Genomic DNA, 72,089 nt, shown 5'->3' with positions numbered 1-72,089 from the left:
ACCCTAAGGAAAGATGCCTTTCCAGGTTCTCACCCTGAGCCCTGCCAGGAAGGGCTGGAAAAGCATACTGCTTATTTGAGACAGGAGGTCCCTTTGGAAGGGAAGCTCTCATGGGTCCCATTCAGTAGCAGAGGGATTGCTGAAAACCAAGGCATGTGGGACCAAGAGGGGCCACCAGGATCAGCCTCATCTCCTCGGTCTGGACTCAGTGGAGGACCAACTGGAGGAGGGAGAATGGAAAGGAATGCATAGAGTCTGGGGGCAAGGGTGTGCACGGGTGTCCCACCCCAGAGGCAGGTCATCATTCTGGAGAGAGAAGAAACAATGGCATTGCGTCAACTCCCTGGACGAAAAGATAGAAGTTTGCCCTTCCAAAGTGATGCCAGACCTGGTCAACCATCTGTGGATGGAGTCTCCACTCTCCTGGGCTCGGGCCCCCATCAACTTAATGTCCACGTTCAATGGCCCTGCTGCATGTACCCAAGCAAACTCAATGGAACAGGGGATGAGCACACTGCCACAACCTGTTAGCCATCCTGAAGAGGAGGGGAGAACCTAGGCCTGTTGATGTAGGCTGTTGCAACCATTGTGTCTGTCCTGATGATAACATGGTACAGCTCCAGTGAGGATAAGTTGCCTAGTGGCTGGTTCAATAGCCATTTACCGCACAGCCTTAGTGGACCCTACCCAAATTGACTTGGAAAGTGTCCGTGAAGACCAGCTGACGGTGAGTCACCAGACCTACTGCGTGACCCTGGTCTAAGTTGGTTGAGTCCCTCCACCAATGGAAAGCTCAGTGGAGACCACAACTTTTACCTAGTGAGACCGCTCCAGGCACAGGCTGGAAGGGGGCTGGCCGACCTTGCTCCAGGATAGGTCAAGGGAGAGGGGGGTCGCTGGAGGATGTCAGAGCCTTGGCTGTTCATCCTCCTTCTTTCCATGTGGGTGCGCACCACGTCTACAAAAGCCAAGAGCCGAACTACTAGCTCATCAGGTCCTTAATGTCAGGCACCTGCATCTGGGAAGGCCGCAAATGTCCAGTGTCCTCAAAACTGGAAGCAGGCGCCACAGAGTCCTCAGGAAGGGCAGAGCTCTGGATGCTCTGCTAATCACATTCAATCGCTGGGGCCAGTGAGGAGCTCCTAAAGGGTGGCTCTTCGACAAGCCTAGCAGCAGGGGAAGGGAAAGACACCTGCCAAGGGTCTGGGCACTCCCCTTTGGCCTGTGAGGCATCCATTTTTCCAACTTTAGGCATATCGAGAAGGGGTGAGCCTGCACATTTTGTGCCAGAAAAGTGAGTACAGGTCAGTCCATACAGGACTAGGGGTTTTTCCCTCACCAGCAAGGCATGTTAGTACCCAATCACATCACACCTGTTATGCCATCATCCAGAGGCATAGAAATGTCACATCCCACACAGTTATGGCACACAGGGCTTGCCATACTTGCTGGGAGAATGAGGCAGCCGTAACGATGAAACAGCGAGATAAATACTGCTTTTTCCTAAGCTAAGCTAAATAGCTCATCTTTCTTTGCTGATCTTCATGTTCCCCTGACTGTCTTTCATACAATTTTCTTTTAGTTTATATTGTGAAGGATGCTTGGTGAGAAGGGTTATGCTAAGCCACTCGGTGTGAAACTCACGATCGTGAAAAACAGACTGGGCTCACCTAGCAGACCAGAGAAACCCTCGCTCACAGGGCTAACAGCATCAGCCACAGCAAGGACCCAATGGACATGTAAACCAGCGAAACCACAGGCAATATGCCAGAAGTGATCACAGCCAACTAGAGCTACAGAGGAAATGACAGCAATCCTGGGAGGCTGCCAACAGACAGGCTCCCCACCATAAAGGTAACAGACACACACTGTACCACACACTCTTCCAATACACACACTGCACCTGACAGTAAAGTGAAGCTCAAATGATCGATCATTTCAAGTCTGAACAGCTGTTTTATAGATAAGGGGCATGGCCACGCAAATTGGAGTATCTTAAAGAAGAAGCTACACGCCCTGACAAAGGGGATCATTCCATGTTGAGTATGTAACAGAGTTTAGAGATAGAGACAGAGACAACTAGAAAAAACATTTCACAGCAAATATGCAATATACAATACCATACCAACGGTACACCAAAGTGCTTCACAATAAAACAGCAGGTTAAAACATGAATAATATAAGACCATTAACAAAGCACTGAATATGCCAACAGGTCAATGGCACTAATTACGCAAGAATAAAAGTGAATATCAAACCAAACTTGCTAGAAACACATGGGTATTAAGTAGAAGATGTATACAAAGTTAAATTGTTAGTTAAGACCAGAGGTGACCATGCGTTTGCCCTGGTTGCGCCTCAGCTGTGGAATAACCTTCCCATTGCTATTCACGCGTCTGAATCCATCCAATCATTCAAATCACTATTAAAAACTCTCTTATTTAACCTTGCTTTTCTGGTTAGTTAATGCCTGTATTTTATACTTAAGCCGAGATCTAGACTGTACCAAAAGTCATTGGGCTGATGACCTGAGGGCTGTCCCAGGGGTATATGGTCTAAGGAGTTTCGTCAAGATAGCTAGGCGCTGTATTGTTTATAATTTTAAAGGTAAGCAGCAATATTTTAAATTCAATATAGTATTTGATTGCAAATCAGCAAGGACAGGGGTGACAGAGGCAAACCTTCTGGTTTCAGTCAAAAGGCGTGCCGGAGCATTTTGGACAAGCTGCAATCTATAATATGAATGCTGAAAATTTGGAAATTTTACCTGAAATGCTTGAAACTATTAGAAATACTTAAAGTTGAATTTGCTGAATGGCTTAACTGCATAAGATTACCAAAATATAGAGTACCAAAAACTGAAAAATGTGATAAATAAAGCCAAAAAATTACTTAGACTGAGCTTCATTTGCTAAAATTTCCTTTTCCAAAATAAAAAAAGCAAAAGTTGGTACTGAAGATCATCAAAATGAAGAAGTACTGAAAGTAATGCAGTACAACAAAAAATGACCTCAAGCAAGCTCAGCATGAGTCCACAAATTCTAAGCAGACAGTTTTTGATTGGTGGCAGGATGTAAACACCCCTCTGACACACACACACACACACACACACACACACACACACACACACACACACACACACACACACACACACACACACACACACACACACCTGTAGACCCTGTGGCAGGTTGATTTACACACAAGTTAATAACAACATACAGAGACACTATTTACAGATATAGAGACAAGGACAAAAACCAGTGATCACATCATATTAGAACAGAGACAACAAGAGTGGACAACAGGGGACAGTACAGAAAACAATAATGAAAACATCAATTATTTAATGTTTAATAAATCAAGATTTGGATCTTAACGTTCACATTAATAAATGCACGGGGGGATTAGGGAAGTGGAGACAGCTGGGAACACAGCAAGGACAAATCAGGATTAATAAGACCGCAAACTGAACATAACACAGACAAGACACGGGTTTATCAAAATGAAACCAGAAGTAATGTGAGACATACAAAGCTGACATGGACAGAAGAAAAAATATGGAGACATGACAGACTTCAAGGAAACAAAGAAGACATAAAGAAACACAGGGACCAGACTGAAGGAACTGAAAAGACTAAAATATGACTTGAGCATATCAAAAGGAAAATTTAATGATTCCCCAAAACTGTGGCTCAAAGATAGGACATGACTATATATAAAGTGCCAAACTCTAAGCTTCCTGTAATTTAGGAGTGATGACCAGATAAACTGAAACAAAGAAACTTTCCTTTTGAAATGTCGTTCCATATATATTCATATATTCACAGTGGTGACAGAGAATTTACTCACCAGGCTTACAAACGGTTTGGCAAACAGGACAAACATTGCAGAAACTGCACATCTATGAACAAAAAGAAACAAATTAATGAATTCAAAATTTGTCCTGGCATGAAATGGTACGGGGGTGGGGGGTTCTAAACAGTAGCAGAGTGGTGAGTGACATTATAAAGTGACAGTATAAAGTCAGGAAGATGGGACGACTATGGAAAAGCAGAACTGCTTCAATGCACTTTTGCACTATATATATATATATATATATATATATATATATATATATATGTGTGTGTGTGTGTGTGTGTGTGTTTTATACTGAAAGGTAATTGATTGGAAAAGAGTTTATTCTGCTTAGATTTTTTTGTAGTCATGTTATTTATATGTAGTATTTTTTTCCTTTTCATTCTTTCACTTTATATTTCTGCCTGTCTGATGATCTCATTTTTAAACATTAAATCAGATGTTATGATCAGTTACTCAGTACCCAAGTACCCTTTTTACTCAATACCTTTTAACTCTTGCTTGAATAATTTCTTGGACGGCTAGTTTTTACTGTTACTTGAGTAAAACTATGTTGAGGTAGTGCTACTGTTACTTGAGTACAATTTTTGGCTACTCTCTGGTAGTAACCCATCCCTCTAATGGTAAAGGTAGACCCAAACCATGGCAGCAAAATGCCTTAAATCAAAACACACCTATCCGGTTGTTCAGTCTGACATCACTAGCCGTGTCTGGGTCTAAACTCCGCTGCAGGTCCATATATCAAACGATCACTATGGCATTACTGAGAGTTGAAAAACTGTCTAAAGTCTTTCATCTTTAATAAAATGATCAGCGTTCTGCTCTACCAGGTGTAACAATTGAGTTTAACATCCAGGCATCCATGAAAACGGAATTTATGACATTTAACGGAGTTAGAAGTTAGCAGGGAGTTAGCTCGCTAGCTTCTATCTAAATACAATATAGCATGTCCTGACTGCGGGGTTTTGGAAACAAATTAAAACGTACAGCTCTGTTATCACTTCCAACATAAATGAAGACAGAAAACTAAACAGCAGTGACGTTTGTAGGGTTACTGAAGTTGGGCTAGCTGGTATATAATGATGTGCTACGTGACCGCTAGCGACACAGCTATGTTAGCATAATATAAACAAGCTAACTTTTTTTCCACTCGATAAAAGTTAACGTGAGTGTTCTCGGTGGTCAGGAACAAATGTAATCGCATGGCAGGATGCTGTAAAAGGACCAAACTTCAGCCAGGAGAACAACTGAGATAATCCATCCACAATACGAGGTTAGTCATTCATATACTGCTGCATGGGCTGGGCTGTAGTTACATCCTAAGGTTTTAAAAACTGAGCTTAAATAAATGATTAGTGGTAATAAAAGCCGAGGGAGGTCAACAGTGATCACTGACTGTTTTAGGAGCTTTTTGAGATCAAATAGAAGAAAATAAATAACATTAAAGATGTTAACAACACAAAAGCCATATTAAACGCAGACTACTTTAGACCCGGAAGTAGGATTCGTCGCGTCATCACTGAACAACCGGATTGCTTTTTGTTGGACTCCTTTGGTGCGTTTCCTGTTTGCTAGCTTCCCCTGTATCAGTGTCAGCCCCACTTGTTGCTTGCTCCAAACGTCACCTCAAACTATACAGTCTTGGCTCCCCCCTTGCCTCAAAAATACAACAGACCAATATCACCATCCATTATATTACTAGAAAATGAACCACTGTTGTCAAAAACTCCCTACTTTTCTGTGCTCTGCAGTTCTTAGTTCCTGGATTTATTGTCATCGTGTTACATTACCATAGTTGTTATTTATTGTGCATCAAAGGCAGAATTGCTTTAAATTGAGAAGGAGGTCAGATGTTGTGTACTTTCTCACCTTGCAGTCGTCACAGTGCTCGGAGGTGTCTCCCTCCTCACAAGGACATTTATCACAGCTGTCACAGTGCTGGAAGAAAGCCCATTTTATTTTAAAAAGACTAGAAAGCAAATCATGAAATAGCAAGCAGTGCTCTCACGTCAGTAAGGAAGGAACAATCCACCAGTTTTAATGTTTAGATATTTGGGTCCATAACTGTACATCGTGATGTTTGTTTTAGTAAGGATTTGACTTTGATCCTGTAATGACAGAACATCATTTCTCAAAGTCAATCTCATACATACCTCACAGAATTCACAATATGCGCACACAGAGCCCTTGTGATAAGTACCGTCTTCATCGTCGTCGTCATCTGCACAGATTATTTATAAAAGATATATGACTAAATGAGAATAATTACAATAAAATGAACTAGTTGTTTCCCTGGTGTTTTTGTTTTATACAACAAAAGGAAAGAACGAAGTTCTAATTCCTAATATTGTGATCTGGACTACAATGCAGATTTTTGTTATAAGTTTGCTTCTTCACAGATGATAACAAAACCAAAGTGCAAAAAATGCAAAATTGTCTTTTTACTGGTAAAAATGACTGACAACAAAGTAAAGAAGGCACAGAGTCAGTAGACTCAGTATACTTTGAAGACATTGACTGGTTTAGGTTACAGGAGCAAGCCTAGTTCTAGTTTTATTCTAGAATAATTTAGTACTTGTTTGCTAAGTGTATATAATGGCTACAGAGTAAAATAGAAAACTATCAAGATGTTTACAGCTCATTTCTTAAAGTTTTGGGGATTTTTGGTGCATTATGGTTGGCATTTATAGATAATTTCAGTATTGGAGCATTTATTGGAGGATATGACTAATGAAATAAGTCAATTGAAGTTCTGGCTTGATAAAAACAAGTTATCATTAAATTTGAATAAATCTAAACTTATGTTATTTGGAAATAGTCATTTAAATACAAATGCAAAGATTCAAATAAATGGTGTTGATATTGAAAGAGTCAGTGAAAATAAATTTCTGGGGGTAATAACAGATGAAAAACTTAACTGAGAGCTCACGTAAGATATATTCATTCCAAAGTATCACAAAGCATTGCAATACTAAACAAGGCAAAACAGCTATTAGACAAACATCACTTCATATTCTATACTGTTCACTGGTTTCACCATACTTAAGCTATTGTGCAGAGGTCTGGGGCAAAAACTATAAAACCACATTACATTCACTTTTTACTCTTCAAAAAAAAAAAGCAATTCGAATCATCCACAGTGCAGGTTACAGGAACATACAAACTCACTATTTTTGCAGTCTGAAATATTGAAAATTGACGATCTAGTGAAAAGCAAAAAATAAAGAACTGCCAGGTGATATTCAGAGTATGCTTTTTGTTTGAAAGAAGGAAGTTATAATTTAAGGGGTTTTTATAACTTCAAAACAGGGAAGGTCTGTGTGTTTCTGTTCATGGAGTGAAACTGGAACAGTCTGAATATGGAACGAGAAAAAGTTGAATTTCCTGCGAAAATACAGTGTGAATGCCTCGTATTGGAATCTGCTGAAAACAACTGAAAACGCAGAATTATCTGCTTAAAAGAGGTGTAGAAGCAGAAGTGCTTGCTGAAGATGGCTGTATGTGAAAGGGTAAACTGAAGAGTGTCAAGAAAGCAGAGTGGAGGCAAGCGGGGAAGATGTGTGGAAACCGTCACACATAGGATTCAAACCTTTGCCACCGGGTCTCACGGCAGCTGCTCATCCCACTGAGCCAAACCAGTTCTGGTGCCAAACAAAGATATTATGAGAGAAAAATGTGCACTGTGGAGCAGAAGTTGAAATTTGCTGAAAAGAGGTGAAGAAGCAGAACTTTGTGCTGAAAGGAGGTGGAAAAGTTGGAATTCTGCTGAAAAGAGGTGAATCAGCACAATTTATGCTGAAAAGAGGCTAAGAAGCAGAACTTTGCGCTGAAAACAGGTGAATCAGAAGAATTTCTGCTGAAAAGGGGTAAAGAAGCTGAAGTTTGTGCTGAAACAGCTGAAGAAGCTTGAATTAGTGCTGAAAAGCAGTGAAAAACTGAAAATTCTGCTAAAAAGAGGTGAAAAAGCTGAAATTTGTGCTGAAAAGAGTTTAGATAGTTGAACTGTTAACTGAATTTTTTTTTGTCCTAAGCGGATTTGAACCCAGGCCTCCTGGTCTGAGAACGGCTGCTCATCTCACTGAGCTAAAACATGGCTCAGCCCGGCAAGCAAAACTGGTGATCACACTGATAATGTGGTCCCATTCAGCAAAATGGGCCAAAAAATGCAATAAACGCTTAATATCTGAAAAAGTATAAAAGCTATGAGCACCAGGCATTAGCTGAAAGAGCAGAACAGTTTAAAATTTGAATGGTGAAAATCTGAGGGAGTAGTTAACCAGCAAAGGTCAGAGCAAATAGAATAAGGTAGAAGAATAAAGTTTAAAGAGAAACAGGAACTCAATAGTGTGAATGCCTTGAGGCATTCACACTATTAAAGCGACGTCCAAACATAAAACCGTTCAAAAAGAGTTATAAAAATATGATCTTCTCGAACTATAAAGAAAAGTAAAATATTGAAATTAAGTGAATGTCTCTATTTAAAAAAAAAAAATCATGATGTGATATTATAGTATATGGTATATCAGAAATCTGTTCACTATTTTTATTACAAATTATATCAGTAAGGAAGCTGATTAAATATTATCTGATAATTTATGGCAAAGGGGTGGGATTAAATAAGTGTTTACTTCTTCCCACTCCCTTTCAACATGTAAATTAATCAGAACGGCAGCTATATTGAAATGCATTGATGTTTTTGTATAGTATTTTTTTCTCTCTTATTTTCTTTTCTAAATGTACCTGTATATTGCTTACATGTTTGAAATAAATTACCAATCAATCAACCAATCAAAGTGGCAACATAAAAGTGTTGTAAAAACAGACTTTTAGTTTCTGCTGTTTAGTATCATTTGTATTATGTTGTAATACCATCCACCCAGGCTGGAGCCTATTCCAGCTACCATAGGACGACAGGCAGGGTGCACCCTGGACAGGCTGCCAGTCCATCAGCAGGGCTAACACACACTACATGTTAAAGTGTGGACAGACCTTCTCATTTCATGGTTTTTCTTTATTTGCTTCTACTTTCTACATTGTAGATACAAACTGAAGACATCAAATATATGAAGCAAGTTTATGGAATTATGTATCAAAGAAAAGATGGATAAATAACTCTACAGTGGGGCAAAAAAGTATTTAGTCAGCCACCGATTGTGCAAGTTCCCCCACTTAAAATGATGACAGAGGTCAGTAATTTGCACCAGAGGTACACTTCAACTGTGAGAGACAGAATGTGAAAAAAAAATCCATGAATCCACATGGTAGGATTTGTAAAGAATTTATTCGTAAATCAGGGTGGAAAATAAGTATTTGGTCACCTCAAACAAGGAAAATCTCTGGCTCTCACAGACCTGTAACGTCTTCTGTAAGAAGCTTTTCTGTCCCCCACTCGTTACCTGTATGAATGGCACCTGTTTGAACTCATCATCTGTATAAAAGACACCTGTCCACAGCCTCAAACAGTCAGACTCCAAACTCCGTCATGGCCAAGACCAAAGAGCTTTCGAAGGACACCAGGAAAAGTATTGTAGACCTGCACCAGACTGGGAAGAGTGAATCTACAATAGGCAAGCAGCTTGGTGTGAAAAAATCAACTGTGGGAGCAATCATCAGAAAATGGAAGACATACAAGACCACTGATAATCTCCCTCGATCTGGGGCTCCACGCAAGATCTCATCCCGTGGGGTCAAAATGATCATGAGAACGGTGAGCAAAGATCCCAGAACCACACGGGGGGACCTGGTGAATGACCTGCAGAGAGCTGGGACCAAAGTAACAAAGGTCACCATCAGTAACACACTACAACGGCAGGGAATCAAATCCCGCAGTGCCAGACGTGTTCCGCTGCTGAAGCCAGTGCATGTCCAGGCCCGTCTGAAGTTTGCCAGAGAGCACATGGATGATACAGCAGAGGATTGGGAGAATGTCATGTGGTCAGATGAAACCAAAGTAGAACTTTTTGGTATAAACTCAACTCGTCGTGTTTGGAGGAAGAAGAATACTGAGTTGCATCCCAAGAACACCATACCTACTGTGAAGCATGGGGGTGGAAACATCATGCTATGGGGCTGTTTTTCTGCCAAGGGGACAGGACGACTGATCCGTGTTAAGGACAGAATGAATGGGGCCATGTATCGTGAGATTTTGAGCCAAAACCTCCTTCCATCAGTGAGAACTTTGAAGATGAAACGAGGCTGGGTCTTCCAACATGACAATGATCCAAAACACACCGCCCGGGCAACAAAGGAGTGGCTCCGTAAGAAGCATTTGAAAGTCCTGGAGTGGCCTAGCCAGTCTCCAGACCTCAACCCCATAGAAAATCTGTGGCGGGAGTTGAAAGTCCGTGTTGCTCGGCGACAGCCCCAAAACATCACTGCTCTCGAGAAGATCTGCATGGAGGAATGGGCCAAAATACCAGCTACTGTGTGTGCAAACCTGGTAAAGACCTATAGTAAACGTTTGACCTCTGTTATTGCCAACAAAGGTTATGTTACAAAGTATTGAGTTGTATTTTTGTTATTGACCAAATACTTATTTTCCACCCTGATTTACCAATAAATTCTTTACAAATCCTACCATGTGGATTCATGGATTTTTTTTTTCACATTCTGTCTCTCACAGTTGAAGTGTACCTCTGGTGCAAATTACTGACCTCTGTCATCATTTTAGGTGGGGGAACTTGCACGATTGGTGGCTGACTAAATACTTTTTTGCCCCACTGTAAATATATTTTAGATTCCTCAAAGTAGCCACTGTTTGCTTTGTTGACAGAGCTGCAAACCCTGCTCTCAGTGAGCTTCATGATGTAGTCACCTGACATGGTTTCCCCTCACAGGTGTGCCTGTCAGGGTTCATTTGTGGCATTTCTTTCCTTCTTAACAACATCAGTTGTGTTGTGCAGAAGTCAGGTTGGTACACAGCTGACAGCCATAGTTGACAACTGTTAGAATTCATATCATGTCACGAACCAATCAGCTAAGTAAAGAGAAACAACAGCCCATCATTAATTTACGAACTGAAGGTCAGACAGTCCAGAAAACTGCTAAAACTTTGAATGTGTCCCAACATATGACTGTACACCAACCCACCCAACCAATGTCATCGTCAAGTATGCTTTTGACACCAATGTGGTTGGGCCCATCAGTGTACAGAACCTGTCCTCCTGGTGCTCCGAAAACAACCTGAGGCAGAAGGTCCTTAAAATCAAAGAACTTATAATGAACTTTAGGAGCGACAAACAGCTCCATTCCCCTTCGATTATAAATGGAGGATGGGTGGAATCTGTCTCCACCTTCAGGTTTCTGGGCACCCACATCTTTGCTGATCCCACCTGTACCCACAACACCGACTGGTAAAGAAGACCCAGCAGTGGCTGCATTTCCCCCATGTCCTCTGGAAAAACAACCAGAACCAGAAGCTGCTGCTGGCCTTCTATGGCTCCTCAGTGGAGAACGTGCGCTCCTACTGCCCAGGTGTTTGGTGCGCAGGGGCCGAAACTGAGAACAGGAAGACTGCACAGAGAGTCATTAACACCGTCCAAAAAAACCATTGGCTGCCCTCTGCCACCCCTGCCCACCCATCTCACCAATCTGAGCCATGGTCTGTGGTTGGCCTCATGTTTTAGGCCAACCACAGACAGACTATTCAGACCAAGTATTTTCTTTGCGCTACCTCCAACCAAGCACTTTGCTCTCCAATGTGTGCCTTTCTATTGTTGTGTATATATTTCTCTAGACTGTATATATCGCTTCTGTTTGCTATTTATAGCAGATGTCTTTACTATTTATATATTTATTAAAACCATTAAGCGCTATGGCAAAACTGGCTCATATGAGGACCACCCCAGGAAAGGAAGACCAAGAGATGGCCTGGCCTCCACAGTCGCCTAACCTAACCCAGTGGAGATGGTTTGGGATGAGATGGAGTGCAGAGTGAAGGCAAAGGACCAACAAGTGCTCAGCATCTCTGAATTCCTTCAAGACTGTTGGAAACCATTTCACGAGACGACCTCATGAAGCTCATGGAGAGAGAGCCAAGAGTGTGCAAGGTAGTAATCAAAGCAAAGGATCTAAAATATAAAACATGTTTTGAGTTATTTCACACTTTTTTGTTTGCTACATATTTGCACATGTGTTCATTCATAGTTTGATGCTTTCAGTGAGAATCTACAATGGAAATAGTGGAAAAACCATAAAATGAGAAGGTGTATAGGGTTAAGGGATTAGGTTAATTGGTGACTCTAAACTGCCCATAGATGTGAATGTGACTTCTTAATTAATTACAGTTTTAATGCTGCAAAAGCGCAAAAAACACATGGGAAGTAAAACAGAATACAAAAGAAGCTGAATAAATCAGTGGAACAATGGAAGTAGAAATGGAAGTAGAAAAAGACAACATTAGCTGTTTACTATCACTGTATTAAAATTCTCAATTAGAAGTAAATTGAAACTGTCGAAAAATGTCATTTGAGCTAAACTACAGAAATCTTTACAAGCATTATGGTTCATCACTAATCCCAGAGTTGGGGTCAGTCTGATGTACCTGTTGTATACATGCTCAGGTGTAAAAGCTGCTGCAGTAACATTCGGCTAACTTCAATTTCTTCAGGAAGTGCACTTTGTAGTTGTAATTAAGTATATAGTCAGACATTAGAGAAGAATTACCTTATAACTGTACTTATGGATATAAATTCATGTAGTTCACTAAAAAGTAATCATGCTACAAATAACTTTTTGACACGATATTATATTATCATCAAAAAATGTTTCACGCAAAAGTTAAAAAATGTGTTGCCCCTTCATTTTAATGAACATTTTTGCAGCTCTATTACATTTGTGTTCACTGCTTCAAAACACCACCACCCAGATGCTTAGAAAAGCATTTAAAGCACAGTTCATATAGACAATAGGCCGTGGTCAGAAGAGATACTCACTTGAACACTGAGATTTCAAATGTCTGTAGCTCTGGTCCTCATACAGGTAAAACCATCAACACATTTGTACAGATCTTTGATAAAAGTAATATGGCTTTTCAATCAGTTTGACAACTCTAATATAAGTCCGCTGCCTTCATTAACAGATATAAGCGATTTTTGAAAACCCGATTTATTTAATAAATCAAAGTAAGTGTTAAGACAAAAGACAATGTTGATTGTAGTAATGTCTACATGATTGTTCACAGTCAGCACAAACCACAAATGTGGCAAATGAGAATGCAGACAACCCATTCATCTCTTGACAGTTTGATTTTTTTGACAAAGCTTTAATTCCTCTATAGAAAGAGATGTTTCTCTCTTTTCCCAAACACTCTAATCCTAAAGGTCTGAAAAGGCATCGGCAAATCTGTTACATTTCATAACAAATAAGGTTTTATACATTTGTTCAATTTTTACATTGAGTATTTGTATTTAGGTATATCAGTGCCAAATAAGCATTGGATTGATAGGAGAAAAATTAATAAAGGAAATAAAATTTTAGTTTAAGCTACTGAAATGCACATCACAATTCTTTTTTTAAATGTAACAATTAAGAACATGAGAATTTGACAAGAGAAAATGAGGTAAGATTATTACATTTCTTGTAAATACATAAAGTTCTTCCATTATATGTGTTTAGCAGTTTTTACAAGTGCACACACCAGACTTGATTAATGAATTTGGTACATTACAGCAGTGAGTGGCATGAATGCCCCACAGAGAAAGAAAGATGAGCGATATTGAAAAAGAGAGAAACTTTAAGTCTGTTGGTAATTAAAGCTTTCAAATGAGTGAATTTAGGTAGTGGCCGTCCTGCACCTCCCCTCACGCTTTACTCTCCCTCTGTCTGTTTCTGTAGCGCCCTGTTCCCCAGTCTACTCCCAATATCACTGTCTCTCTTTCTTTCTCTGTAGGTTCACATAAAGACACAAATCCAAAACAAATGAAAAATGAAGATCCTAGTGGAGGAACCATTCTCGAGGAGACATTCTTTCAAGTGATACACAAATAAAAAATCTCAGACTAGTGACCCCAATAACTGACTCCCAAGACAAGCTTGGCCTTATTTGAGATGTTTTTTTCTCTCTCTCTCTCAAATCAAATCTTCTGCAGTCCCCAAGTTCATATCTAGCATACTGTACGAAGGACTTCGGACAGTTGGACTTCAGATGGGCCAGTTCAATTTCCCAAGAGTGCTCATAACTCTAGTTAAGCAGGGAAAAGAACACAGTGTCAGAGACAGCAAGGGAAATGGACAGCTGGAAAGAGGTGGAGGAGGCACTTTTATTACCAATGAGCTCTGAGACATTAAATAAATATGGACAAAGAGATGATCAGGTTGTAAGAATCTTAACAAGGGGAGTGGCTAACATTTTAGCTCCTCCCCTTTTGTACACTGTCCTGCACTGAACATGCAAACATTTGACCCCTGAAACATTGTGATAAGCACTACCTCTCAATGGCACTTAAATATTCAGTCTGCTTTGACTGGTGGCTACTTTGCTATTTTATTCCCCTGTTCTGACAATTTGTGTAGTCATTCGTAGCCTGAAAAAACTGTCTGAAAAGACAAGTCATAACAGGTAATGCTCAGACGGATTACAGTTTCCAGTATGTTAAATGGGCAAATGGCTGCGTATATGAAAAATCAAAGCAATATGAGAACACACGTCCCCTAACTTCCATTAAAAAGACTGACCTTCATGATCGTCATCATCATCGTCGTCATCGTCGTCGTCATCGTCGTCGTCATCGTCATCATCGTCGTCGTCATCATCATCGTCGTCATCGTCATCGTCATCATCATCGTCATCATCATCATCATCATCATCATCATCATCATCGTCGTCATCATCATCGTCGTCGTCGTCATCATCATCGTCGTCATCATCATCGTCGTCATCATCATCGTCGTCATCATCATCGTCATCATCATCATCATCGTCGTCATCATCGTCGTCGTCATCGTCATCATCGTCGTCATCATCGTCGTCATCGTCGTCGTCATCATCGTCGTCGTCATCATCGTCGTCGTCATCATCGTCGTCATCATCGTCGTCATCATCATCGTCGTCGTCATCATCATCGTCGTCGTCGTCATCATCGTCGTCGTCATCATCGTCAGCCATCAGACCCTGCTCAGAAGGGAATGGCAGATCCTGTGCCTTGGCAGTAGGTGCCAGCGGGGTGTGGAAAGAGCAGAGCAGCGCCAACAACAGTGCAAGAATCAAACTTCTCAATGATGCCATGGTTACAGTTAAGAAAGAGCAAACTAAGGAGTAATTAACCTAGAATGACTGCAGGAGTCCACCGCTGAAGCTCTTTGCACCTGCTCACACAAGTTAATCAATTCAAACCCACTCTGACGTAGACACTTCAGACAGACTCTTGCAGTACGGAATGGACACCAGTAAAAATGGCATCCAATGGACACAGTCCAATGCAGAGAAGATATTCCAAAGTGAAATCCAAATACTTGTTCCCAAGTTGTGACAAAAATGATCCTTAGAAAAATTGGTGTCCTACCGTTTTAATCTGGGATCACAATAAGACTGTGTCTTTTAGTCCAATTGTAACACTTGTGTGAACAGTTAAGACTGCAGGAAAAAGTGGAGAGGAGTAAGTGGCCAATGCTGAAGGCACATTCAGAACTAATGTGTGAGCGACAGAAAAAGAGTGAGACTGACCTATGGGGTAAGCTGAGAGGTTGGAGGGTGGGGTGGGGGTGGCAGTCAGGGTGACTGACAGGGGCAAATGCTGGAGGTTAGGCCTGCACCATCCATAAGTTAAGTTCATGATGAAGAGGGGAATGACTGTAGGAGGTATATGAAACAAATGGAACGTATTTTCCATCATCAACTGTTCAACTGTAGAACAAATGTTAGAGAGACACATATGAGGAGAAAGTCTGGCCAATCATGACAATACACTGTGGCAGAAAGGAAGATGACACATTATGTTAGACCTGGCAGGATATTGACAATGTTGTTGTACACGGTACTGACTGACCCGGCTAGTTGGGAAGTTAGTGTGTTTGTACGTACACTGTGTACTAATACCACTCTGAGCTTTGGTAATAATTGTAATTGTAGGTACTTGATAAACTTTCTTCTAAAGTATTGGAGGGAAAATGTTTGCCACAGGCTCACCCTCTGATTGAGTTAAAATGAAACAAAAGACAACAGCAAAAAACAAACAAGCTGTGTGGTTAAACTTCACATCAATACACACTTTGCTTTCATTTAGCCCCCATTACGTTGAAGACAAGCTAAAATATTGTTGATTTATACCCTTAAATGCACAGTCTGACATGAAATTTGGATATGCCAAAGTTCATGTAGATCCATAACAATAATATCAGTAACTGAAACAATGATGTTACAAATGGTCACAGCTACTGCCAGAGTGGGGACCAAAATATAACATTGACTAAAAGGACTTTTATTTTTGTTTGCATGTTGGTCTCTTTTAGTTTGTGGTCTAAAGCTTTGAGACATTATTTATTCATATTTGATACTTGGATAAATCCAATACTGTCTATGTGTTCTGATATATACACATATATAAATTAAGTATATATTGTCATATATATATTTTGTACATGGTTTCTGAGTGGAAGTAACATGAAAATGGGACCATTGTATTTCACTTCTAGTTCATCCTCAGTAATATTGTGTGAAGTGGTGTCTAGAGCACACTGATATCATTGCCATCCACCTTCCTACTCTCCTAACTGCACTGGACATAGCTACAGAACACTATTGTTGTTCTGTAAAATGGAAGAAATATCATTCTTAGAGCAAACGGCCTCATGATGATTGCCATAATCGTGTGTTTGATCTTGTGTAAATAAATCCATTGGTTTTTAATGACTCTATACCCTTATACTGCCCTCAGGAAATATTTTTAGCTCTGAGAATAGCTGAATCATCACATCAAAACATTTAATTGTGTAGGTGCTGCACACAAAAACTCATACTAATTGTTTTTAATTAATATTGTGTGTTATTGAGCCAGGATCAATGCATGTGGTTTGTTGAAAAATAATGTGTTATACCTCCAGATATACACAACTGACACTAAACTCTTAGCTCATCGATTTGCCTGTCCCTCCCCCTACATGCTGTCCCCAGAATAGATGGATTTCTGCAGGGAGGAGTTGACAGCCGTTCTATTTTAAAACACACACTGTAAGAGTCAGTGTAATGTGAGCCTTCCTGGCTCTGTTAGTGGTACCAAAACAGTTTCCCACATCCTCTGTCAATTCTCACCTCTACATGCATCAAGAAAGAGGTTGGTGACAGGAACCTCTGATATACCTCCTAAACTAAGCTTAAAGACGTGATTATAGTGAATAAATATACTTATTATACTCTTTTTGGCCACTGTTGTGATGCCGGTGACGCAGACAACACAAAAGCTGGTTGCATTTTTGGGAAGGTCTTTATACGTGTGTGTGTAATAAGAAAAGCAGGGTAGAAGACTGAATGAGCAAAGGTCAGTCTCTGCAGTGTGTCAGTGTTTTTAATATCAACATGTAATTTATAGATGGAAGTCATAGCATGCATGATGTTGGCAACAAATGTTGGCAACAAATCCCAGCCCTGCACACTCAATAAAAAGGAGAATTAACCTTAAAGCCTTGTAGAGAATCAAATGTACAGTAATCAGCAAAGTTTGAGAACAAGTTCCCATGAAGTTCTGAATACTGATTAGATCGTGGCAGTGAGAAACAGCTGAGCTGCAAAGAGTTAAGGACAGAATGAGCGAAGAGACCAAACTGAAATGAGGAGTGCAAAGTGGTTGAAAGTGGAGATGAGCTCAGACATACCAGAGACATTTCTTCTATCTTAGTTTGGCCCGTGGTTGTCGCTGCAGTGACCCATTTATACCTCAACTGTTAATTTTCTTATTCCCGTATTGTAATGAAAAAAACCCCTCAACTCAGTTCAGTTTTATTTATATTGCACTGAATCACAACAACAGCTGCCTCGATGCGTTTCAGTTATAAGACTGGAAAACACGCGTTGGACACTTCTTCCACAGAATGAGGCAGAGAGCACATACCGATCCAACAGGTCTTGGTAAAGGAAAAAAAAGGTGTTATTGGAGGTGTTGGGCAGGGAATAGCAGTGAATTAGAGAGGTGACAGTTAATACACTTCTTCTGCTCATTAATCACCTAGATATGACATTCCCCAGCTGGATTGATTTTCCTCTATGAATTTAGTCCAGTGCCAAATTCATCCCAAGCTCTTTCCATGTAAGGACTGTCTAAAGAAGGAAATCGGTTTCCATGATACAGTTACTGAAGGGGAGTGGTGCATGTGTATGTGGGTGTACGAGCGAAAGCTAAAATATTCAACTTAACACTTTAAAGCCTGAACTGTGAAATTAATTGACAGAACATTAAAATGTTTTGGAGAGGGAGTAATTATGGATCCTCACATTCAAATGACGTATCAGTGTCATCATTTATTCATTTATAGATTACATTTTTGCCAGTCATCTTTATAATTCTTGACCAATAGAAGGAAAATAGGAAAAAAGTGATATTTTTGAAGCAACTGGTATATAATGCGTGTATCTGAAGAACAGCATAGGACACTTCCCTGCAACTGTGCAACTGTCAAAAAATGAGCATTGCTTAAAGGAGTGAATAAATCTGGAGAAATGTGATGTTTATAGACTGCTATCCTCAGAGACTGGCTGAGACATTTTCTTCTCAAAGGTAAAAAACGTCTTAGATGCTACGAAAAATCTGTGACGGCCCTAGGAAGCCAGGTTCCTCCCTGACATGACATTTTGTTTAGTTTTGCTGAGTTCATTCTTTGTTTAAGCCATGTGTAGTTTAAAGTTACACATCTACACAGAGAGAAAAGAGAAAGCACAAAGCAGACGATGACGACCCCAGTTTAAACTACATATGTTTCCAGCCCGTTCTCACTCCCGAGGCGTAATATAATGACGATTTGTCACCTAGCTAAAAATGTTACGCTTTAGGAGTGAGAACGTGTTGAGGTTTCTGTTTTGCATTTGTGCACAGAAACATTTCCATTTTCATTCTTGGAGGCACAATGTTGTTTTCTCGCCGGAGAATATGATATGATACTGAAAGCAATATTTGCAGTCACGTGCTACATGTTTTAAAAGTTTCTCCTTAGCTAGCTAAGTGTAGACCTAATGCTAAATCTTTATTTAATGTGCAAGTCTCTTAACATGATGTTGTTCTGTGTTGTTTGGTGTCTTTCTTACATTCACTTCTATTTCAGCAGCTTAAAAAATCCCTTAACACATCATTCACTATGGCTTGTAAAACAGCAGGGCTGCTCGTTAACCCAAAAGGTGCTACCAAGTACTTGAAGTGACCAAGAGGCGTGTCGTATGCAGTTTAACACTCGTCCTCTTCGTGAATGTGGACGAGGTGGTAAGCAATGTGAAGATCAAGTTTGTGAACATGGTGGCGTAGTGGATGGGTTCAAAAGCTGAGTTTATTAGTGTCAAAGGATATATATGTTTTTACAGTGATGTCGTTTAGGCCTAGATAATCAATACATCCTTCTTCCCTAAGAACAAGAATTCAGCCTCAATTGGAGAAGAAGATAGCCAAATGATTCCTGCCACGAGAGACTCCCAAATGTAATCTCCAGTGCGGCCAGCATTCAGGTGAGCAAAAGGCAAACTGCAAACGTTGAGTATGATGAATCCGAAGAGATACTAGGAGCACAAGGAAAACAAGGTGAGGAAAAAGAAACAAAGCATGGAGAGTTAAGGCGGCCTATACTAACAGAGGTTATTGGACGAACTGGTGAAGAATAGTTGACAACCCTGGCCTTAAATACCGCTGGTTGATTACCAGCGGTATTTAAGGTCACCCACTCACCCAGCCCATGACAGGTGGTGGTGGTGAAGATGAAGCCTGAACCTTGAACAGAGCTCTAGCTAAGGTGCCTGAGGTGGAGATGGGGAGGAGGTAGGTTACATGAAGGACGGAGAGCACAGATTTACAGTGGGGCAAAAAAGTATTTAGTCAGCCACCGATTGTGCAAGTTCCCCCACTTAAAATGATGACAGAGGTCAGTAATTTGCACCAGAGGTACACTTCAACTGTGAGAGACAGAATGTGAAAAAAAAATCCATGAATCCACATGGTAGGATTTGTAAAGAATTTATTCGTAAATGAGGGTGGAAAATAAGTATTTGGTCATTAACAAAAATACAACTCAATACTTTGTAACATAACCTTTGTTGGCAATAACAGAGGTCAGTGCATATGAGAGCATGAGGGTGGGAATGGATGTTTGTATCTGTGTGTGCCTGTATGTCTGTGTCTATATGTCAGGTTGGGTGTCAGACGCCACCTCTCTGGGGACATCTCAGGCCCTCCAAGGTTTGGAGGTCTATCTCCCCCCACCACCACTCCCCCTGCCAGTGGCGGACTCCCTCAGACATCGGTGCGTTGGTGGTTCTTTGTGTCCGGGGATGGGCGTCCAGTTACACACCGGCTCACTCCTTGGCGGCCGCTTATCGGGGCCTGGAGCCTGGAGCCGAAGTGGCCACCTCCGGGCCACTTCGGAGGTGGGGTGCCCCCGGCCTCTCGGCCTGGGGCTCGGTCACTCAGGCACGGCTGGCTGCCGGCGGAGCTCACGGGCGCGTCACTGCAACTCCCCCTGGCTTCTGCTCCGCGGCTGCTGAGTGAGCCCTCATCTGGGACTCTCCTCAGCTCTTTCTGGGACAGTGGCGCGGCTGCCCCTCTGTTGGTCTTCCTTGGTCTCTTGTGTTCTGGGGGCCTCTGGATGTCTGGAGTTTTGATCTCCTCCATACCTGCTTCATGCCCTGGAGGACGGGGCTGTGGCCCCCCCACACCCTCTAGCAGATCATTACATGAAGGAACCTTTTAAAAACAAGCGCGTCCATGCTCACAGGTGTACACACGGGTGATCACACCCACAAACTACACCCTTTTTGGCTCCTACCTCAAAGCACACTGTGTTCTGTTGATCTTATGTGCTGCCCAATAATGTTTAATATTTAGTATTTACTGTCATATTCCCATATATCATTGTGATGTTGTTTATTCTATTACTCTTGTTCTCTTCTGCTTGTTTTCTTTTTTCTTTCTCAGCAGGTGATCCAGGTGATTGATATATGCATTTTTTTTCTCTGCCCGTTCTGTTGGTTTTTGTCTTTTACCCTTCTCCCCCGTCCCTCTTCTCAGCTGTTTCTCTTTCCCTCTTTCTTTCTCCCCTTCTTTCCCCCAGTCAAGTCTGTCCCGTATTCAGTAAGTGAAAATAAAATGAACAATAAAAGGTGAATCAAATGGACCGTTACGGCAAGGCTGGGATGGTCAGTTTGGTAAAGTAAATCCATTGGGCATCTTTCTTTGCCTTTAGACAACAATTCTGATGGCAAAAGAGCCAAACGGGACAGGCAAAAAAATAAATTAAAAAAATAACAGAGGTTAAACGTTTACTATAGGTCTTTACCAGGTTTGCACACACAGTAGCTGGTATTTTGGCCCATTCCTCCATGCAGATCTTCTCGAGAGCAGTGATGTTTTGGGGCTGTCGCCGAGCAACACGGACTTTCAACTCCCGCCACAGATTTTCTATGGGGTTGAGGTCTGGAGACTGGCTAGGCCACTCCAGGACTTTCAAATGCTTCTTACGGAGCCACTCCTTTGTTGCCCGGGCGGTGTGTTTTGGATCATTGTCATGTTGGAAGACCCAGCCTCGTTTCATCTTCAAAGTTCTCACTGATGGAAGGAGGTTTTGGCTCAAAATCTCACGGTACATGGCCCCATTCATTCTGTCCTTAACACGGATCAGTCGTCCTGTCCCCTTGGCAGAAAAACAGCCCCATAGCATGATGTTTCCACCCCCATGCTTCACAGTAGGTATGGTGTTCTTGGGATGCAACTCAGTATTCTTCTTCCTCCAAACACGACGAGTTGAGTTTATACCAAAAAGTTCTACTTTGGTTTCATCTGACCACATGACATTCTCCCAATCCTCTGCTGTATCATCCATGTGCTCTCTGGCAAACTTCAGACGGGCCTGGACATGCACTGGCTTCAGCAGCGGAACACGTCTGGCACTGCGGGATTTGATTCCCTGCCGTTGTAGTGTGTTACTGATGGTGACCTTTGTTACTTTGGTCCCAGCTCTCTGCAGGTCATTCACCAGGTCCCCCCGTGTGGTTCTGGGATCTTTGCTCACCGTTCTCATGATCATTTTGACCCCACGGGATGAGATCTTGCGTGGAGCCCCAGATCGAGGGAGATTATCAGTGGTCTTGTATGTCTTCCATTTTCTGATGATTGCTCCCACAGTTGATTTTTTCACACCAAGCTGCTTGCCTATTGTAGATTCACTCTTCCCAGTCTGGTGCAGGTCTACAATACTTTTCCTGGTGTCCTTCGAAAGCTCTTTGGTCTTGGCCATGGCGGAGTTTGGAGTCTGACTGTTTGAGGCTGTGGACAGGTGTCTTTTATACAGATGATGAGTTCAAACAGGTGCCATTCATACAGGTAACGAGTGGGGGACAGAAAAGCTTCTTACAGAAGATGTTACAGGTCTGTGAGAGCCAGAGATTTTCCTTGTTTGAGGTGACCAAATACTTATTTTCCACCCTGATTTACCAATAAATTCTTTACAAATCCTACCATGTGGATTCATGGATTTTTTTTTCACATTCTGTCTCTCACAGTTGAAGTGTACCTCTGGTGCAAATTACTGACCTCTGTCATCATTTTAAGTGGGGGAACTTGCACAATCGGTGGCTGACTAAATACTTTTTTGCCCCACTGTACACCATGCAAAGCTGAGGCTGATTGGCTAGAAGAAGCCAAGCAAAAAGATGACTGGACAAGAGTAATGAAGTCAGTACTGAGACTTACAGCGTGGGTAGACATGTGGTAGACATGTTAAACAAAAAAGCAGATGAACACCAAAGAAAGCAGGCAGATGAGTGATTACCGATCTTCCTTACTGAACTTAGGCATAAGCTAAACAGCCCATGCAACAGCTTGGCCTTCCATGACGTTTCCTCTTCCTCATCATCATCTGTCTTCCACTTCTTGAGGCCCTCTTGGAGGAGATCATCTCTGAGATGCCATCTTCCTGATGTTTTCATGGGTGCTACTTCTTTCCTCCTAGATGGGGCCCCAAATGGCTGCCTCGGTACTTCGCTCTCCCCCACACACAGACCATCAGCATCAGCCTACCACAGGGATGTGTTCTCTCCCCACTGCTCTTCTTCCTCTACACTTCCTCCCCACGTCAGGGGAACCATCTGTAGAACTCCTGAAGTTCGCAGATGACATCACAGTCATTGGTCTGATCCACAAATAAGGACGAGTCCGCACACAGAAACTTTGGATGTAAGGCTCTGTGCTCTGTGAGTAGTTTTCATGTTGTTGCATCACTGGCATCTACACTACCACTTAAAAGTTTAGAACACCCCAGTCAAGTGGAAATGGTCCAAAAGTAAGGGAAAAAAACTGTCAAACGTGGAGGAGGAAGTGTGATGGTCTGGGGCTGTTTGCTGGATCCAGGGTCGATGACTCGTACACAGTCAGGTAACCTGAACCAAAACAACTATGACAGCATTCTGCAGCACCATGCAGTGCCCTCTGCTTGGTCAGGGGTTCATCCTACCGGAAGATAATGACCCCAAACATAAGTCAGAGTTATGCCAGAACTACCTCGGGAAAAAAGAACAAATGGTGAGCTTGAAAACATGGAGTGTCCAGCACAGTCTCCAGACTTAAACCCCATCGCGCTGGTTTGGGATAAACTGGACAGAAGAGTGAAAGCAAAGCAAACTACAAGGTCCACATTTATGGAACTTCTGCTACAGATATGGGAGAATACTTGATTTCTATTTTAGAAAGAATGCCACGGCTGTGTTCAGCTGTTATATCTGCCAAAGGGGGCGACTTTGATGGGTCAAAGTTTAGAATACATTTTGGTCCATGATTCCATTAATTCTTTTTTAACTCGAGTTTGTTATTTGTACTATGCTTTCATTTCAGATTGCAACAAGACATTAAACTGCATAGTTTTCAATAAAAAACTGGAAAATTGGGGTGTTCTAAAACTTTTGACTGGTAGTGTATGTCCTTCTGTGGCCATTTTATTATCTGTATCTGTATATGACCAGGAGGGCAGATGTATTGATAGCTCATTCCTACTGTTGAGCTGAGTTCTCAGCACCTGTCTTGCCTTCTGGAGTTGTGGCTGTGGCTAATGCTTGTGGCCTATGAGAATACCCAGGTAATGGTAGCTATTCTGAGTGGCACCAGATCACCTCCTGGATCACCTTCTCTCACTTTGCAACCAATTGGCTGCATTTTCCAGTCCAAAACTGGAGATAATATCTGAAATTCAGGAAGGAGACCACACCTTCATACACACCCCTTCAAGTTCTCTGTCCATCCCGTCTCTATAGTCTGTTCGTTCTCATCTGTTCGGTCAGGACTTCTGTAAATATTTTTTCCGTTAAGGATTCAGATTGGACTGTAGCCCTTCTACAAAGGGGCACGCAAAAGAGAGTCATTTTATTTCACAGCTATTCTAACTGTATTTAGCTTCTTAAAACTCACATATTCAAACATCGTGCAGAAGCAAAGATAGCACCTGAAACAGCAAAGCTACTGCCTACCTTGGAGGTCCACACCCACCAGCACCAGGTAGAAGAGCAGAAGAGCCTCACTCAGGGCAACATAATAAGAAATCTGCCTTCACCCCACAGAGGGTATGTGTGTGTGTGTGTGGCTAGGCCTGGGGCTTAGGGCCTTGATCCCTCTGGGACATTGTTATTAAGGGGGATTCTTCTCCCTGCTACTCCCCACTGGTTGTACAACACAATCCAGTTCATGTGCTGGTGGGGTTGGGGCAGTCAGTGAAAAGGCAATAGTGGCGGTTCAGAGTTTTGTATGATTAGGGGTTGGGGGGTTCAGAGGGTAGAGATGAATGCAGGTCTGGAGTTGGTGTGTGTGAGAGCAGGGAGTGAATTCAGCATCCTGGCAGCCTGATGGATAAAGCTGTCTCTCAGTCTGCTGGTTCTGGCCCAGAGGCTCTTCAGTCTCCTTCCTGATAGCAGCAAACTGAGGAAGCTGTTGGACGGATGAGTGGAGTCACCTGTAATGCAGAGGGCTTTGGTTAGTGGGGTTTGCAGGGTGTGAGTTCTGAAATCTGTGATGATCTCCTTTGTTTTCTCTACATTCAGGGACAGGTAGTTGTTGCTGCACTACTTGGTCAGATGTTTAGTCTGAGTCTGCAGAGGGTCCCAGTGCTGTGGAAGACGTCATGCGTCATTCCTGTACCAAAGACACCACGTCCCACGGCCCCCTAGATTACAGGCCTGTGGGACTGATATCCCACGTCATGAAGACTCTGAAAAGACTCATCCTGGAATAGCTCCAACCCATAGTCAGACCACATCAGGTTCTCCTTCAGTTTGCTTACCAGCTCTGCCTCGGAGCTGAGGATGCCACCTGCTCAATCGTATCTACACCCATCTGGACCAGCCGGCGAGCACTGTGAGGGTCATGTTCTCTTACTTTCCCACTGTATTAAACACCATCAGGCCGACCTTCCTGGGTGATAAGCTAACAGTGATGCAAGTGGATGCGTCTCTGGTGTCCTGGATTGTTGATTACCTGACAGGAAGACCACAATACGTGCATCTTCCACAGTGTGTGTCTGAAAAGGTAATCAGCAACACAGGGGCACCACAAGGGACTGTCCTCTCCCCCTTCCTCTTCACTGTCTACACCACAGACTTCAGCCACCGCACAGAGACCTCCATCTTCAGAAGTTTTCTGTTAACTCTCCGGCATAGCCTTAAAACACAAACACTTAATTTGAAATAACAACTCTCCCTGAGCACAATAAACAAAAGAAAACGTTACTATGATGAGGGTAATGAACACGAATAGGGTGAACCACACTACGAGGACAAGATCCTGCGCGATGCGAGCAAAACACACTAAAACTTAACAGTCTGAAACAAGTGAAACAACCAGTTTTACTGAGTACTGGAAGGGGTCCGAGAGGGAGCCTTGGGGCTGTCGCAGTCGGGGAGGAGAACCCGACACTGGGTATGTTCCAGTGCAGGAACTCCGGGGAAGAGGGAAAGAGGTAAGGAAGTGTCACTATGAAGAGCAGGGAGAGAGTACTGATTAGCGGATTGTTCAAGTAAATGTCTACAAACTCACAGGATAATGCCACAGTCTTACTTTAGCATGAGCGGGGCTAAGCCAGAGGGGGGCAGTGGAGTAGCTGGACAGGGAGGCAGGCAGGTGAGCGTGGAAGTGGTAGAAGCGATCCAGCCTAATAATCCAAAAGGTCCTCAGAGAACAAATCCTGCCAGAGAGCTGAGCCAAACCGGCTTCACCTGAGACACATGGGACACCGGATGGACACGTAAGGCAGGCAGCAATGAAAGTTTGAGAGCAGTAGAACTGAGTACCTCTGTGATCTTGAATGGCCCGATGTAATGAGGAGATAGCTTATGAGAAACCGCCTGAAGGGGAATGTCCTTGGCAGTAAGCCAAGCCTCCTGACCAGCGGTGTACACCGGGGCCGGAGTCCGTCGCTGATTGGCGTAGTACTGCTGGCGAACAGGCGTCCTCGTCAACGCCTCCTGAGTCCTACTCCAAGTCCGCCGGCAACGTTGGAGATGGTGTCGTACCGAAGGCACTGCCAGCTCTGCCTCCTGCTCAGGGAACAATGGAGGCTGATATCCCACTGAGGCTTCAAATGGAGACAAACCAGTGGCAGAGGAAGTCAAGGTATTATGTGCGTACTCAAACCAAGGTAAGTAGGAGGCCCAGGTGGATGGAATGTGGGAGGTAACGCAGCGAAGTGTGGATTCTAACTCTTGGTTTAAACACTCAGTCTGTCCATCAGATTGAGGGTGGTAGCCTGAACTCAATGATGGTTTAGCCCCTAGGGCAGTACAAAAAGCCCTCCAAACTTGTGAAGTAAACTGAGGACCTCTGTCTGACACTATATCCGTGGGAATTCCGTGAAGTCTAAAAACATGTTCCACCAAAAGTTTAAAGGTCTCTGACACTGTGGGAAGCTTTTTCAGTGCCACAAAATGGGCTATCTTAGAGAATATGTCTATAATAGTGAGAATTACCGTGTTCCCCGAGGAATCAGGGAGCCCAGTGATAAAGTCCAAGGCGATGTGGGACCATGGACGGTGAGGTGTTAGCAAAGGATGTACAGTGGGGCAAAAAAGTATTTAGTCAGCCACCGATTGTGCAAGTTCCCCCACTTAAAATGATGACAGAGGTCAGTAATTTGCACCAGAGGTACACTTCAACTGTGAGAGACAGAATGTGAAAAAAAAATCCATGAATCCACATGGTAGGATTTGTAAAGAATTTATTCGTAAATCAGGGTGGAAAATAAGTATTTGGTCACCTCAAACAAGGAAAATCTCTGGCTCTCACAGACCTGTAACGTCTTCTGTAAGACGCTTTTCTGTCCCCCACTCGTTACCTGTATGAATGGCACCTGTTTGAACTCATCATCTGTATAAAAGACACCTGTCCACAGCCTCAAACAGTCAGACTCCAAACTCCGCCATGGCCAAGACCAAAGAGCTTTCGAAGGACACCAGGAAAAGTATTGTAGACCTGCACCAGACTGGGAAGAGTGAATCTACAATAGGCAAGCAGCTTGGTGTGAAAAAATCAACTGTGGGAGCAATCATCAGAAAATGGAAGACATACAAGACCACTGATAATCTCCCTCGATCTGGGGCTCCACGCAAGATCTCATCCCGTGGGGTCAAAATGATCATGAGAATGGTGAGCAAAGATCCCAGAACCACACGGGGGGACCTGGTGAATGACCTGCAGAGAGCTGGGACCAAAGTAACAAAGGTCACCATCAGTAACACACTACAACGGCAGGGAATCAAATCCCGCAGTGCCAGACGTGTTCCGCTGCTGAAGCCAGTGCATGTCCAGGCCCGTCTGAAGTTTGCCAGAGAGCACATGGATGATACAGCAGAGGATTGGGAGAATGTCATGTGGTCAGATGAAACCAAAGTAGAACTTTTTGGTATAAACTCAACTCGTCGTGTTTGGAGGAAGAAGAATACTGAGTTGCATCCCAAGAACACCATACCTACTGTGAAGCATGGGGGTGGAAACATCATGCTATGGGGCATTACCATAGCATGAGGTTTAATACTTGTAAATAAACGGTTAATCACACAAATCACTGTAACAGTAATAGTAAACATTGTTTAATGTTAATCCCTGGACCCCTCCTCTTGACTCATGGACACTCCCACGAGTCAACTCATCAAACCTGGATCCCTGTCATAAAGAAAAAGGTTAGCTAGACCATATCCCAGGCAACATCAGGGCATCTCCGCTGGAGTAGCCCCGTAACCCTGCAATAAAAGATGTTAGTGTGTTTTGCATATTAAATTTGCTTAACACCTGGCTCTCCCAGGAGCCTGCACACACACCATCATGGCCTGGAAAGCAAAATCTGGAAGTGAAATCAAACTTCACACTTGTAAACAATTATATCATAAGAGCAATAAGCATTCAACATCAGCAAGACAAGTGTCATGTGCAGATTTTCTCAAATCAGCAAACTACAACTATTACCCTAATTTGCCTCAGACATGGATAATCCCATGTACTCAGTCAACATTAATGTAATCGGTGACTGCTCTTAAGCAAAGTCACTCCGCTCATATATTACTATGGGCTCAAAAGTGGCCAGCTAATGAGCCCATATTCAACTTTTCCATAAACACTGCATCTCCTATTTGTTTTTCTCATGTCACTTGTCCGCTTCTGCCGAATCCTCTACACGCAGTCATAGAAAAACAAACATTAGCAACACACAGTGACCATTGGTGGTCAGACGCAGGTCGACAGGTTCCAGAGGTGCCATAAAAAGACCATAAAGTTAGCCATCTATAGCTGTGGGAAGAAGTGACACTAGTTTCCAACACAGGAAATTTCTCACATGTTATTCACATCATCAAAGTAACCTTCACATTTTCCCAAAAACACAGTGTAACAGCATCACCACTCATAACCTGTAAACACAGTTTCTTCACACACAAACCCAGAAATCCTGTAGTAGGAAAAAACATCAACCAGTTGTCCTGGTATAAATCGCATCATCAATTCACATGAAGAACTGGCATGCTGTAAGAATGTAAAAGAAATGCAAATGTTAGCGCTGCGCAGGCGTATGCATACTTTGTCACAGTTACCTCTGTAAACAACACAAGGTAGTGAATAACACCCCTGGTAGATGCACAGACACAGAAAGTGGCATTTAACAGGTTAAATCATCACGCAACCTCGAATGTGGCTGTCATCTTTCTGCTCCTGTAAAAGGAAATACACATAGATTCATCTGCACCTTTGTCAAGTGGGGGTTAACTTCGCACAGTCGTGTTACATCAGTAAAGTCTTGTCAACTTTTGTCAGCTTTTACCAGTCAGTCAGTTTTTTTCCTCTTTCATTCATTCATGCATTCATTTTTTCTTTGCTGATAGTGGAACCTGTCGTCGCATTTAGTTTCCACTCTCAGCAAAATGACGTCATTTCAAAAAGAAAAAGAAGAACTTTTAGATCGGATTTCCTCGCTGAATCCGTTTTAGGAAGGGACGCTCATCTAATAATTGTCCCAAATAAGCGGCTTTCTCCTGAGCCCATTTTAATGTGGAGAAACTCACTTGTAACAATTTCCTCGACGACGTGTCGTACAGCACTTTCTGTTCTAATCGTGCAGATCTGCTCAAACGACAGAGATTATCAAACAAAACTTTCAGTACACTGTGAAAGTATCAAAATAAAAAGGCCTTGTTAAGTCATGACACAAAATCATACCAGTAGCATGGTTCATCATACCATCATACTAATTGGCAGGCTCAACTTCACAACTAAAGAAGAATCATCAGTTAGATTCACTCCAAACCAACCATCAGCTGCACAACATAACCCTAATGTCATATTAGCTATGAGTTTAATCACCAGGCCTGTGCTCTTCACTCATTTAGGCCACAGATCTATTTTATTCAGTTTTCCTTTTTTATTTATTTATTTATTAACCTTTATTTAACCAGGAAGATCCCATTGAGATTAAAAACCTCATTTTCAAGGGAGACCTGGCCAAGATAGGCAGCAGCAGATGTCTCACAGTTACAGAAATTACTCAAACACAGGCAGCAACAACACACATGCAACAATAAGTGAAAGAATACAAATAAAATAAAAATAAAATTCAATAAAATTCAAATAAAATAAAAAGTCAGTTAAAATGACAATCAATCTAATTGAAACAGTTGCATGTTATGGACTTGGCCTCAAGGATTCGTAGTTTAGATTTAAAATCACTTAATGAAATGAATTCAGTCATTTTCCATTCCTTCTGCAGTTTGTTCCAAGCCGAGGGTGCTAAATGGACAAAAGCTCTTTTACCAAGTTCAGTTCGGGCAAATGGAACAGAAAGCAACAAGTAACCATGCGGACGAAGAGAATACCGACCAGCATGTTTCATTACAAGCAGGGAACATATATAAGAAGGCAGCAACCCAAGTATCGCCTTATATATAAAACTGTATAAATGAGAGTTCCTCCGACTTACCAAAGCAGGCCGTCCTACCTGAGAGTATAACTCACAGTGGTGAGTCTGAAATTTACAGTTAGTGATGAACCTCAGAGAAGCATGATACACAGAATCAACCATTTGAAGACATTGAGCAGAAGCATTCATATATAGAATATCACCATAATCCAGCACAGGCAAGAATGTTGCAGCAACAAGCCGCTTCTTTGTATTAAAAGAGAAACACAACTTATTTTGAAAATAAAATCTCAGTTTTAACTTCAGGTTTTTCACAAGATTCTCTACATGTGGTTTGAAGGTAAGCGAGTCATCAATTAAGATTCCCAGATATTTATAGGTGTGAACCAACTCTATTTTATTACCTTCAAGAGTGGTTACTGATGGGATTGTTTGGGCTCGTCTCCTTGATTTAGAAAACAACATGAGCTTTGTTTTGTCTGCGTTGAGAACAAGTTTAAGCTGATGTAATGAGTGCTGGACAGCAGAAAAGGCTTTCTGCAAGGAGTCGATGGCTTGGACAAGAGTTGAACCACAGCTGTAAATAACTGTATCATCAGCATAGAAGTGCAAGTTTGCATCTGGCATATGTAGACTAAGATTGTTTACGTAAATGATAAATAGAAGGGGACCTAATACAGAACCCTGTGGCACTCCGCTGTGCACTGTAACAAAGTCAGAACATAGACCGTCAGATTTAATGCACTGAGTCCTGTTACTGAGGTAGTTTGAGAACCATGCCACTGCTCTCTCAGAGAGTCCTGACTGGAAGAGTCTAAGTTTTAAAATACAATGATCAACAGTGTCAAATGCTTTTGACAAATCAATTTCCCTTCATCATAAAACATGTGACATGTTGTCATGCACTTCACAAAAGAAGTTTGTTCTGACGTATTCAGAGTTGTGTATCTAGGTACAGGATTCACTCGCACATCAAAACAGGAAACTCAGTGTTTTAGAGTTTCCACTCAACACACAACAAACTCCAACACATCCCATTCACTCGTGCTAGAATTCAGTCACCTTTCCTTAATCTAAGAACGATCAACGATCAACTAATTTGCATATCAGCTATTAACCCACTAGGATGACAGGACGACAGAAATGCATGTTCAAAATGTTATCACAAAAATAGAATTTCCCTCATACAGTAAATTACTTGCTGCATCAATCAAGCAGGAAGCATCTCTCAATTTACTATATCAACAACTAAATTTATTGTCTGATCACTGGTTGGTCAAACCAGGATCTTTTTTCCCACAAAAGTTAAATTGTTGTCCTGCAACCTAGAGAGTCAATTTTTTGCATTGGATAAATTCAGTATTTGATAACAAGTGTCTGCTAAATTGACACTATTTTAACACTGATGAAAGATAACAAGCTGATTTTCATTGCATGGGTGTTTGTGTTATTAGGCAGGTCTAATGCATGTCTGTGGAGCTGCATATCCAGCAGAGCATGTTCTTAAAGCTGCCTTTCCTACACACTTCTCTACTATTGTTTGATCATTTCTTAACTAATGTGCTATGAGTCCACTGGTCTTTGCATCACACTAAGTGACTTGGATAAGATGATAAACAGACTCACACGCTTAAGATGTTGTCTAATCTTCATAAGCTCTTGTGTTTGGAAGTGTCAGTAGGGTTAATGCATGTTCTGCTTGTGTGTGTGATTTTGTATATGTTTCTATTTTCGCAGTGTTTCAGACTCCTTCACAATTTTCCAACTTAAGCAGTCAGTTTTCTTTTCCCCAGGTTTGCTAACCCAAATTTTGATTTCCCACATTTAAATAACAGCATTCCTCTGTGTTCTCACCACTCCTCTCTGTTGTCTGTTGTCCTCTCACTCTGTTGTCCTCTCCCACTTCAACAGTCCAATAGCCGGCAGTTCTCCTTCAGCTTTGTCCCACTGTCTCTTTTATTGCCATCTCGCTCCAAACATGGCAAATATCAAACTCAGACAGTCTTCTCAAAAGTCCTTCACACACAGTGAGGTTGCAGCTGGCTGGAAACGCATCTCCATCCATCCAATCTAGATGGTGGTTCTTCTCTTTCTGATGCCGTTTGCCCACAGCGCTGCTGGACCTCTCTGCTCAGGACTCTGGTATTGTCTCTTGGACTCCTGTCCACTGTTGATGTTCATGCTCGTGCTTCTGAAACTGCACTCGGTGTCTTCAGGGAGAGATTAGTTTCCTTGGAGCTTGCTTGTTCAGGATGAGGACGGGAAGCTGCAAAACAATTCAGCCAAAAAAATTCTGGCTGGGTGTTTCTATTTTTTCTAATGATTTCAACCTATAATTTTCTTCCGACTGCTGCCCGTGGAGAATTGATTCAGGTCTGCTTTTCACCTGAAAGTGACAAACTAAGACATGTTCATTATTATCATCACTGCTTAATCAACACACATCTCTCTCTCTCTCTGTGTGTTTGTGTGAACAATCCTTTCTTAAAAGCAGAAAATAAGATTGTAGTTGTTCTTGGCTGATCAACACAAAACCTTTTTCCTATAATTATTTTCCATCTACAATGTAAATTTTGTCTCTTTTTCACTCTTTTTTTTCTTTTCTTTACAATAGCTGGTGACCTGCAGAATTACCGCTCTCACAATCTGAGGCAATTACTTTTACACAGCGCACAAAAACACTGTGACGTCAAACACATTCACACTCACTTTTTCATCTGCATAAATAAATCATGTGGCTGGTGATATGTGCCATAGTAATCCATATGTCATGGTCCTGGGTCGTTGACCCAGCGTTTTGTGTTTATTCTGATTTGTATTAGTTTAGGGGTTAACCTGAAGTTTGGTGTATTGTCAGCCCTACCTGTGTCTGTCCTTGGTGCTCTGTTCATGTCCCCGTGTAGTGTTGTAAATCAGTCTGTGTTTCCTGTTTTACTTTGAAGGCTCGTGTTCTGGATTTCCTGTTCCATTCTGAAGGTCTGTGTCTGTGTCATTGTGTTCAGCTTGTGTCCTCCAGTCATTACGTGTATTCAGATCAGCTGTTCTTCCCTCCTGTGTGCGATCACCCGATTACCGTGTGTGTGTGTGTATATATAGTGGGTGTCGGTCTGTGTTCATTGTCGGCTCGTCTGCGTTCCTCCGTGTGTCTCTGCATTCATCTGCGTTCCATGGTGTCCTGTCTCTGCGTCTCTCTGCCCCGCACCCCTTTTGTATGGTCTCAGGTTTGCTTTTTAGTTTCTCCCAGTTTAGGTTTCCGTTTGTAATTGTTCATGCTGAGTTGCCTGTTTTTGCCACCACCACCTTGTAAATAAACATCACTCTGTCATCAGTTTGCTGCATCTTGGGTCCTCCTTCTTCCAACTCCACACGGCTCGCCTCGGCAGCCGTGACACCATAGGCATGATCACAAGTTTATTTAATTATTTTCGACCCAACAAAACAAATAACAAAAACATGATGCTGATGCTATGAACACTCTACACACATGAGTCAAGATGCAGGAAAACTGCTCACGGAAACGCTGCACATTCCAGTTATCATAGCTCTGTTTCCCTTTCTTTGAGTAGTTCTCAGACAGCTCTCGATCTGATAATGTGCAGCTTGCTCATCAGCCCAGAAGAGACTGCAACGCAACATCACACAGTAGTTGCATGCTCTGCCCACAGTGGCAAAGTCTTACACTTTCATATTCAATTCAGCTTCTCCATCATGTACTTTTAGATGTTTCATACAGGGTTCAGTGTCACGGTTCTGGGTCCGTTGGACCCAGTATTTTGAGTTTATTGTGTTTTGATTAAGTTTGCATCAGGGATTGTGTTCTAGTTTTCTTGTTGTCTTGTAGTGTTGATTATGATGTTTATTATTTGAGTTTCATGTTTCTGTGGTGTTTAGGATTTGTTCTTCAGTTGTGTCTGCTTAGTATTTGTCTAGCTCCATGTGCCATTTTCTGTCTGTCTCTCTGTCGAGTTTGTGTCTTAGTGTGATGGTTGCTTGTTCCTGTTTTATTGTGAAGGTCTGCGTCTCATGTGAGTGTGTTCAGTTTTACCTTTGTCTCGTCTTGTTGATTATTCCCAGCTGTGTCTACCACCTGTGTGTAATTCCCCTGTGATTCTCTGTGTATTTAAGTCATGTCTTCAGTCGTCGTTGTTGCTGGTCCGTCTGTGTTTCCACCCTGCGTCATCTGTGTGTTTCCCTGCCGTCACCATCTTGTACCGTCGTCCACCTTGCTTCATGTTTGAGTTCCGGTTTGTATTCAGTAGTTTAGTTGTCTCCAGTTTAGTTTAGTCATTGCTCCGTTTGCCGTTTGTCCATTTCCTTTTTGTGTTTAATAAACCACCCTCACACCCATACAAGTGCCTGCGTTTGGATCCTCCTTTATTTTCCACACGGCTCATCTCACTCGCCGTGACATTCAGCATATTAGTTGTTTTCACAGGTGTGCTCTATATCTCAACAATGGCTCATAACAAGACGACAGTCTTTCACACAGGTCAAGTGCCTCTATGCACTTCATTAGTTTAAATATTTGCCTATATCACTTCTCCTCATATGTCATTGTACTGAATTTGAGCAACAACAAGCTTAATGTAGATTACTTTTAACAACTATCCACCTCAATTAAATCTATGGTCTGGCACACAGGCTGCTGTCGATCAGGGCAAGCTAAAGAATAAACATTTTGTGTCAGCAAGGGGTGGGGGGAAAGCCATTCACCACAGCACATCTCAAGTGCTGCTGATGTGGCAGGCCTTCTCCACACGGTCTTCAAGGCTGGTGTGTTTTCTGAAAACTTCTAACATTTGAATCTCTTCCATTTATAAGCCTGCGATTGACCGCACGGCTCAGGTCCGCGTGAAACCCGCGCGACCGTGCTCGCGTGAACGCGTGCAGCTTTTGAGCCGCCGCTCTCTCACATTTTTATTTAAATACTTTGTGCTGCCAGGAGCAAAGTCCAGCACAAACGTCTGTCTCCTTCCGACTCACTCTTGGTTGCTTAGAAACCCATGATAACAACAACAGTCGGTGTCACAGACCACGTGTTCTGCTCCGCACACACCCACACAACAACAACAACGATGACAACAAAAACAACACAAAATAGGCCTACTCCGGACTCACACCGGACCTCTCGGGACCCTGACCCAGTTGTGGGACGCTCACCCATTTTCAAATTTCAAAACCTCTTTTTCGGGACACTAACCCAGTTCTGCGGTTATAGAGTCGCTCTCTCAACTTACTCGGCGTTGCTTAGCGTGTAATATAGCCTCGAATCCCGCCGATCGTCATTCATCGAGGAGAAAAGATAGACAGTTAATCCACAGGAACTTCCTGGCTGACGTCAGTCTTTCAGCATGCCCGTTCTCGGTGAATGTTGACTCCAGGGATCCGACATCGAAGGACCAATTAATGATAGGTTTGTAGCTTGAACCTATTCGCTGGAACGTTGAAGACAATATAATTACACAGCAAAGCAAGACACGAGTAGGCACAGTTCTTCATGTTTCTCGTGCACGGGAGAGACCGGACAAACGCCGTTCTTTCGCTTGACCCCAGTTGCTCTCGTCCGTTCCCCCGTAACACTGCCCTTTTATTGAGGTCACATGAATATGCATCGGTTCATTAACATATGACATCTACATACAAACAAAGAGTACCTTGCGTGTGTGTGTGTGTGTGTGTGTGTGTGTGTGTGTGTGTGTGGTGTGATTTGTGTGAGGTCAAGATGTGACCCTGTGAAGACGCCCCAAAGCTGGTGCCAGGCGTCTAGCAGATCTATCTAAACAAAAGGCTCTTATACTTAAAGAGATATACGTGTGTTTGCTATACCATATATCAACAAAGAGAAGATAGGACCTCTCTGATGTTCCTAGACTGTGGGTGTGCATTCTAGTGTGGAATACACACCAAGCCTTTGCAGCCTGCTAAAGATCACAGTCCTATCACTACACAATTGATTATACACCTCTAAGCATATATGGTTCAATATTTCTAAGCATAAATGACAATCAACAATACAAAACCTAACATTTTCTCTTAGTATTTAAGTATGAACATGAAGTCAACTGCACAAAACAAAGATGAAAACCAGCACAAAGACAATTCAAAGTGATCGCATCATTGCACACCTGCCTACCGGTTATATATTTACAACAATCTTTAACAGTTATTACACAGCAAATCCAGCATGTCCAAATTAACACTGTCGGATTTGATTTCAACACTATTAAAGTGTCTATATGGGTCCACACCAGAGAGTGTTAATTTAACTCTTTTTGGAGAGTTGGTACGTTAACTCTGATTTAGTGTTAAACACCAAATCTGTCTGGAGTTGATAATTTAACACTTGGTGTTAAGAGTTTATATATTAACTCTCAAAGAGTATTTTAGTTTAACTACGTAAGAGTTATCTTCTAATTCATTCTAAAAAGCAGGAATTTTACTGTTCTGAACTTCTAGAAATTTCTTTTGGAAATAAACATTTACTAAAAAGATGCAATGGTTTTTGAAAAACATTTATTCTGAACTGTGCACCACAATTTCAAAACATTTTCTGAAAGATGTAACAGTGTACATGTTCTCACTTTCATTAGAATTGTGTTTATCAAAAGGTCTGACATGGTAAATGCAAATAACAGCATTCTCATCACTTATTTCTTCAATACAATATGCATGTCCTTCATTCATCACTTTGTGGAACTTCAACGCACTTCTGCTCTCCCCCATATTCCATCTTCACAAGCATATCCTGTGTGGAGATTGAATAAAAATTAGTTGACACTAATTAATGGCACAAATAATCCAGTAAACAATTGCAGCACAGTAAAAAAAAAAGGAATCCTCTTTGAGCCATTACTTGTGTAAAGTATTTTCCCAAAAGACAAGGACACAGGCAACAGGTAATACTGAACTAAATGTAAAACCTCAACTTTTTTCATTTTTACCTAAACCGTGTGCACAAAACTCTGGAGGGATCTATGCTAACGTAGAATCCAGTCAGGACGTCAGCTACTGCTGTTTGCTCGTTTTTTTTATGGGCGATCGTTTTCAGGCTTCAAGCAGCACCATTATACCAACATTTCACATTCTAGACATTGTTTTAGGTGTATTTGACCAAAAGTTTGACTGAAAATTCACATGCAAGCTTTTTTTCAAGGCTGTGGTTTTTGCCCGCAAACAATACCTTTCAGCTAGCTAAAACAGAATATTATGCTATCAGCGAGCAACATGGCTAATGCCTTTCACACAGCTTTGTCTCAACTCCAAAGAGCCACAGAAGTAAAAGCTCATAATAATAATTGAACCAATCTTTGAAAAAATGACTTACCAAGCATGGCAAACAACTCAAATATGTAGAGCAAAATGTTCTGAAACGGCTTCACTTCAGCTTCGATTGGAGCCGTGCTGGGGGCGGAGTCTGTGAATTTACTCTGTTGGTGTCATAGCCCCTCTAGGAGTTCAGAGTTAAGAGGTCAAGAGTTAATGTTTCCATTGTAACACCTCCAGATTTGACAGAGAAACACTCATTTTTAACACTCGATTTTAACTACTATCATTTTACACCTCAGAGTTACATTAAAAGAATGTGACTCTACTTAGAGTAAAATTAACTCTACTTTTGCAAGGAGACTATTAACACCAAAACATTTAACACTTTTGAATTTGCTGTGTACTTCTTCTAAGGGGTGCCTTCTTTGTTTATCTGCCCGAGAGCTGCCACCAGTCCCATCTGAAGCCTTCCCCACACCGCAGTCTCAATTCATGCTCAAGCCACCTGACATTATTTACTAGAAATGCTGTCAAACCTAAAATGAAAATGTGGTCCCAGTCTTAGTTATGAGCTGGCTTAGGGGCCTATACAGAGCAGCAATGGACACAGTGCATCACCTTGGTACATACTTGATGGTGACTTGTGTGATTGGCTTGGAGTTGGCCTCCATTGTTGTAATCCACAGTCCCTTTGAGTTCCTGATAAATGCTATTAACATGCTTTTAGCCGTGTACAGTGGACAAGCACTCCACTATCTGTGTCAGGGACATTCGGTCATAGTGGGTTTCTGAGGATGGTCTGCCTGATCTTGGAGTCCCAAACAACATCAGATTTGAATTGACGGTTGCACCAAATGATATACATCAGAGTAACATATGGTTAGATAATATAGGGTTAGGTTATAGGTAAATGACACATCGCCCAATTACCATCCCGAGCTGAAAAGAAGAACACGACTTACTAGAGTAAGTCATCTACTAATCAGGAGGTTGGAGATCCAATCCCCGGCTGCTCCAGTCTCCGGGTTGCATGCCCACTTAGGTATGTTCATTGAAGTATGACTCTGGGGCACTTTGCTTTCTTTCACTTTGAAGATGAATCTAATTCAGGAGTCGGATAAATCGGTTGAAATATAAAGTAGTGAAAAACAGTCAATGAAACCCTGGACCCCAGAGGGTCAATGCACATATTTATAATTCATCCATTCATTCTGTACTATATAAACAAATTTAGAAGTGCTCAATAAAGCATTACATGTAAAGACCACAAAGGACCTAACGAAGAGGTTTACACTTTAGCTCATTTATTTGTTAAACATATTTACCTTAATCAAAAGTCCAAACAAAACAGGGGATAAAAAGTTACAGTTATTTGATACACCAGAGGTCACTAACAGGCGGACTGCGGTCTGGATCCAGACCCACAAGCTGTCCCATATGGACCTGGACCTGCAGCCAAAACACAAGGTTATGATCTAAGAGCTGAGGGGAGCTTTTAAAGCTGAAATCGATGAATGTGTACGTAAATGATCCCCATTATTCATATTTGGACATATGGATTTAAAATAGCTTTACTCGTGGTCAGATTTATAATAATGGCAGGATATAAAAATAACATTGAAAGTTTTCATTCAGTTTCATCCCCCAAAAATCAAAGTAAGTCCCAAAGAATGAATGAAGTAGATGTTTTTGTATGAAGCATTTAGTCAAACTGCTGATCACCAGCCTGTGCTGAGAGCGAATTGGAGACATTTGCTCCCAGCAAACTTCTGAGCAGGCAAGCTTGCTCAACAGCTATCAGTAGACACACCTACTGTTCTTTCACTCCCTTCAACAATAACACAGTCATATTCTTCACCAGGACACAGTGCACAGCTCCTGTCGTGCAGACAGTCTCATGAGTACAACTCTGAACGCTCTTCTACTACCTGACCACACAGACACAGGGTAAGTAATAATATCAGCCCTAATTATTTTGTATCAAATCTGAGCAACTTGTTAAGTTTCAGATTGTTTAAACAGAACAAAAGTAGAAGCTGGAATTTAGGTGATATGTTATTGGGCTTAAAACTTTTTCAGTGTAGTCTGTTGTTGTGTATTCAGAAACAAACGCTGACAAGTCTGTCGTTCACCTCCAGATTTGTCTGCATTAGATCTGATAAAGTTGTTATCTCCCAGTCGTTATTCATTCAACTAACTATTAATTACACTAAAGCTATTCCAGAGTCCCTTCTTGAAACCTGATTTCTAATAAAACCCTCAAACAGAGAAAAGTATAAACAACGAACCATTTCTGCTTTATTTAAGAAAACTGTTTCTCAAACAAAGTGTACCCTGTTTTTTCTCTCCCTTTCATCCTGGAACATGCAGCAGCCCATCTTTACAACAACTGTGACAGCAGCAGCATTCCAGCAGTCTGTCTTGCCTCTGTTCAGACATGTCGCTGTACAGTTTTGGACTGGAGCCGCTGTCCTGCCATACCTGGAACAAAGATAGGACCCGTAGGTGAAATACCAGAAAAAATAGTCATGGTCCATTTCCATATATAGAGTAGCTCACACATAAATGCACATATATGGATTGCATTAATGTGGTTCAGAGAAACGTTGGCAATCTTATTATCAGTACAGGAAATTGACTCAGAGAGCTTTAATGCATACATGTATGTATACACCTGGAGGTGATCTGGGCCTTTGAATAACATTGCACTTCACTACCTTTTTTTTAATGTTATATAGAAAGCACTTGGGTGTAGAAGAAATTGCTTGTATGAATGGGTGTGAACAGGTGAATGAGGCATGTTATACAACGATCAAGTACCTGCAGAGGGTCAGGCAAGTCCTGAAGAGTCAGCTGAACGGCAAGTACAAGATCCAGGCTATCAACACCTACGCCCTGCCCGTGATCAGGTAGCCTGCTGGGGTAATAGGCTGGCCAAAGGGGGAGACAGAAACTACTGACATCAAGACCAGGAAGCTCCTGACCATGCATGGAGGGTTTCACCCCAAGTCCAGCACCCTGAGGCTGTACGCTAAACAGAAGGAAGGGGGCCGGGGACTGGTGAGTGTCAGCACCACAGTCCAGGATGAGACAACGAACATCCAAGAATACATTGGGAAAATGGCCCCAACTGACCGAGTGCTCAGTGAATACCTCAGGCAGCAGAAACCCAAGAAAGAGGAGGGAGACGAGGAACCATCATGGAAGGACAGGCCCCTGCACGGTATGTACCACCGGCAGATAGAGGAGGTGGCTGATATCCAGAAATCCTACCAGTGGCTGGACAAAGCTGGACTGAAAGACAGCACAGAGGCACTAATCATGGCAGCACAAGAACAAGCTCTGAGCACAAGATCCATAGAGGCTGGGGTCTATCACACCAGGCAAGACCCCAGGTGCAGGCTGTGTAAAGATGCCCCAGAGACAATCCAGCACATGGAAGAGCACAGGAAGAAGGAACACGAGAAGCTGGAGAGGTCCCAAGGCCTGGAGAACATGTGGAGGGTGAAGGTAACAGTGGTCCCAGGGTAATCGGAGCACTCAGTGCAGTGACTCCCAAGCGAGTGGCTCCAGCAGATCCCAGGAACAACATCGGAGATCTCTGTCCAGAAGAGCGCAGTCCTAGGAACAGCTAAGATACTGTGCGGGACCCTCAAGCTCCCAGGCCTCTGGTAGAGGACCCGAGCTTGAAGGATAAACCGCCCGCAGGGGCGAGAGGGAATTAAAAAAAAAAAAAGTATATATATATATATATATATATATATATATATATATATATATATATATATATATATATATATATATACATATATGACAATATATGTATGTGAAGCAAGAGAGAGGAATTTATATATATATCTCTTTATATCTCTCTTAGATGTTTCTTACATAAATGCCTTTCTGTGGTTCATATTTCTTCATTATTGTTTGACTACTGAAACAAAGTGATGACATATTTGCTTCCAGAGATTGCTGTGAGTCCTAACAACAATGCGGTGAACATCTATGAAAAGAATGGCAAAGACTGGGTCAAGATCCATGAGCTGACTGAGCACAGCGGGCGAATCACAGGTACCATATCTGTAATGGAAAGATTTAATCTGTTAAAATCCATTATGACTTTCAAAACGTTCCCATTTTCAAAGTATTAAAGAGGCTGGCTCAGAAGTACATCAGTTAATTATTAATGCCTAACCCCTCGTGTGCCTAAGCATTTGCTTTGCTCTTTATTTCAAGGTTAGCAAACAAAAGTGGAAAAGTCTGCCCATTGAAATTAGATCATTTTTAAAATATCTTCTTATAAAATGATCATCCTTGATAGCCTTTCATAAATATTTGATATGTATAATATTTCTATCCCGTTTTTGTGTTTTTAGTTAATGAGTTTTATTTTTGTTATTTTTATTCCATAATGTTGTTATTTTTTTTCCCAATTAAAAAGATGTTCATTGTTTTAGCTTTAACCCTCTGGGCTCTATCTTGGCTATTTGTTCACTTTTCTTTTTTCAACCATTTTCGCTCTGTTAATGCAAATGGAATGAAACTTCCCAAAGGTCTATATTTTTTTAATTTTCAACATCAGCTCCTTAATAAGATCAATAATATTCACTATACACCAAATTGTTCCTCTTGACTCTATCGTGGCCATTTTTGGCCAATTGAAATCCATTATAACCACCTTTTTTGATTCCTTGTTATTGACAGTACTATATCGTGCGATTTAGGTAGAATTGCTTTCATTCTGAAGTCAACACATGAAAATTGTAGTTTTTAATGTTTTTTACCAAATTACATCATTTACCCATTTTTGGCCAAACAAGCAATTTCATGTAATATTCTGAGTTTCTAGTAGCGGCCTTTGATGGCCTACCTCACTCCAATGGACCAAAATAATGACACAATTTTGACACAGGTTTGATCTTAAGGATCTAATAGTTTGTGTTTGTGCATGACATTGCAGCACAAACATGTATTTGCAAGATAGACTGGAATAAATAATGATGCATCAAACATTACATAGGCTGCAGTGAGTTTCTGTGGATGCAGGCTGTTGAGCTTTGAGTTTCCCAGTCAAACTCAGCTTTGAAGCACATGTTAAAAGCACTTTTACTCTAATATTTTTCATCAAAAGATACAATACCCAAAATATTAACTCTAGAAACAAAAACAAACCCAATCACAGGACATTTTGCAGAGTTCAAACCTGCAGCTGCAGCTGCAGCACAAACAACAACAAACACTGTAAACGTGTCCTGGAGTTTCTGCAGGTGCAGACAGAGCTACTGCTGTAAGTAAGCCTAACAGCTTCCAGATCATTTATTCTGGCTGTATGGCAAGAAGGTCATCACTGCTTCAAGCACTGTCTGTATGATCTGGTCAGAGAGCAAGTACAGCAGCAGTCCTCTGCCCTTGAAGAAAAGTCATCTGCCCAAGATGAAGAAACTTCCTCTCCAGAAGATGAGGGGCCAATCTCCAAAGAGGCTGACTGCATCACCACTGATGAAGAGTACTAGCCAGTGCCTGAATCCTCTTCTTTGGGGGAAGATTGGGGTTGGGGGGCATGGAGGTGGAGGCCGAGCAGCTGATGGAAAAGAACATAGGAGCATTTTCTGAAACCGAGGAGCCGGTGACTGAGTGGATCCCTCATGAAAGGAAAACCATGTGGGTCCCACCACTGAAGAGAGACTGCTCTACAATCCAGTACCCACTGGTATCAAACCAGGGCTCAGCCTGTATGCAGTTTCCTGCATTAGCAGCCTGAGATCTACTTTTGACTTTTTTATAACAAAGGACATCTTTTAGCTGCTGTGCACCCTTACAAAGCTGCACGTGAAGCCAAGGTGTGAGGATTGGAGGATTATAGATGAAGTGAAGATGTGAGCCTAAACCAGAATAAAGCAATGCATAGCATGTTGGATGACAACACTGGAAGTTCTCAGGAAGTTAAAAAGGGAAAGGGGTTCAGACTCCAACTGACGGAGGAGCTCCGAGGACAACGTCTTTCCTTCGGGCACCTTGGCAGAGGAACTCCTCAGATGAAAACATGCACAGGGGAAACAACCCAGAGCTTCCCCCCCAGCTCCTCCAGTTGCAACAGAGGAAGATTTTGTTGTCTGTCTTTGGCTTCACCAAAACTACCACGGCAATATCCCACATGCCAAAGCAACAGAGGAATGTGCTTCTTTCTTTAAGCACATTTTCTAAGTGCTTTCTAACTAACATTCACACAGATTCATACTCCGATGGAGGCATCGAAAAGCAATTTAGGGTTAGTATCTTGCCCAAGGATATTTGTCATGCAGTCTAGGGGAAGCCAGGAATCGAACCACCAACCTTCCAATCAGTAGATCTGCTCTACCACCTGAGCTACAGCCACCAACAGCTCTAGCGCAGTGTCTTTCACCTAGCAGAGTGGACAAACAAACTGATGTTTAAAGGGTTAAAATTTTAAAACAGTAATAACTATTTTACATTTATGAAAAGACCTGAAGTTAGTTAAAACCTTTATGCAGAAAAAATGGCAAAAAACCCCATAAAAATAATAAAAATTACAGACCTAATCAATTGGTGGTCACTTTTGGCCACGAACAAGCTGAAAGTGTGGTGATTTTGAACAAACCCAAAGGGTTAATTATGGGGTTACAGGTTTAATAATCTTCCTCTAAAAATGTTGTACACGCACAAATGTTTGGGTGCTGTGAAGTGTATTATTATAATTAGGTCATGTACTTGTCACTTGTGTAAGTTAGTTAGTAAGCCTTGAGGCGACTTATGTTGTGATTTGGCGCTATATAAATAAAATTGAATTGAATTGAATTGAGTTAGAAGGGAACCCCTTCTAAAACGGCAACAGCAGCAGGGGATGATCACGGGAACAGAAAGAAATGTAAAATCTGGTAAAATATATACTTTATTTACAGCATAAAAATGTATCCGGAATCATTCGATCAATCAATTTTCCTGTAGACTCCTGGTGGAGCATAGGTCCGCAACATCACCACGCCAACGGACTCTGTTCTGGGCTGTTCTCTTCAGCTGGGTCCACGTCATTCCGGCGGCCGTCACTTCGCTCTCGACAGATCTTCTCCATATCTGTTTGGGTCTCCCCACTTTCCTTTTTCCTTGTGGGTTCCAGTTCAGTGCTTGCCTTGTGACATTGTTGGATGGTTTTCGGAGTGTGTGGCCTATCCAGCCTGATTTTCTCCTCTTGATGCTTTGACCAACCGGGTTCTGGCTGGTTCTCTTCCACAGGTCTGTATTCGAGATCTTCTCAGGCCATTTGATGTTAAGGCTGTGTCGCAAGCACTTGTTGATGAAAATCTGCATCTTGCTGGTAATGGTGTTGGTCACCTGCCACGTCTCGGACCCATACAGGAGGACTGCTTTCATATTGGTGTTGAAGATGGGGATCTTGCTGCGCTGGGATAGGGGTTTGGAGTTCCAGATTGGTTGCAGGGAGTTGAATGCAAGCCTTGCTTTGTTGATCCGGCTCCTAATGTCTTCATCTGCGCCGCCATCTCTGTTGACTATGCTTCCTAGGTAGACGAAGAGGTCGGTTTCCACCAAGTAGCTGCAGTGGATGTTCTTGTCGGTTGTTCAGCTGCATCACCTCTGTTTTTCTGACGTTGATCTTCAGGCCGGTCTTTTCTGCCTCCTCAGCGAGCTGGGTGAGCTTGGACTGTGCATGTTGCTGCTTGTGGGACAGAAGGCTGATGCCTTCTGCAAAATCCAGGTCCTCCAGCTGTTTGGTGAAGGTCCACTGGATACCGGTGTTGCTCTGTGGTTCTTCTCATGATCCAGTCCATGATGATCAGGAAGATTGCTGACAGCAATGAGCCTTGCCTCATTGCAGTTTTCACTGCGAAGGAGTTGGTCAGTTTTCCATTGTTCAAATCAATTAAATTCAATTTTATTCAATTCAATTTTATTTATATAGCACCAAATCACAACATAAGTCGCCTCAAGGCGCTTCATAGATACAGAGAAAAACCCAACAATCATATGACCCCCTATGAGCAAGCACTTTGGCGACAGTGGGAAGGAAAAACTCCCTTTTAACAGGAAGAAACCTCCAGCAGAACCAGGCTCAGGGAGGGGCGGGGCCATCTGCTGTGATTGGTTGGGGTGAGAGAAGGAAGACAGGATAAAGACATGCTGTGGAAGAGAGACAGAGGTTAATAACAGGTATGATTCAGTGCAGAGAGGTCTGTTAATACATAGTGAGTGAGGAAGGTGACTGGAAAGGAAAAACTCAATGCATCATGGGAATCCCCGGCAGCCTACGTCTATTGCAGCATAACTAAGGGAGGATTCAGGGTCACCTGGTCCAGCCCTAACTATATGCTTTAGCAAAAAGGAAAGTTTGAAGCCTAATCTTGAAAGTAGAGATAGTGTCTGTCTCCTGAATCCAAACTGGAAGCTGGTTCCACAGAAGAGGGGCCTGAAAACTGAAGGCTCTGCCTCCCATTCTACTTTTAAATACTCTAGGAACAACAAGTAGGCCTGCAGAGCGAGAGCGAAGTGCTCTAATAGGGTGATATGGTACTACAAGGTCATTAAGATAAGATGGGGCCGGATTATTTAAGACCTTGTATGTGAGGAGCAGGATTTTGAATTCTGGATTTAACAGGAAGCCAATACAGGAGAAATCTGCTCTCTCTTTCTAGTCCCTGTCAGGACTCTTGCTGCAGCATTTTGGATCAGCTGAAGGCTTTTCGGGAAGTTTTTAGGACATCCTGATAATAATGAATTACAGTAGTCCAGCCTGGAAGTAATAAATGTATGAACTAGTTTTTCAACGTCACTCTGAGACAGGATATTTCTAACTTTAGAGATGTTGCACAAATGGAAGAAAGCAGTCTTACATATTTGTTTAATATGTGCGTTGAAGGACATGTCCTGGTCAAAAATGACTCCAAGGTTCCTCACAGCGTTACTGGAGGCCAAGGTAATGCCATCCAGAGTAAGGATCTGCTTAGATACCATATTTCTAAGATTTTCAGGGCCGAGTCCAATAACCTCAGTTTGATCTGAATTAAGAAGCAGAAAGTTAGTGGCCATCCAGGTCTTTATGTCTTTAAGACATTCCTGCAGTTTAACTCATTGGTGTGTGTCATCTGGCTTCATGGACAGATAGAGCTGGGTGTCATCTGCATAGCAGTGTAAATGTATGCTATGTCTTCTAATGATGCTGCCTAAGGGAAGCGTGTATAATGTAAACAGAACTGGTCCTAGCACTGAACCCTGTGGAACTCCATAATTAACCTCAGTGTGTGAAGAGGACTCTCCATTTACATGCACAAACTGGAGTCTATTATTAAACCACTGCAGTGCAGTACCTGTAATACCTACAGCATGTTCTAATTGCTCTAATAGGATATTATGGTCGACAGTATCGAACGCTGCACTGAGGTCTAGCAGGACAAGCACAGAGATGAGTCCACTGTCAGAGGCCACAAGAAGATCATTTGTAACCTTCACTAAAGCTGTTTCTGTGCTGTGATGAGCTCTGAAACCTGACTGAAACTCTTCAAATAAACCATTCCTCTGCAGATGATCTGTTAGCTGTTTGACAACTACTCTTTCAAGGATGTTTGATATGAAAGGAAGGTTGGAGATTGGCCTATGATTAGCTAAGACTGCTGGGTCTAGAGATGCTTTTTGAGTAAAGGTTTAACTACAGCCAGCTTGAAGGCCTGTGGTACATAGCTGATCATTAGAGATAGGTTGATCATATTTAAGATCGAAGAATTAATTAATGGCAGGACTTCTTTGAGCAGTTTTGTAGGAATGGGGTCTAAAAGACACGTTGATGGTTTGGAGGAAGTAATTATTGAAGTTAACTCAGAAAGATCAATTGGAGAAAAAGAGTCTAACTTAACATCAATGGTACTGAAAGTAGCTGTAGATAATATTACATCTGTGGGATGATTATTGGTAATTTTTTCTCTAATGTTATTCGTGAAGAAGTTCATGAAGTCATTACTAGTTAATGTTAAAGGGATGGTTGGCTCAACAGAGCTCTGACCGTTTGTCAGCCTGGCTACAGAGCTGAAGAGAAACCTGGGGTTGTTCTTATTTTCTTCAATCAGTGATGAATAGTAAGATGTTCTGGCTTTGCGGAGGGCTTTCTTATAAAGCAGCAAACTATTTCTCTAGGCTAAATGATGATCCTGTAAATTTGTGACACGCCATTTCCTCTCCAGCTTACGAGTCATCTGCTTTAGGGTACGTGTTTGAGAATTATACCATGGAGTCAGGTACTTCTGATTTGAGACCTTAGTTTTCAAGGAGCTAGATTATCCAGAGTCGTTCGTAGTGAGGAGGTGAAATTATTAACAAGATAATCGACCTCTGTTGGGGTAGCGTTCAGATAGCTGCTTTGCTCTGTGTTGGTACAGGGCATTGAAGATGATAACAGTCGGTGGATTATATTCTTAAACTTAGTTACAGTGCTTTCAGAAAGACATCTACTGTGATAAAGTCTACTCTCCACTGCTGTGTAATCAATTATTGTAAATGTAAATGTTATCAGGAAATGATCAGACAGGAGAGGGTTTTCAGGAAACACTGTTAAATGTTCAGTTTCTATGCCATATGTTAAAACAAGATCTAGAGTGTGATTAAAGTGGTGGGTGGGTTCTTTTACATTTCTGAGTCTTAGAAATCAGACAGAAACTCTGTGTAAGGCCCAGGTGGACGATAGGTGATAACAAGTAAGACTGGTTTCTGAGTTTTACAGCTGGGGTGGACGAGGCTAAGCATCAGGCTTTCAAATGAATTAAAAGTCTGTCTGGGTCTTTGGTTGATTAATAGGCTGGTGTGAAAAATTGCTGCCACACCTCCCCCTCGGCCTGTGCTTCGAGGTTTCTGGTAGTTAGAATGACTCGGGGGTGTTGATTCATTTAAACTAACATAATCATCCTGCTGCAACCAGGTTTCTGTAAGGCAGAGTAAATCGATTTGTTGATCAATTCATGTACTAACAGAGACTTGGAGGAGAGAGACCTAATATTTAATAATCCACATTTCACTGTTTTACTCTTTGGTTCTGATGTGGATACTGTATTGTTGTGAAAGGAGCTTGCAAAGAAAAGCATCTGGACTTCTTTAAGTTACTTGAAGACATTTCACCTCTCATCCGAGAAGCTTCTTCAGTTCTAAGGTCAAATGGTGGAGAGTCCCAGATATAAACCTAGTGGGAGTGACCCCCCACAGAGAGACAAAAGGACCCCCTGATGATCCTCTAATCGCCTGAGCCAAGGTGTGAAACTGGGTGTGGGTCCCAATCAGCCAGGGTTTCGGGTGTGTTCATTGTGAAACCTGGCCCCACCCTATCATGCGAATTCCTGAGGTCAGATGGCCCAGGATGTGAGTGGGCGTTAAGGCGTCTGGGAAGGGAACTCAAAACTGGATTATAGATGGCAGAGAGTTGGTGTCGTAAACCCCGCCTCTGTTCAAAGATGGTCGCTCACAGTGGACATAGATGCTTCTTTCACTCCTCTTTCAAACCATCTGTCGTCTCTGTCCAAAATGTGAACACTGGCATCCTCGATACTGTATTGTTCTTTCTTTGTGATTGTTTATGTTTAAGTTGTTTGTTGCTGGTTTTTAGTTTGTTTTTTGTCTGTTTGGGAGCTGACACAGTCTCTATGGAGATGGGTTTTTGGGGGGCGGTAGCAGGAGGAGAGAAGCTGCAGAGAGGCGTGTAAGACTGCAACTCTGCTTCCTGGTCCCAACTCTGGATAGTCATATTTTGGGGGGTTTAATAAATTTGTCCATATTTCTAGAAATGAGAGCTGCTCCATCCAAAGTGGGATGGATGCCGTCTCTGCTAACAAGACCAGGTTTCCTCCAGAAGGTTTGCCAATTATCTATGAAGCCCACATCGTTTCTGGGACACCACTCAGACAGCCAGCAATTTAAGGAGAACATGTGGCTAAACATGTCACTCCTGGTCTGATTGGGGAGGGGACCAGAGAAAACTACAGAGTCCGACATTGTTTTGGCAAAGTTACACATCGATTCAATATTGATTTTAGTGACCTCCGATTGGCGTAACCAGGTGTCATTACTGCCGACGTGAATTATGATTTTACTGAATTTACGTTTACCCTTAGCCAGCAGTTTTAAATTTCCTTCAATGTCGCCTGCTCTGGCCCCTGGAAGACAATTGACTATGGTTGCCGGTGTCTCTAGCTTCACATGTCTGAGAACAGAATCACCAATTACCAGAGTTTGACCCCCGGCGGGTGTGTCGCCGAGTGGGGAAAAACGGTTAGACACATGAACGGGTTGGTGGTGTACCTGGGGCTTCTGTTTAGGACTATGCTTCCTCCTCACTGTCACCCAGCCGCCCTCTTTCCCCTGCTGCTTGGGATCTGCCGGGGAACAGCTAACGGGGCCTACGCTATCTTCGGCTGCACCAGCTACAGGGGCCTGGCTAGCTACGGGTGAATGAAGGGTGCGAAGCCGAGTCTCCAATTCAGTAATCCTGGCCTCCAGAGCTGCAAATATGCTACATTTGTTACAGATATCATTACTGCTAAAGGAGGCCGAGGAGTAACTAAACATCTGACACAATGAGCAAGAAAGTGCAGGAGGGACAGGTGAAGTAGCCATGGTGCTAACAAGTCGGCTACGAGCTAAGCTAAGCTACAGAAACAGTACAGAGACAGTGAGTGAATACTTTGGCTATAAATTAGGTAGTGAGTACACAGAAATTGTGCTTCGGATGAAGCATGTGAAGATTATACTATGAAAAAAGAATGTATTTAAAGTTTTTAATTAAATTGCTAAGCAGATAAGCTACTCAGAAACAACAATGTGTTTGAGCAGGAACAGGAAGTGATACTCTACCACAGAGCGAGTGAACACCAAGTGACAGCGCCACCAAGAGTCAGGATGATCTGGCAGGATGAGTCTTCGTATAGCTGTTGGATGATGTTGATGAGCTTCTGCGGGATTCCGTAGTGCTGCGTCAGTTTCCACATGGTCTCCCTGTCAACGCTGTCGAAGGCTTTTTCAAAGTCAACAAAGATTGTGTACAAGGGAGACTGCCATTCAATAGACTGCTTGATGATGTGGTCTGTACATGATCTGTCTTGTCTAAATCCTGCCTGCTCTGATCTCAGTCTCTTGTCCAGTGCCTTCGTCAGTCTCTGCAAGATCATTCTGGTCAACACCTTGCTGGGGAATGACAGCAGCATAATTCCTCACCAGTTGCTGCACTGGGATAGGTCGCCTTTCTTATGGAGCTTCATCAGGTACCCATGCTTCCAGTTCGCAGGCACTTGCTCCTGTTCACATATCTTCACTAGGAGAGGATGTAGCATCTCCCCTGCTGCTGCCGCGTCTGGCTTGAGAGCTTCTGGAGGGATGCCATCAGGCCCTGTGTCGGGAACTGTTTGCGGTGGTGGTGGATTCAGGATCTCTTCAAAATGTTCCACCTATCTTTCCTGACAAGGACACTCTCTTCATGTTGTTCTGCTTGGCTGCTGTTTCTGCCTCTTCTGTCATACTGTGCACAAATTGTCCTTTGTACCGTCTGGCACTCTTCTTCACTTCTCGGTTCACCTCCCAATATTGTGCTCTGAGGTCTGTTTTCTCATGTTGATCCTGACATCTGTTAATTTTCTGCCTCACCTCCTTCCTCTTCCCTACCTTCTCCCATGTCTCTTTTGTCATCCACTCTTTCTGCCCCTTCTCCTTCTTCCCCCGGACTTTGGTGCAAACGGCCTTCCAGGTCTTCTGTATTTCTGTCCAGGAGTTCTCTATTGTCTCTTTGACCAGATCCCCAAGGGCTTCAAACCTGTTCCTGACTTCACAGTTGAACTCTTTTTCTTGCTTGCCCTCTTTCAAAAACTGTATGTTGAATTTCAGTTCAATTCAATTCAATTCAATTTTATTTATATTATATATATAATTTGTGGGGTGGTCTTCCTGAAGAGTTGCATAAGGATCTCAATTTGGTCTTCAGTGTTGCCACTAGCAACTGATGGTCTGAGGCTGCATCAGCACCGCGCCTTGCTCTGACGTCCAGCATACTTCGTCTCCACTTCTGGTCGATGGTGAAGTGGTCGATCTGGTTGTCAGTCTTCCCATTTGGTGAAGTCGGAGTGGTCTTTTGGATCTTCCTGTGTGGGTAGATGGTGCCACCCATGGATAGGTCATAAAAGGAACAGAAGTCAGTGAACAGCTCTCCATTCTTGTTGCAGATGCCTATGCCGTGTCTACCCATGATGAGTTCTCTGTCTGTGTTGTCGCCTCCCACCTTGGCGTTCAAGTCACCCATGACGATGCACCCACTAACGCGCTGCATTAGTGGATGCATAACATTGGATGATAGTGGGTTCAACTGCCCTTGCAGACTTGCCAGCGAGCTGGCTTCCCAATGGCTTTCACTGGCACGCGTCATGGGCCCCACTGAAGAGGAGTCTACCTGTCCAGGCAGTTGTAGGGATGTATTTGTTGTTGCAGTTTCTGTAGCATGACTTTTTTTTTTAAGAGGATGGGGTTGCTAGACCCACGCCCAACCCTCCTCCTTTCTCATCCTGGACTTGACACCAGGCAATGGCGGAGTTGGAAAGAATCATTAAAAGAACATAAAACTAAAGACAATAAAGATCTGCAGTCTGGGAGCTGAAGCCCCCCTAAGAGTCCTGTAGCATCCAGTCGAACTGAGAAGGCCAGAACTGATGGTTGTTGAATGACCTTTATTATTCCTTGCCGTGTATCAGACAACGAACCAACGTAAGAGCTAGACAAACAAATAAAACAATTACCATGTTATTTATGTAACACCATTTTAACCGCCATTACGCTGGTCTAACCGTTTTCTATTAAACTATATAATACATATTATGCATTTCAGATTGCTCAAATTAAATCATGTACATTACAAACCTTGTTCCCCTGTCGACTGTAGCTAGAACCATTCGTTTTTGTACAATTTAACCATGTTTTTCTCTCCCTTTTCTCCGTTAGCATTAGTTTTCCGTTTTCTTCCGTCTTTTTTGGGGTGGCTGTAGCTCAGGTGGCAGAGCAGGTCAGCCACTAATCAGAAGGTCGGTGGTTCGATCCCAGGCTGCCTCCTGGCTGCATGTCAAATATCCTTGGGTAAGATACTAACCCCATGTTTGCCTACTGGTGGTGGTCAGAGGGCCCGGTGGCGCCAGTGTCCGGCAGCCTCGCCTCTGTCAGTGCGCCCCAGGGCAGCTGTGGCTACAATGTAGCTTGCTATCGCCAGTGTGTGAATGTGTGTGTGAATGGGTGGATGACTGAATGTAGTGTAAAGCGCTTTGGGGTCCTATGGACTGGAAAAGCGCTATACAAATGCAGGCCATTTTTTGTACATCAAGTTGGTTACCGTTACATCATTCACTTCCGGTTACACGGGAAGTTACCAAAATAAAAGAACAAGCATTATATTACGTGTATATGAATTAGCTTTACATATCCGCTGTTACAGGTCCCAATCAGTCTCAGTCTACTGAACTCCACCAATGGGGCCAGGCCGTCAGCGTCCTCCAGTAGTGTCCTCCGCCACTCCGCTCTGCTTCCGCTAAACACAGTGAAGCAGGAGCACCCATCCTAATGTACCAGGGATGTCTCTATACATTTTTACAATGGGACTTACCCCACAAGTGCAGAGCTCTAAACCCCGCCTGCCGCTGCTCTGTGCCTAAAGCGTTTTAGCTGGCGTCTTGCTGCCACTTGGACAAAGTCTGCCATTGATGAACCGAAGGCCCTCTCTCCTTCTCCTGCGACTGCGGCCCCACCCTGCCGCCAGTTACTGTTCCACGGCTCGTGCTGCCTACGGCTGCGTCCTTTCGCACAGTCACCTCCTGTGGCTGCACCTCCCGCCACGCTCCTCCATGGCTCTCTCCTTCTCCTCTGCGTCCGGCCACACCTCTCTTCTTTGACCTGCCAGGCCCTCCTATTGGCTGCTGCCAACAAGGGAGGCCTGATTGATTTCTGTCCCCTGTGCCCTCCAGGTGTGTCTAATTAGGGAAAGCAGGGGGCGGAGTCTCTCTGAAAGAAGATCCAGTTAATACAATAAAAGCACGCAACACTAAAATACACTCAACATTAAAACACAACAAAGCATGCAACACTAGAAAAGAAATCCTTCTTCCCCAGATGACATACTTCTCTCAGTACATAGACCCTTTAACAGCAGTGAACTTCTTTGTGTAGGACATAACGTTGAAGACAACATTTATTTACCAAATTAAAGCTGAAACATTTTGTTAGAATTCTAAGTGTGTTTACTGAAAATCAAAGTGTCAGTGAGTACAGTCTCCACCAATACGCACTCAGAAACTGGGGAAACTCACACAGGAAGTGGTCTGGCAGACCCAAAGCAACAACAGAATCAGAATACAGGTTTGTGAGAGTCAACAGCAGGTGTGATAGCTGGAGATTGCAGCTCAATAGTAGTTAAAGGGTGCAAGTCTTTGCTTCAGTTATACAGAGAAGACTGCAACATGTAGGTCTGACACGGTGAATTGCTAAGATGTCAGAAAGGGGGATTGTTTCGGCCATGAACCAAGGCCAGTGGACTAAACAATACCTATAAGACCTATAAGACCTCTAATAAGTCCATAAGAAGGGTTTAGAGACCAATGAAACAAAATCTAATTGACTGCAGATGAATTACACCAAAAGTATGTGCTTCATGAGATGTATGATTTCTATTTTATATTAGAGCTTTAAATGGAGTTGACTGCAAAGGTATAATTTGTGTTTTTAAATAAATCAAAAAATCCTTATGAAAGTAATTGGATAAATTCTAATGCACATTTTAAAGCTCTTATCCAGTCATGGTATGTTAGTTTTGTCATGGTCCTGGGCCATGTTGGCCCAGTGTTCTTAGTTTTCTTGTATTTTTGTATTCAGTTCCCTGTCTAGGTTCTGTTTCCTGAGTTGCCCTATTATGTGGTTCCCTGTGTGCTTTCCCTTTGTGACTCTCACCCCCCGTGTGCCCCTCTATGTATTCATGAGCCCTTGTCCCCTTTCGTGTTTTATTCCATGTTTTCCCCAGCCTGTTATGTCTGTGTTCTCCCCGTGCTCTCTCCTCTTGTCTGAACCTCTGTACTTCCTGTTTTACTTTGACAGTCTCTCGTCAGTATGCGTCATGTTGTGTTCACTCCTGCCCTGTCTCGTTATGATTATCTGTGTCAGCTGTGTTCCCCGTGTGCTCCCACTTCCCTCGTTAACCCTCTGTGTATTTCTGTCTGCGTCTCCCTCTGTTCAGTGTGACGTCGTCCCTCATGTTGTGTGGATCTCCCTGTGTCTCTCTACGTATGTTAGTTTACTTTTCCCAGTTTAGTTTTGTATTTCCCATGTTCTGCCTTTCCAGCATTAAAGCTGTGATTTTGAGTTCATCCCCGTGTCTGCGAGTTTTGCGTTTGGGTCCTCCTCCTGCCTGCCACACAGCCGAGCCTTGACAGTACGACGTCACCAGTAATGGACCCAGCAAACTCCCTACGGAACCGGCAGCGAGCAGACCCCGCCTTCCCTAACGAGAGGAGAAGGCAGGAGGCTCGGCATGCCCGGGAGCGCGAGTCTGCCTTCTATGGGACTCGATTGGCTCTAGGTGGGCCGCGCAGCCTCCAAACTGCAAACGCTGCTGCTTTTTCCCCACACCGTCCCACGGTAAGAAGAGTTGGAGGAGTCAGCCTATCGCCTGCCACAACTCCTCCGGCATCTTCGACTTCTGGTTCGCCTCTCCGGTCGCCGCCCACGTCCCGCGCAAAGAAGAGGGTTACTCGGCGGTCGGGGAGTGGTTTCGAGCCGACGACAAACGGCCTTACCCCGCTGCAGGCTTTTGCGCTCTACCTGGGACTTCCGCGCTCAGAGCTGCACAAGCTCCCTGTCTCTCCGGCGCAGCCTGGTTCGTCATCGGCTCAGCCAGCCGACATCACCGAAGTGCCTGCGCCCACTGCCTCGGGAACTCACGGCACAGTTCCCGGGAAAACACGACGCTCACGCCGTCGCCACGCTAAAGCTACTGAGCAAGCTCCGGTGGTGAGTGAATCTGACTGCTTTTTCCATGCGAGTTCCAAGCCCGACCGTCTCGGACAGTATTCGTTTTCTGAGTCCGCTGTTTTTCACGTCCGTAACTCACCAGAGAAGAACAAAAAGGTTGAATATGACTGTGTTTCTAGGCCTCATACTGTTTCTACGTTCGCCTCCGCTTCTATTACGCACGAGACCGAGTTCATTACCCCCCCAGAGACTGCTGTTCATGCCGAATTAAAGAATCCTGGCACTGTAAGCTCCATGCGCGTCATCCCAGAGGCCATTAACTCCGTGTCTGGTAATTCTGGGTCGGTTAATCCTGAACCTGCATTGCCTACCCTCACGCCCATGTTTCAGTGTGACTATTTTTCCTGTGCTCCTCCCAGGTCGGCAGCAATTAACACACAGACTGATAATCTCACCTTAGAGAAGCAAAAGACTATTGTTGAGCTGCATACTCATGAACAACACCGTGAAGTTAACAGTTTTGAGGTCCCTGTACCTGCTGAGTATAAGACTGTGAATGGTGTTTCTTCACTCCTGGACTATGCTGCTCTCCAACCTATATATTTAGAAACCGTTGGTGTGAATGCTCCTGTGTCCGCAACGGATCCCTTTGTGCTCGGTATTACTGACTCTGCTAAACCTGGATCTTCCTGTGCTGTGACTGTTTTAGAGACTGCTACTCCTAACATGGACAGCTTAAGGCCTACAGAGTTGCCAGGAGTGACTCGCCATGAACCTCTGTTAGCCGCCCGGCCCGAAGCTCAGTCGCCACCTCCACCACATTCAGCCTCGTTTCCCATAGCACAGTCACATCCACAGCCTGACTTACTACAAACCTTATTTCAATCCCTAGCCCAGTCAATAGCTCAGTTGGCAGAGGAATCATCAGCCTTATCGTCAGCTTGGTTTCCAACTTTACAACCATCAGTGCAGTCTCCAGTGTCCCCAGTGCAGTCTCCAGTGTCCCCAGTGCAGTCTCCAGTGTCTCCAGTGCAGTCCCCAGTGCAGTCCCCAGTGCAGCCTCCAGTAGCACAGTCACCCACTCAACCACCAGCACCACAACCGTCACTACCTCTAGTTCATTCCCCTGTGGAGTCATTAACTCCACCACCTACTCCACTCTCACCACCACCGTTACTACAGACATCAGTTCAGTCCCCTGTGCAGTCATTTACTTCTCCACCGTTAGCAGCTCAGGTCCCCGTGTGTCCAGCAGCTCAGGTCCCCGTGTGTCCAGCAGCTCAGGTCCCCGTGTGTCCAGCAGCTCAGGTCCCCGTGTGTCCAGCAGCTCAGGTCCCCGTGTGTCCAGCAGCTCAGCTCGCACCTGAACCTTTGGCCCGGTTCCCCGTAGCAGTGCGGTTTTCTAGCCAGCTTAACATTGAGCCCGGGGTCCCAATCCTCTCTGGCTCTACATCGGCTCCTGCTGGAAGCTCGGATGAGCTCATCCAGGACTCCGTGGCTCCCACGCCGCCATCTACCTCGTCCGCTGGGGGTTCCAGTGAGCCCGGCCAGCACCTCCTCGTCTCCGCTGGAGGGTCCGAGGGGCCCGTTCCGCCTCCTGTCTCCGCTGGAGGGTCCGAGAGGCCCGTTCAGCCTCCTGTCTCCGCTGGAGGGTCCGAGAGGCCCGTTCAGCCTCCTGTCTCCGCTGGAGGGTCCGAGAGGCCCGTTCAGCCTCCTGTCTCCGCTGGAGGGTCCGAGAGGCCCGTTCAGCCTCCTGTCTCCGCTGGAGGGTCCGAGGGGCCCGTTCAGCCTCCTGTCTCCGCTGGAGGGTCCGAGGGGCCCGTTCAGCCTCACGCCGCATCAGCTGGAGGGCCCGAGGAGCCTGTCCAGCCGCCATCTGCGACCGCCTCGTCATCACCTGGCCCGGCTACATCCGCCTGTGCTTCTGCTACGCCTGGCCCGGCCTCAGCCTCTGCAACCTCGCCTGGCCCGGCCTCAGCCTCTGCAACCTCGCCTGGCCCGGCCTCAGCCTCTGCAACCTCGCCTGGCCCGGCCTCAGCCTCTGCAACCTCGCCTGGCCCGGCCTCAGCCTCCTCAGAGCCTTCGTCTGCTGCAGCCTCCTCAGAGCCTTCGTCTGCTGCAGCCTCCTCAGAGCCTTCGTCTGCTGCAGCCTCCTCATCAGCTGCTTCGTCTGGTCCAGCCTCCTCATCAGCTGCTTCGTCTGGTCCAGCCTCCTCATCAGCTGCCTCGTCTGGTCCAGCCTCCGCTTCTGCCTCGTCTGGCCCTACGCCCACCAGGCCATGGCCAGCACGCCTGAGACTGGAGGTCCGCCGCTGCCTTCCGCGCGGTCGGCCCCCTGAACTGCTCCTTCGTCGCCGCCGTTGCCTTGCGCACGGTCGGCCTCCTGAACTGTTTCCGCGTCGCCGCCGTTGCCTTGCGCACGGTCGGCCTCCTGAACTGTTTCCGCGTCTCCGCCGTTGCCTTCCGCACGGTCGGCCCCCTGAACTGCTCTGTGTTTGGGTTATTTTCTTGGGCTCCGGTGTTTGCTGTGCTCTTTTGTTTTCTGTTCCGAGCCCTCCGTCCTGGGCCCCCGCCGCCCGCCCTGGGTTGTTTTCTGTTTGGTTTTGTTTCTCTGTGTTTGGGCTGTCTGGAGCCAGCCCTTGAGGGGGGGGGGTACTGTCATGGTCCTGGGCCATGTTGGCCCAGTGTTCTTAGTTTTCTTGTATTTTTGTATTCAGTTCCCTGTCTAGGTTCTGTTTCCTGAGTTGCCCTATTATGTGGTTCCCTGTGTGCTTTCCCTTTGTGACTCTCACCCCCCGTGTGCCCCTCTATGTATTCATGAGCCCTTGTCCCCTTTCGTGTTTTATTCCATGTTTTCCCCAGCCTGTTATGTCTGTGTTCTCCCCGTGCTCTCTCCTCTTGTCTGAACCTCTGTACTTCCTGTTTTACTTTGACAGTCTCTCGTCAGTATGCGTCATGTTGTGTTCACTCCTGCCCTGTCTCGTTATGATTATCTGTGTCAGCTGTGTTCCCCGTGTGCTCCCACTTCCCTCGTTAACCCTCTGTGTATTTCTGTCTGCGTCTCCCTCTGTTCAGTGTGACGTCGTCCCTCATGTTGTGTGGATCTCCCTGTGTCTCTCTACGTATGTTAGTTTACTTTTCCCAGTTTAGTTTTGTATTTCCCATGTTCTGCCTTTCCAGCATTAAAGCTGTGATTTTGAGTTCATCCCCGTGTCTGCGAGTTTTGCGTTTGGGTCCTCCTCCTGCCTGCCACACAGCCGAGCCTTGACAAGTTTCATGTGTTTGCAACAGATGTAGCACCTTTTGGGAGGTTTAAATGTCTGTATTTTGGCCAAGTATAACTGACTGTCAGTGAGTAGCTAAGTTCAAGTATCTGGTACCTCTGCTAGACCATAAATTCCAACACATGAATACCATTACAGACGGCGTCACCGACTATATAAATATCTGCAAGTATACCATCATATCAAGCAATGACCTGAAGGCGTACTGAATGATAAGAAGAGGGTCATTAGGTCAGGGAACAAAGGGGAGTTGCAAAAAATGAAGGTGGAGTATTAAGGGAGGAGTAAGGAGATGGAGTCCAGGGAGCTGGTGAGGAGGTCTGTGAAGCAATAAGTCAGAAATCACCTCCTTCTGAATGTCAGCAACATAAAAGAGATGGTAAAGAGAGGGGAAAAGAATGTGACTAGGCCCATTAGAATCATAGGTGAGGAGGTGGACAGCTACAGGTACCTGAGGTACACCTCATTTTATTTTCTCAGGAAGCTCAGATCCTGCAGCAACATCTTGGAGATCTTTTAGCAGTCTGTCGCAAATGCCATTTACTTTTCTGATCAATTCACAATGCTGGAACCATCACTGGCCAGAATCATTTTAGTCAGTGATGGACAAACTGCTTCCTATCATGTACAGCCCATCTCACCTGATCCATTCCACACTACTGACATAGTAGAGAGCCGTCTTCCTCAGACTTACTGAACTCCTCTGCCATAAAGAATGCTTCAGGAAATTATTTCTACCATTATCTATAAATCAATTCAATAAATCTGTTTTGTGTGTGATGGGTGAGGATACCTATCAACTATAAGATTCCATGCACATATTTCTGTGTTATACCTTCTTGCAGCTGTTTCTCAGATATATAGTGTCCATATCTGTCATCCATAGGCATAGACTGGGCCCCGCAGTCTAATCGCATAGTGACATGTGCCTCCGACCGCAATGCCTATGTGTGGACCCTGAAGGATGGTGTCTGGAAACCTACCTTAGTCTTGGTACGCATCAACCGTGCAGCCACATGTGTGAAGTGGTCCCCACTGGAGAACAAGTTTGCCCTGGGCAGTGGAGCCCGTCTTATCTCTATCTGCTACTTCGAGCAGGAAAATGACTGGTGAGCAATATAAGATCTCATTTAAAAGACTTGTGTTTGGTACATAAGACGTGATGATGTTGATTTTTGTTAGTATGATAGGAATGGTTCTAACATTCCTCCTCCACTTTAGGTGGCTGAGTAAGCACATCAAGAAGTCAATTTGCTCTACAGTGCTGAGTCTGGACTGGCATCCCAACAACATTCTCCTGGCAGCAGGGTCTGCAGACCTTCACTGCAGGTGAAACTACAACGAAACCTGTGGTCGATCTTTGCATGATGAAGACACACAATGACTGCATCTTTCTCACATATTTGCACTTCTTATTTCAGTATAAATTTGTTTTAGACAAATCTTCAAGCCACACTGTTGCACTGGATCTTGCTCCTTGATTAACACATACTAATACAGTGGAATTTATTTTGACTTAATCACACTTACAGTCTTCTGTTGCCCTCATCAGTGAGGGTTAGGATTTCCTTTGTGTAAATCTTAAGGGGTGGCTGTAGCTCAGGAGGTAGTGCACGTCATCTGCCAATCGGAAGGTTGGTGGGTCAATTACTGGCTCCCCCAGTCTGCATGCCAAATATCCTTGGGCAAGATACTAACCCCCATGCAACCATTGGAGTATGAATGTGCATGAGTGTGAGAGGCATAGAGTACTTGTGTGAATGGGTGAGTATGGGTGAATGCGGCGTGTTGTATAGAGCGCTTTGAGTACTCCAGGACAGTAGAAAAGCGCTATATAAGAATCAGTCCATTTACACAAAGTTTGACTAAGTCTAGAGTTAGCAGGTGTTGGGAATTTCAGTTTAAAGCCATGATCAGGATAAAGAAGACACATTACTTTCATAAGAAAGTGTGCCAAATCATCTCTGGCAGTGCCAGTTTGACTGTTGTTTGGTGTCATTCATTGAACTGGATCATTGAAGTCTGAATTACCATACATAGCCACAACAGCCTGTTACCTCCTCCTAATGCTGGTCACTGGCTTGGTCACACACTGCTGTGGATCGGCGTCCCATTCTTCAACCAGCATTTGTCTCTCTTGCGCAAACATCGCATCCAAACTGATCCCGCAAATGTTCAATGTGGTTGTGGTCAGGACTGCAGGTAGGCCAATCGACCCACTCTCCTCCCGAGTTCTGGAGGTTTCTGGTAAACTGCGCTCTGTGGGGACGAGCACTGTCATCTTGGAGAATAGAGTTTGGTCCCGGACTGTGGAGATATGGGATTGCCTGGTGGCACAACCTCATCTCGATACCTCTCAGCATTGAAACTGCCTCCAGTGAGGAGAAGCCTCGCCACCACCATCGCACTGCCTCAACCAAAATCTCTGGCTGGTGAAGAAATCAGCTCAGTGTTCTTTGCGTCTTCACACTACCATACAATCCAACTGCTGTAGGCAGAATCTGGACTCATCGCTAATGTTCCTCCACATGTTCAAGTCCAGTGCATGTGTCGCCAGCACCACTGCAACTGGTCCTAACAGTGAAGGGCAGCCATAGCAGACCTCCTGGCTCGCCTGGCTGACAGGGTGAGGAAATGGTCTTCTTGTCGTGTCATCTTCTTGGCATGCCCACTTCACAGCCTATCTTCGACATCCTGCATTACATGGAGCTTGACCATCAGTTTATAGATGGTACTAGGGATCACGCGAAATAATGTTGCAGCTCGGTTTTGCAGAACACCAGCTTGAATTTGCCTGATCAGTCAAACATGGCATACTTGGATGAGAAGCAAACTGACTGTTGTAGCCAGTGTTGCTAGTCTGGTGTCGATTAATCACCTTATTGTCACCAGAAGCTCAAAACAAAAGTCAGTAGCAGAATAAGTTTTCAATGGCACAGCCCAAATACTCAACTCTGCTGCATAAGTCACACATTCTCCTTAAAGATGTAGCACCATTTAAGGAGAAATAAATAACTGCCATCAAGCATCAATCTGGTTTTTGTGCTAAGTTTAATTTTATACTATATTTGCTTTAACCTAATATTGATTTGTGTAAAAATGTTTAAATAATAAAAGTAAAAAGTCAGATATGTCAAGCATGAAAGGCAACCACAAGGTTTTATGTTATAAAATAATGTCAGTACACTTGAACCAAAGATGTCTTATTCATTTTGGTTATGGGCCATACAGGCTTTATGGGTAATGAAAAAGTAGACAAAACACACTGATTCACTATTTAAGAACTAACAAAGAGATATTTGTGTTTCCCAGGATTTTCTCAACCTACATCAAGGACATTGAGGAAAAGCCCGGGCCCACTGCCTGGGGGGCCAAGATGCCTTTTGGGGAGATGATGCTGGAGCATAAAGACTGTGGTGGGTGGGTACACAGTGTTTCTTTCTCTCCCAGTGGAGACCAGTTGGCCTGGGTGGCCCACAACAGCAGCATCAGTGTCGCTGATGCCACACAGGGGAAGGAGTAAGTATTGCTACCGAACCACTTACTTCATTAATATGAGGAGTATTATTTTATTCACTTAAACATATAGCCATTACTGTAAACCTTTCCTTGTATATAGGAGTGCCACAGGTGCATGACCTTATATCATTTCACCTGTTCGCCTGTTAGGGTAATCCAGCTGACCAGTGACAGCCTGCCACTGCTGAGCGTCCTCTATATCAGCCCTACTGAGATTGTTGCTGCGGTAACTATGCCCCGCTCCATGTGTTTGTCTGTGTAAATCAAAATTATTCAACTGTGTAAAGATGTAAAATCTCCATATTATCAATAGATTAAATGACTGTGAGTCATGTGAAAGGCATGTTCAAGACAGAAAGACAAAACTGAAGCCTTGACAAATAAAACAAAAAAAATTATACTAAATTGTGTCTGAGCTTTGCTGCTCCATGGCCATTGGTCACGCAATATCACATTGAAAAACCGAATATCCGAAATGATCAGATATTATTTTGTGCTTTTTCTGCACCCAGGGACATGACTGTTGCCCCTACCAGTACACGTATAAGGGCCCACGCTCTCTGGAGTTTGTGAAGAAGCTTGATATCCCAAAGCAGACCTCCAAAGGGAATATGTCAGCAATGCAACACTTTCGCAACCTGGACAAAAAGGCCACTGACGAGGAAATCGGTGACCTGGACGCACTTCATCAAAACAGCATCACGTGAGGAATACTGCTTTTTAATTTGAAAAGGCACAATAACCTTTGCTGAGGAGGTTCTGTTCTTAAACAACTGAGTGAAGGAAGCATGTTTTAAATATTTTATACTATTTGTCATCCTACAGCTCTCACCCACTTTATTTTCTGCCAACATTTCCAAAGCTGAGTGTTTCTTCTTCACTCACTATGTGTTGATAGACCTCTCTCTGTTTAATCATTAGTTATTATTAATCTCTGGCTCCCAAACCAATCACAGGCCCTCCCTGAGCCTGGTTCTGCCGGAGGTTTCTTCCTGTTAAAAGGGAGTTTTTCCTTCCCACTGTCGCCAAAGTGCTTGCTCCTAGGGGGTCATATGATTGTTGTGGTTTCTCTCTATTATTTACAAAGTAAAGTGTGCTGAGGTGACTGTTGTTGTGATTTGGTGCTATGTAAATACAATTCAAGTGAACTGACAAATTAAAATGGAAACTGATTTTAAAACCATCATTAATACCCGTTGATCTCACTTTGCTCACAGAAGAGCATCTGTTAGTACGCGTCAGACATTTTGTCTGTCCAAATATTTTCACCTATGTTGTCATTTCCTTTCTTAGCTGTTACTTTGTGCTCTGCAGGCAGCTGCGTATTGTATCACTGGACAAAGCCAAAGTTGTGCAGTACAGCAGCGTGGGTCTGGATGGAGCTATGGTGATCTGGGATTTTAAGGTACTGTCTTCAGTAAAAATACAAAAAGATGAAGTGGATGTAGTAATTATTTTTGAAACAATCTTTTTTGAATCGCTCTGATGATGAGAAACTGAGCAAGCTCAGCTCACTGAAGTCGGGCTTCTCGATGAAGTAAAAGTAGGATGCACACATTTAGTGCAAATTTACCAATGTTTCTTAAATATCTCACATTACAGGCTCAGACCAGTTTTCTGATTTCAGATCTCCAAAACACTCAAAGTGATTTGTCGCTGCACTTGAATGTAAATTTGAATTGTTAAATTTGTTACTAAGAGTTATATAAACCTTAGAAGGCTGGGAAATATGAATTTCATGCCTGAGAGTATTAATGGAGATCCACACTGATAATACACTCAGGTGTATTGGATCTCTGTGCTCAGTGTTAGCCATCAGCTATAATGGAACAAGAAACACATAATTTGATGATCCTTGTGTGTCATTCACATCTTAAAGGCTCATATGTTCTAATATGCTTTTGTTTTTGCTCTCCTTTGCAGCCCTGACTCCACATTTGTCCTTGAGCTGAGTCAGAGATCAAACACATCCTTGGTTCATTCATTCATCTGTGTTTTCCAGTAACTGGGAAATGCTGTTAGCACATGTGATTTGTGATATTTGACAAAAAACTAATTGTTTACTAAAATAAATGGGTAATGTATTGCCTGTTGTGGATCCACTGTGCTTTACATAACTTACTCTGCCAGTACATATGGAGGCCAGTGTAGCTAATCCTGTGTTACGGCTGGTTTCCTTGACTTTAGGGTTTTAGACCTGCGGTCATGTATTTGGCGCAAACTGGACTTTAAATTCAGACCCAGCACACCAGAAGTTTAAAAGCTTTATTTACAGACTAAGTGTAACTTACTGAGTACAAACAGGAGACTGGTATGGCAAAACTGACTGTGGGAACTAAAGCAGAAGCTCATTTGAGTGAGGAGAAACAATGGTAGCTGGGACTGGGAAAAGTGTGGAAGACTTGCTAAACTGTTTTGGGTACATCTGGTTATCTCACTCGAGGGAGTTCCAGAACAGAAACTTCGGAGGGATCTGAGGAGAGCCCACAGGTTTCCAGACAGGGAGAGTGAATAAGCTGTTGAGTTATAGGTAATACGGTTATTAAGGCCCCATAATACTGGCTGGACTCTCGTTGCATGGGACCATCAAGCTTGCTGTGTTGTGGGTGTCTCACACCAATGTTGACATCACATCATGTGTCGCGTGATTAGAAAATTACCTTCACTCTAGTTGGATACCTTCAAGTGGGGATGTTCTGGTGACTAATTTCTAACCATGGAAAAGAATGAGACTAAATGACAGGTCTTTGGTAAACAGCCTGTATTTATATAGCGCTTTACTAGTCCCTAAGGACCCCAAAGCGCTTTACATATCCAGTCATTCCCATTCACACACTGGTGATGGCAGCTACACTGTAGCCACAGCCACCCTGGGGCGCACTGACAGAGGTGAGGCTGCCGGACACTGGCGCCACTGGGCCCTCTGACCACCACCAGTAGGCAACGGGTGAAGTGTCTTGCCCAAGGACACAACGACCGAGACTGTCCAAGCCGGGGCTCGAACCAGCAACCTTCCGATTACAAGGCGAGCTCCCAACTCTTGAGCCACGATCGCCCAGGTCTATAACTAAGAGACACTCAGATATGAAGTTAAATTTGAGAACTGTTTAATTGGAGATAAATTATCTGAATTTCAGGAGTGGGACCACGCCTCCAAACAGGCCCCTTCCGTGTCTTATCTATATATGGTTGATTTCATTGGTTTAGATGTCCACTTGGTCAAAAAACAAACAATGATCTTAGTCTCACTATCAGCCAATAGTAAGAGGCAGATAAACCTTTGACCTTAGCCCCGAACTGTTCTTATTTTACGTCTTTGTGGGAGGGTTTTTCTTCTCCATGGTCTGGATGACCGACCTCTGAAATACCTGCAATAAAACTGAAATTAAAGTTATTTCTAATGGAGAAAGCCATCGCCTTTGATTTGGGTACTCATCCACACATTAACAGCTCCATATTTCTTCCAAATTGGAGCATTCTTCTACCCTACCAACATCTGGTGACAAATGACCAGGCCTCCAGTCCAAGTCCAAGGAAGAGAAGGAGGCCTCTGGACATCAGGATGGAGACCACTGTTCCCCTGGAGTTCTTCAAATTCTTATAACCAAAGGACAAACCAGCTTTTCCAACACTTCTTAACATGTCATAAGGCTGTGTTACCTGAGTCACACTTTGAGGACCATTTACAGTGCATGGAAAAAAGACAGAAGTCTTTTCCATGCACTGTCTTAGAGTCTTAGTCCTTCCCTGCAGTGGTGTGAGGAGAAGCATGAGGACACTCCAGGTGAGAGGAGTTAATGCAACAGGTATTTAAAAGAAATGAGACATTCTTGACGAGTCATTGTAATGTAATGTTAAACAGGTCACCTTGTTGTATTTTATGATGTTAGGTGGTCAAATTCTCTAAAAGGCAGAATAACAACAGTACAACGCAGTAAAAGAGACATATGAGTTGTAATTTGTACCTTGAAAGAATGTGATGTATAAGAGAGCTACTGTAAATTCAACAGAGTTCAACAAGCTATGGAGACATTAGACACCTTTATTATTGGACTGTATGCCTTGGCTGAAAACAGCAACTATAGTGCTTTGCATGACAAATTTATCAGACATCATACAGTGGTAGGACTGAAGTAAACCTGCCTATCTGAGCTGCTGGATAAAGACTTAACTCTGCAGTCCAAAGCTGTCAACACAGCAAGGCAGTCTGAAGCCATTAAAAGTCAGCAAACTGACCTGACGGTGGATAATAACTGGGACACTGATCCAGTGACCATTACGCAGAAGATGTAAAAGCAATCACCACACAAAACCCTACATCAAACACCTGCTGAATGACGGCATGCTACAGATGTGCCAGCTTCCCCAACTATTGGAAATCAAGTAATGAGGTGACAAGATATAACTGCAGCAAGAGAGGACGCTACAGGAAAGTGTGTCCATGCTAAATGGACTGGTTCTTATAGAACTCTTTTCTACTCTGAGCTTTACATTTTACACAATCCCTCAGTCGCCTATTCCCTCAAGCACTTTTTTTTCTATGCTCTTTCTATGTAGGTGCTTCTATGTACCATTCACACACATGCATACTCCGATAGAAGCATCAGAGAGCATGTTGGGGTTAGTATCTTGCCCACTGAGACTGGTGCACGCAGGCAAATCGAACCACCTGCTCTACCATCTGAGCTACAGTCACCACAGAGCCAAATCTTCTGCTTCATCGCAAAAACAAGAATGTCCCCCCCCCTCCTCTCTGGACATACAATCACTTGATGTCCAGCCCAATGGCGTGTCCAGCGGGGTGGCCTGGGGGGGCACAGGCCACCCCCCAAACCAGACTGGCCACCCCAGGTGCCACCCCAAAGGCAAAACAATAAAATTCAATCAAATATCAAATGTCCGATTATGTTTTCACGGTGATGCTCAGATATCCGAGTGTAAGTGAATGCAGCATCGCTTCTGCGCTATGTGCATCACGTTAGCAAAGGTAGGAGAGCCAAGCACGAAAGATGGCACTGCAGGAAACAATTTTTCGGTGAAAGAAAATGAGGACAGAATAAATGTCCCGGTAAGTAATATCAAGTTTGTTGAGTTTAGTAAACTTCGGTGAAATTAGAATACCAAGGAAAAAATAACACTTAAAGAATTATTGCAGCTGTGGAATATTTCAGACAGTATGCTACTGAGGGGAGCTAACATAAGAGTTATGAGTTATAAGATATAATCTAAGTCGTAACATTGCTGTATGGAGCTGCAGATTTGGTTGCAGGTTAACATAGCTGGACTGGCCATCGGGCCCGGTGACTTATTTTTTATTTTTTTTGTAACGGCATGAACAATGAGAGGTGGTGGATCGGCCAGATGCAGGTCGATGTGTAGAAATAACTCCGTTGTTTGGTGGTGGCTATGGCGGGGCTTCCACAGAGGCAACAGGTGGATGAGGGAAGGGGAGGCAGGAGGAGAGCCCCGAGGCAGCCACCAGTCCGAGTGTCAGGTGAACTGAACTTCAGGTAAGAAGTTATGAGCTGCAGTCTATCTGGGTCAGATATAAACCAAGTTTAGGTGGAGTTTATTTTCATGTTGCTGACTTTTTACTGTCAGTTGCAATAACTCATACTGCGTTCTAGCCAGTTTGACGGAGTTTTTATACAGCTGGGTGGGTGCTATGATGTTACTGATAGTGAACTTTATTTTATTCATAAGGTTAGTAGAGTTGCCAATGGCTCCTTAAAAAAATGGAATGGTCCCTCATTCAGAGAAAATATTACACGTTTCATATTGAGCTGAGAAGAGACGCAGTTTGTCCCGGACTTTAGCTAGAATGGAAAAAGACACAAAGCTGGATTTATTCTGTCTTTATGCTGCACAGCTGCCTCTTCTTCTCTCATTCTCTCCCCCTGCCTCTCCTGTTGCTACTTCAATCATGAAACTGATCAATGATCAGCTGATCGGCTTTTCTCTCTTGTTTGTTTATCGCCCACTTTGCACCAGAAACAGGAAACCAGCAGATGTCGCGCTAAACAACAGCAGCACGTTTAAGCTTGATCAGCTGTTGTTAGAATGTATTTAATATTAATTTCTAGTATCAGCTGATGTTTGCTGGAGCCACAGCTGTAAAGCTGCTGGTCATGATGTCTGTTTAGATATGTGGTGAGAGGGTGTTACGACCCGTCTAGGGCCAGGCCATAACATGAGCGAGGCACTCGCTTCCCTCCCCAAGACCCAAGCAGTCACACGCAACAAATCCGTTAGATGTGAAGTGATTTATTTACAAGGTGAATAAAGAGAACCAAAACGGGAGTGTCAACACTTCAGGGTGAGCCAAGGCCAAAACAATAAACAAAACAAACCTACACAAATCCCGCACCCCTGACCTTACCAAAACAAAGTCAAAAATAAAGACAGAGTCTGACCTCCTTAACTACTCAAAACAGGAGAAAACGGGTGATCAAAAGAAATGGCAGCTCACCCCTACCCACTCCACTTCCACAACTTTCGCACGTATACTGCAGCCAGCGGCTACCACAGGACTACTGCTGGGTGATGAGGAGAAATGCGAGGACCTCTCCCGCTGTAGCACTCCAGCCTCCTTTTAATGGGCGGGTCCTCCAGCTGGATCCAATCACGCCGGGGCAGTAAGTCCACGCACCAATCGGAACAGGGCCCTGGCACAGCTAAATTAACATAGACAAAAACACAGCACTTGCACAAACAAACACACGGACATACAAGTTCGTAACACCCCCTTCCATAAGAATTAAACAATCCTTCTAGTGTTTAATCCTAGACTACAAAATTGCTCTCGACAGGGCGTCCGCGATGACATTTTCCGTCCCTTTCTTATGCTTGATCTGCAGGTTGAAGTCTTGCAAAAGAAGGGACCAACGCATAAGTCTCTGATTTGAGTTCTGCATCTGGGAGAGAAAAACCAATGGGTTATGGTCAGTGAACACTTGAACAGGGATAGAGCTGGATCCGATATACACCTCGAAATGCTGTAGGGCTAACAACAAGGCAAGGGCTTCCTTTTCAATGGTACTGTAGTTCATCTGATGTTTGTTGAATTTTTTTGAAAAGTAACAAATTGGGCGATCCACGCCGCAATGGTCTTCCTGCATAAGGACAGCTCCTGCACCAACCGCACTAGCGTCAACCTCGAGCTTGAAAGGGGACATGAAATTCGGGGCCGTAAGAACAGGGGAACTGCACAGTAATGCTTTCGCAGACTCGAAAGCAGTCTGACAAACAGGCGTCCACACAAAAGGCTTCTTCGGACTGATCAAATCGGTGAGAGGAACGACGACAGTGGCAAAGTTCTTACAAAACCCTCTATAATAACCACACATTCCCAGAAATCGGCGCAGCGCCCTTCTCGTTTGTGGGACTGGAAACTCAACGATCGCCTGTATTTTCGCGGTCACCGGCAGTATCTGTCCCTGACCCACCTGTTTTCCCAGATATGTGATGGTGGCTCTGCCAAATTCACATTTGGCTAGGTTCAACGTAAGCGAGGCCTCCTGAAAACGGCTGAAAACAAGAGAGAGTGTTTGTAAGTGGTCAGACCAGGTGGATGAGTAAATGACAACATCGTCCAGGTAGGCATCGCAGTTATTCACGCCCGCCAGTACTTTGGCCATAAGGCGCTGGAAAGTAGCGGGTGCATTACGCAACCCAAACGGCATAACCGTGTACTGGAGAAAATGATCCGGTGTAACAAAAGCAGATATTTCAGAGGCTCGGGGAGTTAAAGGTACTTGCCAGTAACCTTTTAACAAATCAAGTTTGGTTACAAACGATGCCGATCCCACTCTATCAATACAATCCTCCATTCTAGGAAGAGGAAATGAATCAGGTTTGGTAACAGCGTTAACTTTCCTGTAATCATTACAAAACCGAGGAGTGTTGTCGGATTTTGGTACTAGCACACACGGCGAACTCCATGCGCTGGCGCTCGGAAAGGCTAAACCGTGTTCTAAGAGATAGTCAACTTCCTTCTGCATTATCGCCCTTTTCACTGGGTTCACTCGGTAAGCATGTTGCTTAATCGGTTTATGTCCTTCCACATCAATATCGTGGCACAGGACCGCAGTTTGACGAGGGTGATCAGAAAAAAGTGATAAGTTGTTTTCTATCAGATCAGTGATGTCAGCTCGAGCGGGTTCAGACAGGTGGACTAAATATGTGTCTAAATCATTTAAGATCTCCGAATTTTTCAACCGGCCGCTACCCAGCGCTTCACTTTTCTGGAGTAGCCCGTCATCAGAGGGTTCATAGGGAGAAACAGTACTAGCGGCGCACACTGGAGACGGCGCACCCGAAGGACTCCTCGAGTGAAACGATTTTAACAGATTAATATGACAAACCCTAGACTTTCTCCGGCGGTCTGGGGTCTGGATCACATAGTTGTTGTCACTGAGTTTTTGTTCCACCACATATGGGCCAGCGAACTGAGCTGATAAGCTGGACCCTACCACAGGCAACAACACCAACACTTTCTCTCCCGGCTGAAAACTTCTACGAACAGCCTTTTTATCATAACGAGTTTTCATTTTAGCTTGCGTATGGGACAGATTCTCTCGAGCTAACTGACATGCAAGGTGAAGCTTTTCCCGAAGTCCGCTAACATAATCCAGAACATTATGCTGAGTTTCAGAAGTTTCTGACAACCACCTCTCCTTCAGAAGGCGGAGGGGACCGCGGACCACGTGTCCAAACACCAGATCCATCGGACTGAATCCCAAGGATTCCTGAGTGACTTCTCTGACTGCAAACAACAATAACGGCAGACCCTCATCCCATTCTCTATCCGACTCTGCGCAGAACTTGCGCAGCATAGCTTTGAGGGTTTGATGGAATCTCTCCAGAGCACCTTGACTTTCTGGGTGGTATGGACTGGATTTTACATGTTTTATGTGCAACTCCTCCACAACCTGTGCAAACACTTTTGAAGTAAAATTCGTTCCTTGGTCTGTTTGAACAACCTTTGGAAGCCCGAAAGTAGAGAAAAACTTAAGTAGTGCCTTTATCACCGGTTTTGCTTTCAGCGTGCGTAGTGGAATTGCCTCTGGGTACCTTGTTGCTGAACACATTATTGTAAGTATGTATTGGTGTCCGGATTTGGTTTTTGGCAGGGGACCCACACAATCCAATATTACTTTTTCAAACGGCTCACCAATTACTGGAATAGGATGTAACGGAGCAGGTGGAATGGGTCTGTTAGGTTTCCCCGCCATCTGACATGTGGTACAGGTACGGCAATAAGCCACCACATCAGCTTTCAACCCTGGCCAAAAGAAGTTGCGCAACACCCGATGATATGTTTTGTTCACCCCAAGATGTCCAGCCATGCTGGCATCATGCGCTAAGCTAAGCACCTGCCCTCGATGTGGCTTCGGCACCACCACCTGCGTAGCACCAGGCAAACCACACCGGTCAGAGGACCACCTCCTCATAAGAACTCCATCTTGCACAAAATAAGAAGTGGGAGATTCACTTCCTGCACTCTTAGCTGCAGATAGAAAACAGGGAGCCAGTGATGAGTCATTCTGCTGAGCGGTTATCAATGCATTCCTATTCAATTTCTCATCCAGCTCTGGCATCAGTTTCATCACATCG

At 43.7% G+C, this 72,089-nt stretch overlaps 2 protein-coding genes and 1 long non-coding RNA gene across 3 annotated transcripts in view; 1 reads left to right on the top strand and 2 right to left on the bottom strand.

Moving 5' to 3' along the window:
• Positions 1-15,573, bottom strand: part of LOC113021499 (uncharacterized) — a 16,665-nt gene extending 1,092 nt beyond the window's left edge. The window contains exons 1-4 of the mRNA XM_026166260.2: positions 14,533-15,573; positions 6,012-6,079; positions 5,728-5,796; positions 3,853-3,904 (exon numbers count right to left, since the gene is read on the bottom strand). Of these exons, the coding sequence (XP_026022045.2) occupies positions 3,853-3,904; positions 5,728-5,796; positions 6,012-6,079; positions 14,533-15,082 (739 nt within the window). The 5' untranslated portion in view covers positions 15,083-15,573. The remainder of the gene's footprint in view (positions 1-3,852; positions 3,905-5,727; positions 5,797-6,011; positions 6,080-14,532) is intronic.
• Positions 15,574-36,910: 21,337 nt separating this feature from the next.
• Positions 36,911-37,878, bottom strand: LOC145428443 (uncharacterized). Its single transcript, XR_013908736.1, has 2 exons — positions 37,739-37,878; positions 36,911-37,159 (listed from the first exon to the last, which is right to left on the bottom strand). It is a non-coding gene; the product is annotated as an uncharacterized LOC145428443 (long non-coding RNA).
• Positions 37,879-39,479: 1,601 nt separating this feature from the next.
• On the top strand, positions 39,480-64,563 carry LOC113021494 (actin-related protein 2/3 complex subunit 1A-A). Its single transcript, XM_026166252.2, has 10 exons — positions 39,480-39,627; positions 40,051-40,181; positions 41,647-41,751; positions 59,842-60,064; positions 60,177-60,284; positions 62,268-62,474; positions 62,625-62,700; positions 62,987-63,177; positions 63,789-63,879; positions 64,398-64,563. Exons 2-10 carry the CDS (start codon positions 40,118-40,120, stop codon positions 64,401-64,403), a joined length of 1,071 nt encoding a protein of 356 aa, XP_026022037.1. The 5' UTR covers positions 39,480-39,627; positions 40,051-40,117; the 3' UTR covers positions 64,404-64,563.
• Positions 64,564-72,089: the final 7,526 nt, after the last annotated feature.

Source organism: Astatotilapia calliptera, chromosome 4, assembly GCF_964374335.1.
Source record: "Astatotilapia calliptera chromosome 4, fAstCal68.1, whole genome shotgun sequence".
Lineage (NCBI taxonomy): Eukaryota > Metazoa > Chordata > Actinopteri > Cichliformes > Cichlidae > Astatotilapia > Astatotilapia calliptera.
This window is presented reverse-complemented; position numbering and strand designations above follow the sequence as displayed.

What these genes read in the sequence shown, in the direction of transcription:
- LOC113021494 (XM_026166252.2), top strand. Translation starts at nt 40,118, where the DNA reads ATGTCGCTGTACAGTTTTGGACTGGAGCCGCTGTCCTGCCATACCTGG. An exon ending in CTGGAACAAAGATAGGACCC is followed by an intron (nt 40,182 to 41,646) that starts GTAGGTGAAATA and finishes ATTTGCTTCCAG; the next exon opens with AGATTGCTGTGAGTCCTAAC. An exon ending in CTTCATCAAAACAGCATCAC is followed by an intron (nt 63,178 to 63,788) that starts GTGAGGAATACT and finishes TGTGCTCTGCAG; the next exon opens with GCAGCTGCGTATTGTATCAC.